This window comes from Elaeis guineensis, chromosome 13 (assembly GCF_000442705.2).
Source record: "Elaeis guineensis isolate ETL-2024a chromosome 13, EG11, whole genome shotgun sequence".
Classification (NCBI taxonomy): domain Eukaryota; kingdom Viridiplantae; phylum Streptophyta; class Magnoliopsida; order Arecales; family Arecaceae; genus Elaeis; species Elaeis guineensis.
The window spans coordinates 69,314,862-69,386,950 of NC_026005.2; the positions used below are offsets into that span (position 1 = coordinate 69,314,862).

General features: G+C 35.1%; 3 protein-coding genes across 5 annotated transcripts in view; all 3 read left to right on the forward strand.

Annotated features, from left to right (window-relative positions):
* The window catches only part of LOC105056138 (uncharacterized), a 25,693-nt gene extending 22,045 nt beyond the window's left edge, over positions 1-3,648 (forward strand). The window contains exons 16-19 of one of the 3 annotated variants that reach the window (XM_010938218.4): positions 1-28; positions 105-173; positions 259-356; positions 3,297-3,648. The exon at positions 1-28 is cut by the window's left edge and continues 52 nt beyond it. In XM_010938218.4, the coding sequence (XP_010936520.2) occupies positions 1-28; positions 105-173; positions 259-318 (157 nt within the window). In that variant the 3' untranslated portion in view covers positions 319-356; positions 3,297-3,648. Of the gene's footprint in view, positions 29-104; positions 174-258; positions 509-549; positions 710-3,296 lie in introns of those variants that run through there. The other 2 variants (XM_073247538.1, XM_029267857.2) reach the window with 2 other exon arrangements.
* An 18,286-nt stretch (positions 3,649-21,934) lies between these two features.
* On the forward strand, positions 21,935-24,945 carry LOC105056163 (ethylene-responsive transcription factor ERN1-like). The gene has a single exon (XM_010938267.2). The coding sequence runs from the start codon at positions 23,608-23,610 to the stop codon at positions 24,670-24,672; it is 1,065 nt and encodes a 354-aa protein (XP_010936569.2). The 5' UTR covers positions 21,935-23,607; the 3' UTR covers positions 24,673-24,945.
* Positions 24,946-40,133: 15,188 nt separating this feature from the next.
* Positions 40,134-44,363, forward strand: LOC105056137 (protein argonaute 7). The gene is given in 4 exon segments (XM_019854395.3): positions 40,134-40,633; positions 40,636-40,680; positions 41,152-42,403; positions 42,536-44,363. Coding segments are annotated over 4 exon segments (3,039 nt in total). The 5' UTR covers positions 40,134-40,338; the 3' UTR covers positions 43,983-44,363.
* Positions 44,364-72,089: the final 27,726 nt, after the last annotated feature.

A 72,089-nucleotide genomic window follows, 5' to 3' on the forward strand; every position in this document is an offset into this window, starting at 1 on the left:
ACAGGATCCTGAGCAATTTAGTTTCTGGGTATTTCTTGTAACCCTGCTTTGGTGTATGCTATATAATTCTTCCATATTTTTGACTCTCTTTCATGTCTGGGCAGCTTGTCAACTTGTTAAACTTAAGGCCATCAGCAAGGTTGGAACTATTGCGTTTGAGAGATACTCGAGAGGTGCGGTTTATGGATATATTCCTGCTCATGTCACTGTCTGTCAATTAATGATGACTTGTCTTCTTGTTTACTTGATCATCTGCAGAGGATACAACGTGGTCTCATCTTTCTGAGAGCTGAAGAAGAGGGCTGTCAAGTCCAATAACAAAATGTTCAGCTAACTGTACTACTTCATGACCACAGGTTCATATATAAATGCTTGCTTTTTTTTTTTATTCATTTTTTCCTTTTTTTCTAAAATCTGAAGAATGAGTCTGTCAAGTTCAAATACAAGGATATGGCTATGTTAGTTTTGGACTGTACAATCATACATATGGTTAAGCTCATTCTTTTAATTTTTTTGATGTATATATTCTCTAATTCCATTCATTCGCAGAATGATAGAAGTTTTGGTTGGATGCTGTCATTATGTGTAACAGCGTTGAATACAGAATCTCATGATGTCTTTATAAGTACTTGTAACAATATTGGATATGGAATCTATGGTGTCCTATGAATATTTTTATTTTATTCATATACATGTTTCAATCGTAGTACCAGGCTGGCAAGAAGTAAGCTAAAAAACCTTTTCAAGTCCTTGTGCCTGTAATCTAGCTAGTGAACTAATAATAATTTCTTGCCTTGTTATCATTTGCACACTACCAAGTTGGAAGCAATGAAAGCTAAAAAGATTAGTCTTATGGTTATTAAATTCAGATAACAATACCTTAACAGGTAAAAAGAAAAAAAATCTGTAGTGCTGGAGATTTTGCAGAAAAAATTATAGTTGGTTTTGGTATCTTTAACCTGCCAAGCCCTTTTTCCCTTTTTTCAAGAATGGAATGATTTTTATCATTGAATGAGAATGCTCTTTTTTTTTTTTGTTCCCCTTCCATGCTGGCATGCCTGTGCATTCTCTTGGTTAAGTTTTCAGTAGTTGAAAATTTTCTGAAACTGTTCTCAAATTTTGTGCAAACGGTATTTAAAACTCGCGCAATTTTCTTTAAAAATTGTTAAGCATGTGTTTTCACAGATTTCTGCAATTGACCTTCAAAACTTATGCATCCTGTATTATAGAACTCTGTCAGCATGGAAGGGGCAAGCATTCTAGTGGTGAAAAAGCCATTCTTGGAAAAAAAAATGTATAAAGTAGAAAATAAAAACTTGACTATATATATATGCATTTCTCCATGCAGATTGATGCAAGATATAGGACAGATGATTAGGCGAAAACAAGAAATTTTTTCCTTTTTTGAGAATAACTCTGGGACTGTCACCTTCTAAGTTGCGCTCAGAACCTCTCCTTGGTGCAAGTGCGGAGGAGTGAGGACAGAGGTGCTAACCGGCTGACTGAAGCACCTATCGACAAGAATAAAAGAGTAATGAGTCCACAGTGAGGGAGGAGTATTTTTCTATAATTAGGATTTATTGGGGCATAGAAAGCAATTTTAAGAGCCTTTAGTCACCCAAATGTTATGTGAGAATAGGGGGAAGAAATATATTTATAGGCCAAAGCTCAAGTGGACTCATCGGTGTGTGGCAGAATATGTTGATGGGTATGCAAAGCTATCTAGAAGGCATGATTTTGAGGAAAAATACATTGATAAGAGGCATAATTTTTGACTCAGCAAGGGCTTATGACTTTATCACTTTAGATGTGTAGATCTTAAGAAGGCTACTCGAAGTTTTAGTCTCCTTTAGGCATTATGTGGGAATGCTTTTATCAGTGATATTTACAGTAGGATATAAGAAAAGTCATTGGAAGGTTTAGTCTATTACAATATTAATTGACGGTTTATGGAATGAAGTGGCAGTACGTTGGAGATATTGAATGCAGAAAAGAGAGTAAAATCTTTCAAATGAATATTTCGATGGGAGATTAAACCTATAAAAGGTACATGTTTCTATGTAAACTGTTGTGTGCCTTTTATTATAAGAAGGTTATTTTCTAGGCAGTGATACATGATCATGGAAAGATTCAGGAGAAGATATCATTGAAGAATTAGCACAGCTTTGACGCAAGGTTATAAACCATGTCATAGCACAATGTTGCTTGCCCTAGTCCTTTTATTTGTTCTTCACTGCATTCCAACATGGCCATGCAAAAGAAGAGTTAAAAACCCTTTTTGGGTGATCATAGTGCCCATAAATTCATATGTTGTGTTATTTTGGACAGAAGAGTTCAAAGATGCTCCATATTGGCATGCATATAGGTGGCTCCCAGAGAGTAGGAGACCTGATTTTGTCGAATATGTCTCGCTGGCTTGTAGGACTACAGCAGAGTTATGAATACTAATGTCAGAGAGGTTATGGGAGATCGATGACTGTGTATTCCATGAATTCAACTGTTTCCATGAAGTCATAGCTCTGAGAGCTTGCCAAGTGGAGACACCACCTGAAGCAACCTTTCAACATCTCAGCAGTTTTTCCACTTCCAAGCCCAACTGAAGTGGATATGCTAGTCTGGTTGTAGCTTGTCATTAATCCAATAACTACTTTGCCATATGTCTTCCTTTTATCATGGGAAACTTGCTTAAGAATTGGTCCTGACATCACTCCTGATAGCATGCTAGACTTCTATTTGACTGAATAAAACCAGAGATTGCCCTCTCTCCTTCCCACCTTCACCTAACCTATTTGACTATGGAGGAAAAAAAAGCTTTTTATATTTCTAATGCATTTGACTATCTGTCCTAATGAAAATGAACCGCCCTAGGTCTCCGTGTCGAGGCAGGCTTGTTGACTATATTTAATTTGCAAGTGTCCAGAACATTCCTTGGTTATCCTCTGGCTCTTCTTCTTCTTCTTCTTCTTTTGTGGCTGAAGTTTTTGGCAGTAGCCCTTGGAAAATAAAATTTCCAATTATCTTACGCATCATTTTCATTGATTATTTTTGTATTACAGATTTTGCTTTGTTTTTGAGCTGCTATTTCTTTTGGTCATCATGTGGCAGGTGCAGATTGTTATTATGTTAGAAGGCAAAAAAGGAAATATTTATTTTTAAAAAATCTTTATGTTTTAAATCGTTTTCTTTTTATCCTAATCCAATAGCTCTATTTATTTCTTTATTTATTTTACAGCATTCCTATTTTCTGAATTTATACTCCGTAATAAATATTCAACTTTTTCTTTGGCTTTGGTTAGGATGAGGGAAAAAGAGTCGGCTTTTTAAGGCCTTGCCTTTTGGTGCAAAGCTTTTTAAGGCCTTTCAAACGGTACTTGGACACCACTTTACTGGTGCCAAATGGGGGTCTTATGCGAAGATGCTCTTCTCGTTTGCTCCCTTTGGTCCCGATGGTTAAAGCTGGACCCAGATGATAGCATCACTCGCAAGTCACAATGCATCTCCCTGCCATGTCTTCGTACATGCAAAGTACTATATTCTCCTTTTAATATTTCTCTTTTTTCTTGATACAGATTTTAATATTTCTCTTTTGATTGAAGTCTGATCAAATCAAAACAATGTTTCGTTTATAATATTCCAAACTGTTGCTGACTTGCTTCTCTTGGCATCTCTCTCTCTCTCTCTCTCTCGCTACTGGGCAGTATTTCTTTAATAAATCGCTCCAAGGGGTGCGGCATTTTCGAGAAGTGAAAAGCCACAAACAAACACAAAAAAAGGCAAGCCTTGTCGGCTTTACCACTGCCTCGTTTTTGTTTTTGGACCACCCCATGCTCCCAACGTCCACACCCATTTCTACTCCTCCTGTGCCTTGCAAACTATAATATATTCTTCTATTCCCTATAAATTAATAGATTATTTTTATAAAATTATTGATCAATTTTTTTATTGATAAATTTATTCATATTCTCATATTTCTTTAATTGAATAAATTATTTTTTATAAATAATAATAAAAAAAAAATTATCTATCTAAAAAGTGGATAAATATTTTTTATTAATTAAAAAAATATTTTTTATTTAATTCCTAATATGTTCTAATCTATAATAATACTATAATAATATAATACCATCTTTATATAATATAATATTATATTATTATCGATAATAATATTTTATTATTTTAATATAATATATTATCATAATAAACAATATTATAGTATAATTTCTTATTTTATTATTATAATATAATATCAATATCTTATATTATTATTATAATAAAATATATAATATAATGTAATAATAGATTATCTAATATATATTAATATCATATATATATATATATTATTTTATATATATAATATAATTTATTATATTATATTATAGTATATATAACATATATTATCTATATTTATGAATATATATTATATAATATTATATATTATAACATATAAAATATAATATATTATACTATATATTATATATATAATAATATTTAATATAATAAATTATGTTATGAAAAATATAGATAGATCTTAATAGCTTATTTAGGAAACTAGTAATGCAAAAGAATATGAATAATAGATTTTGAAGTCATTTTTTAATGCATAAAAAAATATTGATAAATTATTTTTCTATCAAATGTTATCCGAAAAATATTTATCCAAAAAAATATAGATTTTTGAATAAATTTTTTATCCTCAAAATAAGGAGCTCCAAGTATAACCTGTTGACCAAGGTACTGTGCTCTTGTGGTGCTCCACAAACCTCGCTCCATGCCATCACCATTTTTTTGTTTGGAAAGATAGATCCTTCTGGACATTATCAAAATTCATACTTACCATTATCTGAAAGTATCGATGAGGATGCAATTAGGTAGGTTAGGCCTGGATTGGATTTTGCTCGAACCAACCCTACGTGACTTGGTTTTAGGTCCTACTTACATGTAGTGGAACTTAAGGGTCATAAATGAAAATGGATCCTCTGTAGTTTCGCAATGCACCACACGATGTGGTGCATCGCACACACCATCCATTGCATGATGGATAGCTGCAAATGGCCACATGTGCATATGGTCACATGCATCGTTCATCGTGCAATGGATGGCGTATGTAATTCATCGCATCATGCGGTGTACTGCAGAGGATCCATGCGCATCATGAATGGTCGTTGTGTACTTTATAACCCGCTATTTTGCCCTTGTTGTCTATATATTTGCAATTAAAATAATAGAAAATAAAAGGGCAAAAAGTCTAATACAAGTTCATTTAAACTTAGGCCTAAATTTTGAGGCTAAGCGTAAAGGAAAATCTAGGGCATACATGTTAGAACAACAAAAATTTTATACATACAGCGGAAAAGCAAATTTATCTAACATGCATCTTATAGATCTCATCTCATGAAATCATCCCTATCATGTTCTAGGATCTATATGTAGTAAATAAAATTTTAGCAAAGCAAAATTATGAAGATTTCATTTTCACCTTTGCACGGATAGGTATTCACCGCAATTTGAAGATCGTAGATATTTCTTTGGTCCTTTTAGAGCCGTACAAGTGTCCGACCTCTACAGATATACACGGAAACGATCTAAGACTCTTCTCCTTTATTTTTTTTCAAGAAAACAGCATGCAACTTGATGAAAGATGGGAGAATAAGAGAGAACTCCTCTCTAGACAGCGTGCGCCAATCCTTGGGTGTGGAAAGGGGGACGCCCAACTCCTTAGGCATGGAAGCCAAAACCCCTCCAACCCTTGGGCGTGGAGGCTTGAGGAAGAGAGGAGAGGGAGAGGGCATGAAGGCCAAGAGAGAGGGGAGGCATGGAGCTTTGGATTGCTTAGGGTTTAGAGATCACATCTCGAGGCCCTTTTATAGGCCAAAAGGAGTCCTACTTTGTTTAAGACTTGGATCAAATCAGATCCTTATATCATAAGGAATTCAAAACCAACTCATACCGAAACTGTTGGACACCTCCTACCTATCTTAATTGGCATCAAACCCTAATGGGCATGCACCCATCTTAGTATCCTAATCCTTGTCGCATAAGGTCAAAGGGGGCCAACAGTTGGCGCCCTATAAATCCAATTCAATTTGGGTGTGAGCTCAATTTCTTCCAACTTTAATTATGATGGAAAATCAACTCTTAACTGTCCATATTGCATATGATTGACTTAGTCGAATCTCTATCTTATAGGAATTCAAGTCTAAAGAGGATTTGGATTTAACTATATGCTAATATAGTATTCCTAAATCCAATAGAATTTCTCAAATCCTTAACCCAATTGAACCATATGAATCCAATTGCTCAATCCTAGACCAATTCCCTTTGTATGATCTCATAGATTCAATTCTGTCTGCTAGTAGGATATACTGTGATCTTCATCAACAATATCATTGAAACTCTTTTAATGGATTGGAATCCTTTCCAATTCAGTCAATTTGAGAAATTATTGATTATCTAAATAATTCTCAATTGGTACTACAATCTACTAGCAACACCTAACAGTATGTAGTGGCAATCCAGCAGAACTGAATAAATGAACCTCTAGGTGCAGTTGCCGTGTGATTCGATTCTTCTATCATGAGTTTTGACAAGATTAAGGTTATGGATAACTCGTCAACCTGATCTTGTCATATGTAAGATTCAATCAATCTAAGTTCTTAGTAAAACCTCATGGAAACTCCTTTCTATCATTCACACTTGTCATGGCCATGGACTTTCGAACTCAGTTTCATGATCCTCATAGGACTTCTACCTCGCTATCAGGATCAATAGATCCCATATAGGTGCATACCCTATTCCTACAATGAACCTACTGCAGCCAACATACATCTCAAGATTCCACATGCTAGGAGATTGAGTTATGGTGTAGTCAAACTACAGCAATCTCATTGTGAATGGTTGAGGTACCGTGATCTGAGAACTATTGATACTACTGCAGCATCGAATATGTCACGATGAGAAGCTAAATATCCAAGTGATTACTCATGTTGGTCATGCTCGATATCTTTATTCTCTAACAAGCACCTGCACTCTCGCTCAGTGTCTCCACAGTATAGATTCGAGACTCATTTATCCATAAAGAAGCGATCCGTATACTAACCTATCTAATCAATCACCATCCTCGTGATGATCCTATAGTCGGGAGCAGTTTATGAATTAACTATTGATCGCTGTCGTAGGTGCTCAAAAATAAATCTAATTCACTACTATGTAGATAGTGTGAGTTAGGATCATATCCATAGAGATCGTGTTAATTACGGTTGAAGCGATTAGTTTTAGATTAGAGAGCATATGAATGTTGATTAAAAGACTACTTAGATTGATGAGAAAATAAGTAAATAAAAAAATTAATTAAAGATTGAATGCAAGTATAAAAATAGATTTTTAGGATCTCAATTATTTTCTTGTTAGACAGCTGGTACTCTTCTTAACATACCTTGGATTGATGTCTAATCAATAAAGATATAATCTATGTTAGAGAACACGATCTGTACCCTTGGATCACGGACTGTTCCTTCAAGTTATAGGCTAGTCAAAATTATTTAGATATATAAACCAATAAATCTATGATCGATTTTCAAGCATAACCTATCTCACTGAGCATGGATCGTATCCTTGGATCACAGTCCGTCTCTACATAGTCATAGACTATTCAAAGACTCATATCATATGTAAAATAAATAAAAGATATAAAATAAAAGAAAGAAAGTCAAGTCTTTTATTGCATAATAGAAAAAAAATATAAAAGATGGAGAAATAAAAATACTATCATTACAAGTAGTCCAGCAATTTTCTGAGATGTGATGTCTAGCCGACCATCAGAAGATTTTTCACCACGATCTGCATCCTGGATTCTGGAGATTCTTTTATTGAGACTTGAAGAAGATTTTCAACAGCAAGAGAAAGAGATTTGGTGGAGAATAGGTTGAGAAAAATAGGTTTGGAAGAGGTTGGAAGGTGGAAGTGAGTTGTTGAAATTTTTAGGCTACAATCCGTAGGGCTAGAAAGAGAGAAAGATTTGGAGGACTTTTTGGAGGCTTTGGGACATGAAATTTTTATGACTTGTAGGGGACTGATGGAAGCTTGGGATAGCAAAGTTTGAGAAAAAAAGGTTGTACCTATAGCCGACTAAAAATTTAAAAAAATAGGGTTGGCGTGAAGAAGGGTTGTGGCATGGAACCTAAGACTATAGGAAGGAGAGTGAGATGATCCCCACAAAGGGGCTGATATTCCAAGATGAAGGCCTTAAGGCACTGTTTATAGAGTGGAGAGTGGGCATTAGGGTTTCAAGGAGTTTGAGAGGTGGGAGCATGAATAAGGATCCTTAGATCTTCATATTGCTTCTCCTCTATTGATCAATAAGTCACGTTCACACTGGATCTTTATGAAGAGTGATATTTTAAACTGAGCCTTTAAGATTTAAGTCATATTCACACTTAGTTCCATGTATCTTCTAATCTGGATCCTCAATTGGAGAGGTTGCTTTTTGACCCTTGATCTTTCAATCGTGTTCATACTGGAATAAGAGTTGGTTGCCTGGTTCACTCAAATCTGATCTGATTTGAGTCTAATTTGAATTGCATGAATCCAAACTCCCAATCACCTATAAAATAGACTAGAAAGTATCAAATTTCAATAAAATAACTCAATTATTACAATATTTAGTATCTCTAATAACTTAATTTAAGTGTTCATCATACCTCCCAATTTGAACTTTATTCGTCCTCTTGTAAAGAAAGAATTTAGTGCTAGATACCTTTTTAGTCTAGAGTTTCAATTTTACCAAGCAACTTTTTTTTTTCAAAGGGTCATTGATGTTCAGTAGAGTGAGAGTGAGGTATGTCATTAGGGTATTAGTACTTAACCAAATAAGAATTAAGTGAAGAATATTAAATTTTTTCTGGACTTTTTCTAAATTACTCATACCTATATCTCTAAATCATTTATCTTTACATGGTGAACATATTGTTACTTTCGTCCTTCATTTATTATAAAAATATCTTCATATTATCCACTTTTTGACATGAACCACAATACTTAGACGAAGAAATCCGATTACTCAGTGGGAGATCGATGTTTAGACTTTGCTCTTCTTTTTTTTTTAATATTATACTTTTATTAGGTGTCTTAACCTATTAAGCTTTCTATCTGATCCATGTAGCGAGTTTTCAGCCAATGACTTTCAAATCATATGACTTTAAGACACTAGGTATAAAATATTTTTGAATTTACTTATTCGAATCAAACAGACTACGAGTTAATACTAGCCTTACAATGAGCTTCTTTGCCCTTCTCATCTTTTGACGTGAACCTCAATACTTGCTTAGCAAAAAGATCCGATTACTCAGTGAGAAGTACTTGAAAATTATTTTATTTTAAGTAATTTTTATTTTATAAAAAAAAAATAGTTACTCTAAGCTAGCCCATAAGAGATAAATTCTTTTTTGATGAGGGTAGGAAGAATTAGAAGTGCTCATAGAAAAAAATATTTATGTTTTAGACTTAACTCTTTATTGGATTATCTTAATATTTGATCCTTAGTATCTCATAAACTCTTCATCTATTCATCAACTTAAAAAAAAACTTGCTTAGTTTAGCTTGATTCTTAAGCATAATCAGGTGCCTACACACTAAATACTAACTTACTTGAGGACTTAAATTTTTTTAATTTATTTATTTATTCTCTACCCAACTTAATTTTCATTTCCCTAATAGAAGAAGAAAAAACTTTAAAAATGGTGAAAAAGAAGGGATACCACCTAATATGTTTTTGCAAGTTCTTCATTGTACTCCAATGGGCTCTTGTAGGATGTGAAGATGTGCTTCCCCCTAACTTGGCTAGTGATCCTTTATTAAATTCCTACAAAATCAAAAAAAATAGATATCTAAAAAATAAAATATTTGGTTGCCTTCCAACCAGTGCTAACTTTAAAGTCTTCAGTTAGACTATTTTTAAAACTACTCTTAAGAAATTGGATTGCCTCCTAACAAGCACTCAGTTTAAAGTTTTCAGCCAGACTTCATAATTCTACATATCCTATGTCGAATATGGGATTGATAAACTTCAATAATTTTGGATTGTCAATCTTAGAAAGATAGGTTGCGACCCCATTATTGATAAATTTAATTACTTTATCGTCAATTTTTAAAAAGTAGTTCACAACTGTATTATTGATAAGCTTCACTCTTTCATTATTATCAATTTTCAAAAGATGGTTTGCAACCCCATTTTTCGTCTTTTGTTTATCGAATGTTGTTTCTATATATTCTTCTAAAATGCTTCTAAATTAGATTTCTAGATTAAGAGTTAGATTCGATGCACTGATTACTGGAGCATGTCATATGGTCCTATACATACATACTCAGGTATGATCGAGGATAGCTTCAGTTCGAGGACTGATGGTGTTTCTAAAGAGAGAGCTATTGGAACATGTATTATAGGTAAAACTCATATTTCTCAGCCCATGAAGGAGTGGTGCTAAAATTAGGTGGCTCTAGTAATATGTACATTTTCAACATATCCATCTAGATCAAATCATTCACTCCAAAAGGATCCCAACATGTATGCAATGGGTCCTGAGAAATTTTTTTAGGGGTAGCTTCCTCTATTGTATCTTTTAGGGGTGCAACCATATGGTTGCTTTGATTTTATTTTTTTTTTTATAAAGGAAGAGGGAGAGAAGAAGAAGAAGAGAAGAGAAAGAAAGAGAGAAGTTCTAAAGATAAGAATCCTAAGAGAGTCCTAGACCTAGAGATGATAGATGGAAGAATTTAAGTTAGGTTAGATATTTTAATTAGTAATCAGGTAGGTCAATCAATCCTAGCTAAGGGTATCTAAATCTAGATAGCTCCTAACTATCAAGGTCACCTTCGAACACTCCAAGTAAAATATTAGCCATCTAACTGATCAGGTAAGTGTAAGATTGGTGAGGGTCCCTCATTACTTTTTTTAGACATCAATTAAAATTAGTCAGGTAAGCGAACGAAATCAATTAAATAACATCTTCCTTCGGACGTAGTCCCTGAACTACTTTTTTAGACACTGTTAAAATGACTAATCCTAATTCGATCCAACTCTTAGGATTTCTTTTCTAATAAGCTCGAGAGTCCTTAGGATCAATGTCTAATTGATTTTAAGTTAAGATTTAGGTCAATACAAAATACAGGGTGGTGGTTTGTGGCTAAAGAAGGGTGATCAAATCCCATCTTATCTTGTTTAATTAGGTTAAATACCCTTAAAATATTTTATGGAAGATGCAATACAAACACACTAGATGTCCAATATAAGTAAGAAGCTTTTAAGGTTTAATTAGTTTCTATATATTAATTAAATATTATGAGGTGTAGGATTTATTTTTTTTATGTTAGTTTTTTAAAGTAAGAAAAAAAATAAAAGTTAAGTTTTAAATTAAGTTAATTGCATATGAAAAGATCTAGAGAGTCTAACATAAAAAAGACTAAATTAAGTTAAGAATATAAGGCAACTATGTAATCTAAATAAAAGACGAAGAGTCCAATTTACTTAAAAAGTAAAAATTACTAATTATATAAATAATAAATTATTCTAAGCTATAGAAAGAAGTAAATCACTAGGCTATAAGAAGTAAAAAAAATTTTATGCATGCAAATAAAGTAATCTAGCTAGAAAGCAGTAAATCTATGATATATGAAAAAAATATAAGGTAAAAATTTTAAAAAAGTAAATAAAAGATAATTAAGTAATTAAAATAAATTAACTAATAATAAAAGATAAATTATTAATTAACAAAATAAAGTATGAAAAGTAAGTGTAAAAGAAAAAAATAATCAACTAGGAATATAAAATATAAAGCAAATAAAGCATCCAAGCATATAAGATAACTATGCAATAAAATAAAGTAGTAAAAAAATTTTTTCTAATTTTTTTATTTTTTTAGACTCAAACACAACTATACCACGATCCTCGACAATAGTGTCAAAATTTGATCACTGTCGTAGACGATCAAAAATAAATCTAATTCACTACTATGTAGATAATGTGAGTTTGGATCGTTTCACAAGGATCATATTAATTGCGGTTAAATTGATTAGTTTTAGGTTAGAGAGCAATATGAACGTTGATTAAAAGACTACTTAGATTGATGAGAAAATAAATAAATAAAGAGTATTAATAAAAGATTAAATGCAAGTATAAAAATGATTATCAGGATCTCAACTATTTTCTTATTAGACAGCTGGTGCTCTTCTTAGTATGCCTTGAATTGGTATCTAATCAATAAAGATATAACTTATCTTAGAGAATACGGTCCGTACTCTTAGATTACGGTCCGTTCTTTAAAGTTATAGACTAGTCAAAATTATTTAGATACATAAATCAATAAATCTATGATCGATTTTCGAGCATAGTCTATCTCGCTAAGCATGGTCGTATTCTTAGATCATGATCCATCTTTACGTAGTCATAGGCTATTCAAAGACTCATATCATATGTAAAATAAATAAAAATATAAAATAAAAAAAAATCAAGTTTTTTATTGCATAATAGGAAGGAAATACAAAAGACGGAGAAATAAAAATACTGTCATTACAAGTAGTCCAGTGATTTTTTGAAATATGACGTCTAGCCGACCATCGAGAGATTCTTCATCACGATCTGCATCTCGACTCTGGAGATTCATTTTCTAAGACTTGGAGAAGATCTTCAGTAGTAAGAGAAAGAGATTTTGTAGAGAATAGGCTGAGAGAAGTAGGTTTGGAAGAGGTTGGAAGGTAGAAGAGGGTTGTTGGAATTTTTAGGCTGCAATCTATAAGGCTGAAAAGAGAGAAAGATTTGGAGGATTTTTGGAGGCTTTTGGATGTAAATTTTTATGGCTTATAGGAGACTAATGAAGGCTTGGGACAGCAAATTTGAGAAAAAAGATTATACCTATGGCCAGTTAAAAATCTAAAAAAATAGGATTGGCATGAAGAAGGGCTGTGACGTGGAACCTAAGGTTATGGGAAGGTGAGGGAGATGATCCCCACAAGGGGTGATATTCCAAGATGAAGGCCTTAAGGCACTATTTATAGAGTGGAGAGTGGGGCGTTAGGGTTTCAAGAGAGTTTGAGAGGTGGGAGCATGAATAAAACCTTTAGATCTTCATATTGCTTCTCCTCCATTAATTAATAAGTTGCATTCACACTGGATCTTCATAAAGAGTGATCTTTTAATCTGAACTCTTGAGATTTAAATCATGTTCACACTTGATTCTATGTATCTTCTAATCTGGATCCTTGATTGGAGAGGTTGCTTCTTAACTCTTGATCTTTAAGTCTGTTTATACTAAAATAAAAGTTGGTTGCCTGGTTCACTCAAATCTAATCCGATTTGAGTTCAATTTGAATTGTATGAACTCAAACTCCTAATCACCTACAAAATAGACTAGAAAGCATCAAATTTTAATAAAATAATTTAATTATTATAATATTTAGTACCTCTAATAACTAAATTTAAGTGTTCATCAACTATCAATGACACATGTTTCAAATTCTTAACTCTTAACAATATGTGTCATCATCTTATTAATTCATTAGACGATTCATAGATACATTACATAATATGAATGGATAAATAATCTAAATTTTATTTTATTAGTAAATCAAAATTATAATCTATATCCTTAGAAAGATTACATGTGCGGCCTAACTGGCTTCTAGGACATACATGTAATAATCTTCCACTTGCACTAAAGTCAATTGACCACAAATCTAAGTCCCATCTTCTCAGGATGAACTTTAGTCTTTTGTTGGCTTAGTTGCTTCGTCAGTGGATCAACCATATTATTCATGGTGTCTACTCTCTATATCTCGATGTATTTTTTTCAAGATAATCGCAGATTAGATGGAATCATCATTCAATGTGTTGAACTTCTGGTGAGACTTCGGCTCCTTAGCAAGCACTATAGCATCATCGTTATCACAGTAGTAGAGAATGGAATCACATCTAGTTCTACAATAAACTTTTTGAACCAGAATGCCTCCTTCATAGCTTTCGATGCGGCGATGTACTCTGCTTAATTCTATGGTGGAGTCGCTATGAAGGCTGTTGAACTCTTCTAGCTCACAACACCATCATTGTATAAGAATACACTACCTGATGTCGACTTTCGATCATCAATATCAGATATAAAGTCTGAATTAGTATATTCCTGCACCCTCAATTTTCACCTCCAAAGATCAAGAATATATCCTTAGTTCTTCTCAAGTACTTAAGGATACTATAGATTTTCAATATTTTTTATTTATATTTGACTGATATCTGCTCGTGACACTAACAGCATGAGCTATATCAGGTCGTGTACATAGCATAGCATACATGAGGCTCTTTATGACTGAAACATAAGGATCTTGATCATGCGTTCAATCTCTTTCGATGTGTTGGGATACATCTTCTTGGAGAGACAAATTTCATTCCTAATGGGTATAAGTCCCCTCTTGAAGTTTTTCATGTCGAACCTCTTCAGCACTTCTTCTATGTACATCCTGTATGAAAGTTCTAACATCCTCTTAGATTTATCTCTATAGATCTTAATCCCTAATATAAATGATACTTCCTCAAATCCTTCATGGAGAATTCTTTAGACAACCATAACTTGATTGTAGTCAACCTAGAAACATCATTCTCAATCAGGGATATGTCATCCATGTACAGTATGAGAAACGTTACATCACTCTGATCGACCTTTTGAACGCACATGGTTCCTCCTCATTCTTGATGAAACCAAATGATTTGATCACATCATTGAAATGAGTGTTCTAACTCTGAGTTGCTTGCTTAAGTCCATAAATAGACATTTGCAGCTTGTAGATTTTGTAATCTCTATCACTGAAAGTGAAATCCAAAGGCTGCTTCATATAAATATCTTTTTAAGATATCCATCCAAAAAGTAGTTTTCACATCCATCTGTCATATCTCATAGTCATAATATACTACGACAGCAAGCAATGTTTGAATGGATTTCAGTATAGCCACTGACGAAAAGATATCCTAATAGTCAATGTTCTAGCGTTGACTATAATCTTTTGCTACAAGCCTTGTCTTAAAGGTCTCTATCTTCCCATCCGAACCTATCTTTCTCTTGTATATCCATTTATACTCAATAGATACAATACCTTCTGGTGGATTCATTAAGATCTAAACTTAGTTTGAGTACGTTGAGTCAATCTCTGACTTCATTGCCTTTAACCATTTCTCATAAATATCTGATATCGTCTCATTATAAGTTTTGGGGTTATCAACACGCATCCCATTTTTCATGAGGAATATTTTCTCTATATCCTCAATGATAATACCCAAGTATCTATCAGGAGGACAGAAAATCCTACTAAATCTATGAGATAGAGGAGGAGATGCACGTATTGGCTCGATTTGAATGGGTTCTTTAGGTTCCGAAGCTCGTTGCTCTTTAGAGATTTTCTCTTCGAGCCCAATCTATCTTCCTATACCTCCATCTTGAATAAACTATTTTTCAAGAAAGATGGTATACCGGCTCACAATCACATTGTGATCTTCTAAAAAATAAAAATAATATCCTAAAAACTCCTTAGGATATCCGATAAAATAAACTTTTAATGATCTGGCTTCTAACTTGTTCGTCTGTTGTCTTTTGATATGGGCCGGACAATCTTAAATTCTGAGATGACCCAGACGTAATTTCTTACCATGCTATATCTCATATGATATAGTAAGAATGATTCTAGAAGGAACTCTATTCAATACATAATTCATTGTTAATAAACAATATCCCCAAAGAAATGTAAGAAGATCAGTGAAGCTCATCATGGATCGAACCATATCTAATAGGATTCAATTTCACCGTTCTGAAACCTCATTGAGTTGAGGTGTTCTAAGTGGAGTCTATTGTGAGATTATGTCATATTTCTTAAGATAACTTAAAAATTTTTCACTAAGATATTCACCTTCTCAATCTGATGGAAGAATCTTAAAGAATTTTTTAGTTTATTTTTATACTTCATTTCTGAATTCTTTGAATCTTTCAAATGCTTCAAACTTGTGTCTTATGAGATATATATATCCATACCGTGAATAATTATCTATAAAGGTGATGAAGTAGAGATAACCTCCTCTGGCAGCTACATTAAATGGGCTGCATACATCAGTGTGTACCAAGACAAGTATCTCAGTGGTCCTTTCCCTTTATCCTACAAATGACAGCTTAGTCATTTTTTTTGAAGGCAAAACTCACAGACTGGATAAGATTCAAAAGTCAATGAGCCCAAGAGCCTATTTTTCTCTAATCTATTAATCTTTTCTTCTCCTATATGATCTAGCCTAAGGTGCCACATATACTTTAGGTTAATCTCACCTCTAGGTCTTTTAGTTCTTATGGCATTCACTTCCTAGTCGGTTATATTCACAAAAATATCAACATGTAACTGATAGAGACTGTTAATTAAGAAACTACTTCCAATCATTTTATTTTCAAAATAAATGATACAGTAGTCCTTATGAAAACTAATTACATAGTTATCCTGCGCTAAATATGAAACAGAAATCAAATTTCTGCTAGCTGCATGTACATAATAACAGTCCCTAAGAATCAAATTAAATCCTAACAATAGTCACCGAGGGTATGTCTTCACAGCCATAGTAATAATTTTTGCTCTATTTCTAACTCGTAGGATTATCTCACCATCTCTCAGCCTCCTACTATCCTCAAGATCCTGTATAGAACTGCACAAATAAGTACTTGAACCAGAGTCTATAATCCAATTAGATATAGAAGAAACTGTAAGGTTAGTTTCGATAATGAGCAGATCAGACATACCTTTAGAAGGTGTGCCGTTCTTCTTGTTCTTTAGGCTTGTCAAGTAGGTAGGGTAGTTCCTCTTCCATTAGCCATCATTTTTGCAATGGAAACACTTTCTTCTCTATGCCCTTCTTCTCAGAAACTTCCTTCCTCTGCTTATTCTCCACCTTCTGCTTCTTCACGAATATCTTTTTCTTCCCAATGGACTTTCTCTTGGAAGAAGAAGTCCACTCCATAGCTAGAATAGTACCCCTTAAACTCTTCAAGATGCCTTGCGTAGTCACCAGCATGTTGAGCAACTCGACATTGGTGCACTGGATCTTATTCATATGGTAATTTATGATAAATTGCGCATATGAATCAATGAAAGATTGCAGGATCAAATCAATCTGCAACTCTTTGTCCATGGATATTTCGAGCTTCTCAAACTCCTTCAAGTCCTTGATCATTATCAAACAATGCTCATGGACTGACTGTGCATCACACATTTTCATCTAGAAGAGTCTCTTGGACGCTTCGTAGCGAGCTGTGCGACTCTGCTCACCCTATAACTCTTGTATGTGAGCTAGTATGCTCCTAATAGTTTTTATGTCCTTATGCTGGCATTGGAGCTCATTGGATATAGAAGCCAATACGTAGCACCGGGTCTTACTGTCATCATCTAACCACTTCTCGTTGGTAGCCCTTTGATCAGGGGTCGGACGAGCTAATAGTGTAAGATCCTGATCAAGTACATAGATCAGCTTTTCGAAACTCAAAACTGTCTTTAAGTTCTAGAGCCAATCCTTGTAATTGGGTCCAGTCAATCGATTGTTTTCTAAGATACAGACAAAAGGATTTGAAGCAGATATTTTTCTACAGAGTGAAGAAGATTTAATTAGATTTTGTAATTGACTTCTTTTAGTTTGTTTTAGAGTTTTTATTTTAAAAACAAACTTGACTCCTACTATTTTCTTGGATCTCCCACAGTCCTCGGGCAGAGATACAGAAACCTCCATGATTAAGATTTCAAGTAGGTATTGTGGTCCATCAATTGGCATACCACCTCACCTAATATTATTGACGATATGTCAACCAATGCGTAGATAGCTCTTGTCCAATGCTTCTCAAAAAAATTACAATGGTCATCAATCTTTAATTTTTAAAGCTTCACCTAACAGTTATTGACTTATTCCTTAGTTAAGTCAGATCCACCATTCTTACGAAAGTGAAGCCATCATTGAGATTCTCACCTAATAGTTATTAGGTCCAACCCCATCTCCACCGCGTAGCATCTCATGCTAATAGAGTGGTTGCGTCTTTCTTAATGCAACTGAACTATTGTATCTAGTCAAGAACAGTCAACATTCAGAAGGGCTTGCGCATCTACAATGGTGAAAGATCGTTCGATTTAATATTTGTGAGGAGATTTAATTTATGTCTTCTTTAGATTCTAATTGTTTATTTACATCGCATGTAAATCCATAATTATATTGGATCTACTAGTGAGATCGTGTCTTGACTCATTAAAGCCAGACTCATAGTGCAATGCAATCGTGGTGAACTCAACGCTAAGCATCCCAAATCAATTTAGTCTACCAAATTAGTCAGATAAGTGGAGATCGGTGGGAGGCTCCCCACTGCTAGTGTAATGATCCTAATTAAGTAACCACCTTTCAAAGTACTTACCTTAGACACCAATAGGTCAGCCTCATTCAAATTGACTACAGCTTTTGGTTCCTCACCATAAATTGGTCTATTGCAATCATCTAAGGTGTATTCATGATACAACCCTACATCTAGGGTGTAGTGATGATCACTATATGTATCAATGAAACATGACATGCTTATCTCATAATCAGATTAAGTCTTTTCTTTTCTCAAAAGATGACTTATGATTAAAGGATCTCATTACTTATCATCCTAGGACAACTTTTAGCATAACACCCATTATACCAAGACAACCTTATATCAGGATGATCCTTGATAACCCTAATGTTTATCAATTATAATTTTTAATTTTTCATTAAAATTTTTGATCTAAACCCTAGATCTAATCTAAATTTTAGATAAAGCATAAAAAAATCAGAATCAAATAAAATAGAAAATTAGATCTAATCTAACAATCATGTTTAATTGTAAATAGAAAATTCAGATCTTATCTAAATTTCATATATAATTGATAAACATAAATTTTTAGATCCAATCTGAAACAGAGATCTAATCGTGAGAAAATAATTCAAATCTAATCTGAATTTTAGATCTAAAGAATGTGATCATGCAACTTTTACTCTAATACCAGTTGAAGGAACATCTAGGACATACATGCTAGAACAATAAAAATTTTATACATGCAGTAGAAGCGAATTTATCTAACATATATCTTATAGATCTCATCTCATGAGATCATCTCTATCATGTTCTTAGGATTTATATATAGCAAATAAAATTTTAGCAAAGCAAAATTATGAAGATCTCATCTTCACCTTTGTGCGGGTAGGTATTCAGCGTAATTTGATGATTGCAGATATCTTTTCGATTTTTTTAAAACCAACAAGTATCCGATCTCTACAGATATCCACAGAAACGATCTAGGACTCTCCTTCTTTGTTTCTTCTTCAAGAAAACAGCATATAACTTGATGGAAGATGGGAAAACAAGAGAAACTCCATCTCTCTAGACAACGCACCAACCCTTGGCATGTAGAAAGAGGGACACCCAACTCCTTGGGCATGGAAGCCAAAACACCTGTAACCCTTGGGTGTGGAGGCATGAGGAAGAGAGGAGAGGAGAGGGCGTGAAAGCCAAGAGAGAGAGGAGGTGTGGAGGCTTGGAGCTTTGGACTGCTTAGGATTTAGAGATCACATCTCAAGACCCTTTTATAGGCCAAAAGGAGTCTTGCTTTGTTTAGAACTTTGATCAAATCAAATCTTTATCTCATAAGGAATCCAAAACCAACTCATATAAGGATTTTTGGATGCCTCCTATTTGCCTTAATTGGCATCAAACCCTAATGGGGCATGCATCCCATCTTAGTCTCCTAATCCTTATCGCATAAGGTCAAGAGGGTGCCAACTGCGCCAACAGTTGGCGCCCCATGGATCCAATCCAATTTGGCTGTGAGCCCAATTTCTTCCAACTTTAATTATGATAGAAAATCAACTCTTGGCTACCCATATTGCATGCGATTGACTTGGTCCAATTCCCATCTCATAGGGATTCAAGTTTAAAGAAGATTTAGATTTAACCATGCACTAGCATAGTATTCCTAAACTCAATAGAATTTCTTAAATCCTTAACCAATTGAACCATATGAGTCCAATTGCTCAATCCTAAATCCAATTTCTTTTGTTATATATATTGTGATCTCCTCAATAATATCATTGAAACTTCTTTCAATGGATTGGAACCCTTTCTAATTCAGTCAATTTGAGAATTATTAATCATCCGAATAATTTTTAATTGTTCTATAATCTACCAGTAACACCTAGCAGTATGTAGTGGCAATCTAGCAGAACTGAATAGATGAACCTCTAGATGTAGTTATCATGTGATTCGGTTCTTCTATGGTAAGTCCGACAAGACTAAGGTTATGGATAACTCATCAACTTGATCTTGTCATATGTAAGATTCAATCAATCTGAGTTCTTAGTGAAATCTTATGGAAACTCCTTTCCATCATGCACACTTACTATGGCCATGGACTTTCGAACTCAGTTTCATGATCCTCATAAGACTTCTCCCTTGCTATCAGGTTGATAGATCCCATATAGATGCATATCCTATTCTTACAATAAATCTACTGTAGCCAACATATACCTCAAGATTCTACATGGTTAGAAGATCGAATTATAGAATAGTCAAACTACAGCAATCTCATTATAAATAGTCGAGACACCGCAGGTCCAAAAACTATCCATACTACTGCAGCATCGAGTATGTCACAACAAAAAATAGATATCCAAGTGACTACTCGTGTTGGCCACGGTCGGCATACTTGTTCTTTAATAACACTTGCATTTTCGCTTAGTATTTCTACACTGTAGATTCGAGACTCATCTACCCATAAGAAACGATCCGCTCACCAACCTATCTGGATCAATCACCATTCCTGTATGATCTTAAGGTCGGAAGCAGTTTATAAATTAACTATCAATAGCACAAGCCTTAAATTCTCAATTCTTAGAATATTTGTCACCATTTTATTAATTTATTGAATGATTTTTAGACACATTATATAATATGAATGGATAAATAATCTAAATTTTATTTATTAATAAGTCAAAATTACAAACTATGTCTTTAGAAAAATTAATATGTTGGCCTAATTGACTTCTAAGGTATATATCTAATAGAGCCTAGATTTTTTAATAAATTTGATCTAACCAAGATGGCTTGGTTTAGATTCCTTTTGCTGGGTAAATTTCGGATCTGGTTGCATCGGCATGTCTGGAGAAGGATAAATTCAAAATGGCTCGAGGATATAGATCACCAGTACCAGGTTAGAACATGGTTGTTTTATTGGTTTGGGTGCAGCTCATGCACGAGAGTTCTCAAACAGTGTTGTAATCTAATTAATCTATATATGTATGTTAATCCATGCTGTTTCCCAATTGCTGCTGCTGCATGCAATTTAGTCCTCTTCATCATCGGACAGCTTGCAAGTCTTAGAAGAGGATGTGTGGAATATGACTATATGAGTAGGAATGAAAGTGAATAGGATAATAGCTATCCAGATTCATTTTCGTATCCGAATTTATTAGATATGGTAGAAATTGGAGCATCCGATAATATTCATATTCATATCCATTAAAAAAAAAAATAGATATAGATAGTTATTTATCTAATACATATCTAATATCTGATTCTATTTGTAATCTTATTTAATTTTATATAATATTTATAATTTTTTTAAAAAATAAATAATCATATTAAAGGGCTATTAACTTGATTGGCTATCTACATAGTAATATCTTTAGTTTTGTGGTCATAAAATTTAATCATTCGATTATATATTTTAATTATATCTATATTTTAATATTTAATTTATATCATATTATTTAAAATAAATATAATTAAAATTTTTATATTCGATTAATATCTATATTTATATTCGTTAAATAAAATGAATATCAATATAGATATATTAGTTTCCGGCCCGTATCCAATTCTTTGTCAGCTCTGAATATTAGATTGTGTTTGGTCACCATCTTGCTATCTTTTAGCTTTAGTGGATTATCCAAGGAACACGGAGGGACTCTGAAGAAACCATTGTTCCTATCACTCATCAGCAATGACAACAGCAAACTGATCAACTCAATTGTAATCCTTCCAATAGCCGCCTTGGCCAAGTTGTTCTCCCCAACCTTAAAACGATGGTCATCTACAAGAGAAACGGAACCATTTCTGTGTTCTGTCTAATATAACTAGCTTTACCCCTCTAAAACCCATTTCAACTAGCACAAGTGCAAAAACAAATTTCTCTGATTTATGTTATTATTTATTTTTGGGAATTTTGATACTGACTATTTTACTGAGATGGTTTGATGACAATAAAAATGGTACAATTCATGTTTTTCTTAAAAGACAATGGTGCACTAGATATATAATAATGCTTTATTTCCATTGCTAATATGGTTCTGACCATAGTGACAAGTTTGGCTTTTTCTGAGCAATTCAACAAGGGCAAAGATGGGAATTTGCAAGGGAAAAATTATAAAGAATTTGCAAAAAAATTGTTTTAGTCGCAAGTTTGGCTTCTTCTGAGCAATTCAACAAACGGCGGAGATGGGAATTTGGAAGGGAAAAAATACAAAGAATTTGTTAAAAAAATTCCAAACAAACAAACTTAGGTAATCAAAACTTTTGCTTGACTTTTGAAAATTTTAAAGCATGGAAGAAACAATTATAAGCAATAGTGAAAACACCATTATTATAGCAGTCTTAGTATTTAATTTGCGACTCCTAATGATTCTTTGAGTTCTATATAATTTGTGAATAAATTCAAAACTTTGTGAATTTGTGGATAATTAACTTTGTAAATTGTTGCATAATTCTTAATTCAATTGCATTATAATAATTTAGAGTACACCCACCCTAGGGAAAAATCTAGAATTATTTGAGAATTTTGCATTAATTTGGGAAATATTTTTCCTATAATTAAAAAAAATAATATGATTGAAAAAGTTTCCTTTGACAATAAAAGAAAATTAAAGAATGCCGTTCAAAGAAAAGAAGGATCCAAATATTGGAAAAATGGGCCATCCAACACTCAAACCAGAGGCCTCTGTTTTCAAGAGTGTAAGCCCTAAAACAATACCTCTTTCCCCAAAAAATAGAAAGAATAAATGTTGCTCAGCACAATAGGCTCAACCATGTGTCTTAATCACAAGGTTTTATTTACCATTAAAGGTATCAAGTGTGTTGAAGTCCATAAATAATATGCATACAAAACAACTACATTGCCTCGGACAAAAGCAGACCAAGCACAAATGTAGACCATGACGCCAATAAGAGTACAAGACAACGAACAACTTGTTGACCTGAAGACCGGCGCAAACACGCTCATTCAAAACCAAATAAATAAAGAGGGACCATGCAACAAGACTCTCTCTCTCTCTCTCTCTCACTCACAGCCAACAACCCATGGAAACAAAGAGATGGGACCAAGCAGCAAAGGCTTCATTGCTCCATTTCTTTCATTTGTCCATATATCACTGTCAACCTTTCATACACACTCCTACAAATTTACTTTGTGGTGCACTGACTTGAACATAGCATCATCCTCTAATAGGCTCTTGGTGATACAAGTGAAGGAACTTAAGGAGGTAGGTGAGAGTAGAAGATGGTGAGGAAGAGAAAAAGCCTTGTGGAGGTAAAGGAGGAGGGCACAAGAGTCGCCAAGACCAGCAGCTGGGATGAGGCTGTGATGGAAGCAGCTGCCTCTGGGGGTGGTCGCCGTCCCCGGAATCGCTTCGTTGGGGTACGACAGCGGCCATCGGGACGGTGGGTGGCGGAGATCAAGGATACAGTCCAGAAGATAAGGGTGTGGCTCGGTACATTCGACACGGCCGAGGATGCCGCTCGGGCCTACGATGAGGCTGCCTGCCTGCTTCGCGGCGCCAGCACTCGCACCAACTTCTGGCCATGTTCTCCGGCGTCGCACCGCTTGCCACCGGCCCTTCCATCCAAGATTTACAACCACCTCCTCATGAGGCTGAAAGCTAGTAATTCTCTGGCTGGTGACGGTGCTGCTGTTCCATTGCCTGAAAACCAGCAGCCACCCCAGCAGCAGCAGCAGCAGTGTGGTGATGAAGGACTAGATGACATTGATGACTTCCAATTCACCGACTTCTTGAATGATCCAAACGTATCAGATTCTATTCTTACAAATAATACTAGCTTTCATGATGATATATGGAAGAGTGTGCAATCCAATTGCACCAAGGAGGTAGAGCAAAGTGAGAGGGAATTGGACCAGAACATGGTGATGGTGGGTCAATTTGGTACTAAGGTAGTAGGTGAGGAGGAAGAAGTTATGGGAGATTTGGAAGCTATGGATTTCCAATTTGTGGATTCCTTGGAGGGGTCTTCTTGCCTCTACTCGCCATTTGAGGTTGTGGAGGAGGTCACGGAGCAGATTGAACAGGAGGAGAGTGGCGCCGGAGACGAGAAGTGGATGTTTGCATCCCCCATGAAGAGGATGAAATATGAGAGGAGGATCTCTGCATCTCTCTATGCTATCAGTGGTATATCGGAGTGCTTGAATCTTAGGCTTGGAGAAGGGAGAGGAGTTCATGACTCCACCAGCCTTGGCATTGCATGTGAGGAAGATAAGGGAGATGAGGTAAAAAAGGTAGGAGATGGTCTTGAGGTAGAGGTGGAGAATTCACAACACCAAGCCAATTAGCATCTTCATCATCGGCTTCGAGTAACGATGGCTATAAACTGGATCACCTGAGCAATTCAGGATTAGAGGTCCAATGATGGATCTCTGGAGACTCAACTTAATTATAACCTCATATGTTGTCAAGCATGTCTTCAGTGGAGCTAATAGGGCTGCAGACTAGATGGCTTCCTATGTGGTGGATCAATTATACTGGCTTAGAACCGTGTAAAATTTTGTAATATTCTTGTAACTGATGCAAGTGCATGTACTTATTGAAGGGCTTTGTAAGGAGCCGACCCAACAAAAAAATAGTTCATCTGTATCAATTTTGCAAACCTCTTCAAGTATGGCTCAGTTTACTGTGCTTCAAGAATGCCAGTTATTTGTCATCAATATTCTCTGATTATAATTGAAAAAAACGTTAAGGATACTAAACTTACACTCTCATGTCGGAGCTTTTGGAGTGAATTAGAAAGGAAGATTCAGAAAGATATACTATTTTTCATGTCGTTCATATTTGTGATGGATTTTTGATTAAATCTTCCAATATTAGTACTTCACCAGTACTGGCACTTCATCTTTCACAAACTTCACCAAAGCATATGCTTCTGATGGCGTAAAATTCTCTATATGGTATTTGCCCAAAGAAAGCAAGGTCATTTCAGTATTAGAGCCTATACAAATAATTAGATTTTCATTTTTATTTTTATTTTTTTATTTTTGAAAAATATAGTTGGGATTCCACCATCATGATTGAGATATGAAGCTCTCTACTTTCTCTCTTGGCAGAGGAATGCCAACCAGCTGAGCTAAGGCTAGTTTACTTGGAGCAACGTTTTTTTGTATTTGACATATGGTAAAGGAAAATAGCTAGCAACTGTGAATTGGTTTGGAAGTCGCACATCTGTTTTGCATTTGTATTCAATAAATTCAATAGATTTATTTCCTCTTCCTAGTTGTAATACTTACTAGGCAAAGCAACTGCAGTCAAGAAAATTGTTGCTTGCTACACGTAACCCTCGAGCCATCTAGGTCTGGATGATTACTTTAGAATTGCATTTTTGTTTAAATTCTTTTGGAAGAAAACGAAAGGAAAACCTGTAATAACCCAGGTTTTTGAGCTCTTTGGCCAGCCTAAAGAGGCCTGGACCCTATTCAGTGCGTGCTTGGTGCGTGGGGGGTGGAGAAGAAGACTTCGACCAGGAGTCTTCTTCCCTCCTGACTCCAATGAAATCAAGCATCCGAAGGTGTCCCAAATTCGGACTAGAAACCCTAGGATCACTGCTAATTACCAACTTTTTGCTGAGTTTTTCTTTCGCTTCCTCTGGAAAAAGATCGTTGGATTACTATTTTGGCCTCGCTAGGCTTAGATAAAGAACCTAGGTTGTGTTTGGTGCATCGTCAAGCAATTTTGAAAGATAATCTGGATTGCCTTTAAGATAGATTGCAATTATTAAATTGTCAATAATGTTGATTACTGTATTTGGTATATGCAAATAATATTGCAATATAATTACTGAAAATCTTGATTGACATATTTGGTATAACAATCAGATTATTAGTAATGTAAAATAAAATTTTCAAAATATCTCTAAGTTAAATCTATTAAAAATCTATATACTATGACTTGTACTCAACATCATTCTAGTGTTATAGCTATCGGACAACAACGTGCCTCTTTGTCGACCGTTGGCCACCACCATTGTTGTCCTCACCACGGACCACCGCTGCCACCATCACTATAGACTGGTGCCCCCGTAGCTCCCGCTGCTGATCGTTGGGGGCATTGTGAAAATCACAGAGCACCAACACCAGTGCTCTGTGATTTGTGGGAGTATCGGTGGCTTGGAGCTCTTGCACTCGTCGCTCGCCGCCCGCCACCCGCACGGCTAATCAAATCACACCTCATGTATAAAATTTTTAATTTTTTAAAATAAGAGAATAAAAATATATTATATATTATAATATTTTCATCACTATCTCTCCCCATTGTTCCCCTTATACAATTCTTAATCCAAAGCATCGCGCCACATCCAGACCTCTCCGACTTCAACCAAAGCTCGAGCATGGTGGCTGGTGACCTCACCCGACGGTCATTGTTCACCCTCCTCGTCGTTCCTAATGCCTACCTCCTTCACTCTGGCAACCTTGGCCACTCCACTGCCGACATTGTCGACGTCCTCCGCTACCAGTCCTCCTCGAGTACCTTTTCTAGATGAAACTCTATCGCATCCCCACCGTCGGCAAGCTCATTACCACCCGCTATAAAACCACCAGCCATGCCTTCAACAATCTAGGGGCCGTAGACAATCAACAGCACCACCCACGGCTCCACGGATTTCACTGACGAAGGAGCTCATCGTGGGTCACCGGGTGATGCTCTTGTCCGCCACCCAAGAGAGCTGCCAAGGCATCTCTGAGCTCGCACCCAACGCCGCCTCATCCAGCTCCATCGCCCAATGGCTCACGGAGACAACCCATCCCCTAAACAATTACCACCTACGGTGACAAAGAAAAAAGAAAAATACAACTTACAGGTTGAAGAGCGGTCACCAGCGACGAGTTGAATGGTGGCAACTTGACCGGAGGTGATGTGAGAGGTGGAGATTTGGATGGCTAGGGTTTGTGACGCAAGGGGTTGAGGAGAGAAGGGGGCGACATCATGCGAAGGAAAAGAAGGTTTGGATTTTGTTTGATTTTTTTTTATGAGAGTAATTTTATCCAAAAATTTTATCATAAGAATATCAAAGATGTTGTAATTTGGATAGCTACCCCTCCCTTTGGCAATCCAGATTACCTCATAGGAGGCATAGGAGGCAATCTAGATTACCAAGATAATCTGAATTACCATCCAAAAAATATACCAAACGTAATAATCTAGATTACTACATTAAATTGCCAGCAATCTGGATAGATTATCAGCTACCAAATGCAACCCTAAGGTCATCTTCTCCTATCTTTTACCACTCTGATGGTCAAGATTGATAGCCAAATTGTTGCTAGATTTCATCGCAATAAACATCCCCTATTTTGATTTTCTTCTACCCTATTTTGCTATTTTCTATGTATTGCTGACCACTGTCAGCCAAGGCTTGTTGCTTAAACTCACCACTGAAGTTCGAGTCGAGACAAAAAATACCATCACTATTGACCATCTCGAAGTCTCCTTCATCGAATCAAAGCTAGGCTGCCTCCCTTAGTTTTTAGCTTTCTTCTTTTCCTTTCCATCCGGCCAACCACAGTCACCATCAACAGTAACCACTGTTGCTGCTGGTCACCACTATCACAGCCTTACCAGAAGCCCAACCTCAGGCCTACACCCATCACTAGATTCACTACCACCATTGCCCTTCTCCACCCCATGTCAAGCATCTAAGGACTCTCCATGTTCTCTCTCTCTCCCCCCCCCCTCTCTTCCCATCCTCCATGGCTTGGACTCAAAGAAAGAAATCCTAGATTTCCTTCCCCATGGACCCAAGTTGACCCAGTTGCGGATCCTAAACTAGACTGGTGACCATGCACTATATCAACATTTACCTCGACCTTTGCCAAGCATCACTGAATCTCACTATTGAGAACTTAAATTCTCCTATTGAGAGCACTATTGGGCCATCTTTGCTTCGATTAGACCCTATTTTGTAATCTCTTCATATCTGACCAAATCATGCTGCCAGATATCGCTACCTTTTCTTTTTTATTTTAGATCATAAATCAAGGTAAAATTCTAACACTTTATTTATTTTTTTTATTTTGAAATTAGGGTAGGATGGAAAAAAATAGAATTAAGAGTATTTTAAATGTTAGAGTTTTAGAGTTTAAAAATTATCAAATAATTAATACTATTGATGGTTGATCGAGGACATATTGGTTAATTGATGTTGAATTAATTGGACTTGTTAGGAATGCATGTGCACTGATGAATATTGTATTTGAGTTTGACATTGGTAGAGGCAAGAATCCTTATATATGATCATCATTATATATATTATTTATAGATTCGTATTATTAGATTTGTATCCTTGGTTTTGTATTATTGGATTCATATTGATGGATTTAGCTTTGCATGAGATAATATCGTTCTTATATAATTTTTCAATATAAGTACATTATATTTTGACTATATTAGTGTATAAGTGATCGATAATACAATTATATAGCTACGATATATTTATCTTGAACATATTGTTAAATTAAAATTGATTTAATAAAATTAATATATAATAATTTAATAAATAAAAGTTTGGACTAATCTCGTAATATGATGAAACAAGCTTATATGTGAGATAGTCTCAACAAACTTCGTAAGGGATAGCCTCTATGGGCTTGCACATGAGATAACCTCCATAGGCTAATGTTGAGACAGCCTCCATGGACTTATGTGTGCGATAATCTCTATGAGCTTATATATAGAGTAGCCTCCATGGGCTTACACATGGAATATCCTTCATAAGCTTATGCCTCAGATAGCCTCCACAAACTTATACATGTATTAGTCCAAAGTTGAAAAGTAAAAGCTTATCAAATTTAGAATTATGATGACAGTTGACAAAATACATGAACCAATATTGAATAAAAGGTTTCACTTGGCATATTATGATATATCTCTTTTGATAAAATGGATGTTTGATACATATTTATATGGATGTTTGAGTTATTTTAGATATTTGATGTGAGCTTTTATGTATTATATTTTCACTCAAATATTATTTTATTATTATTTTTAAATTATATAATTATATTGGTGTAGACGTATGAAGATTTTTATTGGTCTATAAAGCTCACACCTCTTCATTCCTTTCTTTTTTTAGAGTTACAGGATGCATGTACTTGACTATGGCTGAATCATGGTTAAAAGAATTAAATAAATAGAGTATTATCAATACCAGTCGAATGATTTAGTTTTGTAAATTAAATAAGTTTTGTTATTTGTTAATATAAAATATTTTGTTATAAATTAAGAATTTTGGTGTTTATGAAAACTTGGGGCTATAACAGATTTTAAAATTTTACATATTTTTTAGGGCCTTGCCCTAGGGATTGTGTGGCTATGTTGTATGGTTGATCCAGATGTTAGATTTAGAGCATAACAGCAAGCCATCAATTCCTAACTCTATAAAATGGCACTGAACTTGTAGGTTTGATTATTCATCCAGTTATCTTTGCATGCTCTGCAATATAAATATTGTTTATGAGTTGTGTCTACTTTTTTTTTTTCTGGAAAGATGTCTACTTAATTGTTACTCCTAAGAATATGACATGAACATCAGTATCGCTAACTTTGTTTCCATGTGGCTAATTGTCATCCCAGAATTTGTTTCTTTGCAACCAGAAAGTATATCTTGTGGTTAATGCATTATCTACACTCTGCCTCATAAAAATGTTAAAAGTTCTATTGTGATTGTAAGAACTATAATTTCAAGACTGAAATTAGGATGGTATGCATCGATAAAGTATTTTCTGATTGTAACTTAATGTTATTAGAGTATATTGCTATTAAACCATGGTTATGATATCTTTAATCATGCATGTAGACTATTATCAACAAGCGAAGTCAGCTACAAAGCCTACTCCATCTGAGACTGTTTTATCATCAAAGTTAGAAAGTATTTTATGATGAACAATTTACTTGACATGGACCATTTGTGAATTGGCATTGAACTTAGGGATTCGAGTTGTATCTTTCACGCAAAAGAATGATTCTCCATCTTTTACGATATCAACTGTTGGATTGCACAATGGCCAATTCAAAATCTATGCAGAAATAGGAAGAAAATATTGGAGTTTTTTAAAATTTGTGTAAAATGTGATCCAATGATTAGCATAATGAAAGGAGATCAATCATTCCTTTGCATGAAAGATGCAACCTAAATCCTAACCTGGAGCCCAAGCAACATTAATGGAATGGAAAGACTACCTTATAATTCAAGTATTTTAAGCTAATCTATTAAAGAAGCAACCGTTGAAGATTCCCTTGGAAAAAGTTGGAGATAAAGAGGAAAAAATAATGTTGTATATAACCACTTTCACTTTTAAAACATGAAGTCCACGTCAAAGGGCACATTGAAACACAATCCTTATGATGATTTTGCATAAAATAAGAGCTAAGGATAGGGATAGGAGAAAAAAATTAGGATTGTGGGATTGTTGGAGTGGTCTCACAAAGGTGGAGAACACCAATTTGCATTTCTCACGTTGTCTTATTCGTCTAGGTCACCTATTAGTAGCCACTCCCCATAATTTTATGGAACTCCTTACCTTGTAAACTACGACCACTATAGTGAATATGTTAACAAGCGACATGCTTATATTTAAGAGATTTTCCATTGATAAAACTGACTATAGAAGATTGATATGTACAAAAGAAACCCAATCAAATTCCTCGTCATTTCTCAAAATAGTGCTACTTCATTAGAATTGATTTATAATTTTTGGCAAAAGGATCATTTTTTTTTAATAATCAAGAAAAGATCAATTATTTCAAGCCTAAGTTCATGATTTCAGTAGTATTGGTATTTGCATATTGTTCCTTTATTGATTGATTTCATTTGTTCATATGTTATATCGATGAATATTCCAATTCGTTATATATGAATGATGAGATTTCATTGATACATAGTCAATTTCAGTAGACTCATTGAACGTTCTCATTGGCATGCATCCATCAAGAATTGAATCTATGAATTTGCTAATTATGAGTCATGCTTACCTCAAACTTAGAATTAAATCTCATGTATTGATTTGGATTGGGAAACTTGACATTTAGCTTGTTGATAAACAAGGAAATGCAGCAATGTAAAGAATTTGCTACTATCAAAGTGTATATCATACAGATGCAGAAGCAAACATAATCTAGCCTCAGCTTATTTGTAAATATGCATCTCTCATTTTTCTCATAAGTGTACTTTTTTTGGATCGCTAGCCAAGTTGATAATACTAGGGACTCCCGTAATTTACTCACCATTATAAACTAAAAGCTATCTTATTCCCAGTTTGTTTGGATCTCAAGAGCTTTATTAGATTAACATGAGATTAAATTATATAAACTGTTAAGACCCATATGATTTCATAATGTCAAAACAAAGGGAAAAGAAGATCATTGTATGTTAATCTCGCATCGAGATGCAAGGTTTGCTTGGTGCATTTATGCACACCACATACATAAGCTTTCTATAGAAAACTTAAAGCAGTCCTCACATGGACAAAACATGAATCATGAGTAGCTAGTGTACAATTTTAGGGCACAATTTTGCTTAGTGCAGCAACTTATCCCCTGGTTTTATACCTTGGTGATAAAGTTCCTTTCTCACACCTTCAGGAATTGCCAAAGACTCCAATCATTAGTAATGTAATAATCTAGATTTTTAAAACCTTCCAGCATGAGTTTTAAAGCAAAAAAAAAAATAGAAACCTCGTGTGACTGGCACGTGAGGTAGGGAGGCAGACTCTCGATGGAGTTGCTTGCTTCTTCGTGTTCCACCCGAAGTAGGAATTCTAGGGCTCATCGAATTTCAGTGATCGAAAATCCTAGGAATTGATCTATATAAGGCCTCCAAATCCCTCCCCTAAGCATCACTTTCCACCCCTTGATCAATCACTGGTGAAATCTATGGGATTTTCTTAGATTTCCATCAAGTATTTCTGGAAGCCACTATCATTTTCGTCAGGAAAAAGAACCAAAGACCTCGTCGGAGATAAGGTATGGATCTAAACCTCTTTCCCCTTCCTCATCCTATCTTCTTTGAGGTCCTCACCGATTGGATGGCCATCGGATTCCATGAATAAGACTTCTCCTATTTTTGTTTTCATCTTTCCTTTCATCAGAGTAGCCACCACCGCCAGCCATATTTGAATACCAAAGGACGGATCGTCGGTGATTCTGCCACCGCAAGGCATCAAGGGTCGTCGTCATGGGAAGTGGCTGGCCTTAAACATCCTTTCCTCTATTTCAATGAAGAAGAAGAGAAGAAAATCAGAGAAAGAAAAAGAAAAAAAAGGAAAAAAAAGAAAAAAAAAGAAAAGAAAGAAGAAAAACCAGAAAAAAAAGTTTCTCTATCTTCTCTCTCCTCTCTCTATTCTCTCTCCACTCTCTCTCTATCAGTTTCTCTTCCTCTTTTCTCTCTCTAGAATTTTCTCTATCTAGACTTCTCCTCTCTCTTTATGATTTTCTCTCTCTAGGGTCTTTTGGATCAGTGGAGGGTCCAGATGCTTAGATAAATCCAGATTTTGATTGATTCTAGGAGAAGTCTTGAACTTATGATATTTAGAAATATTTTCATAATTTTTTTATCTTTAATCGTGCATGATTTTTAGGTTTGTCCGTGATTATGTAAAGATACAACTGATTATATAAGAAGATGTCAAGGAGAACATCTTGATTTGAAGTTCGTAAATTGAGAAGTTGATCGATTATTATATTTCAGTCAATCACGGATAGAGATAAGAATTTCTGGACATTGTTCGTCTATTTATATAAAACCTATTTTGTTCATCTATAGTTTCGATCCATGAATTTTGATAGTGATATGTTATATACTTAGTTGTTAAGTATATATTTATGATTTGTGCGATGTTATGTATTACATATCACTGATACTGAGTTAGATGGATTTTGGTAATCATTTGTATCGAGTTTTGCAAAAAAATATGATTTTGAATTACAATACCTAACAAGCTTAAAACTAAGTTGTATGACTATACGTGGGGTTGTGGTGCTTTGGGCTAGCCACATTATTGATGCCATGCCATGGGTTGGTAATGTGGTTTCATAGTCCATAAAACTAGCTACGGATGATGCCTTGCCAGGGGCTGAAAACATGGCTATGGTAGTTCAAAATTGAGCACCATGGTCCCCCAGACTAGCCACTGTTGATGCCTTACCGTGGGCTATAAACATGATTGTGGTAGTTAGGATTTGAGTGCTTATGATCCTCTGAGCTAGCCACAGTATTGATACCCCCCACAAACTGTAAACATGATTGTGGTAGTCCAAGGGGCTAGCCACAATATTGGTATCCTGCCATGGGCTGGAATTATAGCTGTGGTAATCCAGAGCTGAGCACCATGGCATGATCGGATCCAATGGATGTTGGTTTGAAATAATTGTAAGATGTGACTCATTATATAAAAAGATATTTGCTAAAGTGTATGTTTTATAAATCATGGCATCTTTTGGCATGAGATTGATAGAGCAATAATCATTATTATTTTTTTATTTAATATTATTATATTCGTATTGGTGTATGAAAATTTTTATTGGACTATAAAGCTTACACCCCTCCATTTCTCTTTTTCTTTTCAGAATTATAGGATGCTCATGATTGGCTATGATTTGGATTCGCGGTGAGCGTAATGAATAGATAGAGCATCAATTGATATTTGATCGATGATTGAAGGAATTGAATTTGTAATATGCAAGTTTTATCAATTTTATAAAAATTAGATCATTATGGATGTTAAGGCTGCATCAAATTTTAAGGTCTTGCATATTCTTGAGGGCTTGTCCTAAAGAATGTGCGGCCATCACGTGCCAATCCGGATGTCGGATTCGAGACGTGACAGAATGGTATCAAAGCTTAGGTTTAAGGCTGCTAGGGATTGTGATATAAGTGATATTAAAATTTTGGATTATGATCAATAGTGTGATAGAATGATAGCAGAGCTTAACGTTATGATCTCAAGGGATTGTAAGTTAAAGAGTATTTAAGCATAAGATTTTCATCACTAAGGATGTGACAGAATGGTATCAGAAACTTAAGGTTATGATTAATATGGAATGTGATAGAAATGATTCATAGAGTTTGAATTTTAATGGATAATTTATATCTCAATTATAAGTTAAGAGATTGAAAAATTTATGATCTTATTGTTTTGGAAGTTATATAGCAAACCCGAGATATCCGATGGATTAAGTCAGAGAGCGTAGCAAAAATATGATGGTACAAGTCATTTAGATTTGATTGAAAATATTGGTTTTAATTTAGAAGATGTTGTGACAGAGGATTAAAATTTATTTTTGAGTGAAGAAGCTAGCTAGGAGCTTCAGGATAAGATAAGAATTTTATATCCTTCATATTATCGATTTTACAATATATTAATTTCAAGAATAAAATTATTTTACGAAGGAGAGAATGTAATAATTTAGATTTTTAAAACCTCCCAGCATGAGTTTTAAAGCAAAAAAAAATAGAAACCTCACATGACTAGCACGTGAGGTAGGGATGCAGACTCCTGATGGAGCCTGCTTCCTTCTTCATTTTTCACCTAAAGTAGAAATCCTAGGGCTCATCGGATTCCAACAAAAACCCTAGGAATTGATCTATATAAGATCTCCAAATCCCTCCCCTAAGCATCACCTTCCACCCCTTGATCAATCACTGGCAAAATCTATGGGATTCTATTGGATTTTCGTCAAGTATTTTCAAGAGCCCCATCATTTTCGTTGGAAAAGAGGACCAAAGACTTCATCGAAGACAAGGTATGCCTCTAAATCTCTTTCCCCTTCTTCTTCCTAGCTTCTTTGAGGTCCTCGCCGGTTGGATGGCCACTGGATTTTAAAAACAAAGCTTCCCCTGTTTTTGCTTTCATCTTTCCTTTCATCGGAGTAGCCACCGTCACCAACCATATTCGAATGCCAAAGGCCAGATCGCCAGCGATTCTACCACCACAAGGGGCCACCACTCATTAGGGGTCACTGCAATGGGAAGTGGCCAGCCTCAAACATCTTTTCCTCTATTTCAATGAAGAAGAGAAGAAAATCAGAAAAAAAAAAGAAAAAGAAAAGAATAGAAAGAAGAAAAATCAGAAAAAGAAAAAAGAGAGAGAGAGAGAGTTTCTCTATCTTTCCTCTTTCTTCTCTTTATTCTCTCTCCACTTTCTCTCTCTATCTATTTCTCTTTCTATTTTCTCTCTCTAATTTCTCTCTCTAGCCTTCTCCTCCTCTTCATGATTTTTTCTCTCTAGTGGTCTTTTGGACCAGTGGAGGGTCTACATACTTAGATAAATTCAAATCTTGATTGATTTTCGGAGAGGTTTTGAACTTGTGATATTTAGGGATATTTTCATTATTTTTCTAGCCTTAATCACATATGATTTTTAGGTTTGTCCATGATTATATAAAGATGCAACTGATTGTACAAAAAGATGTCAAGGAGAACATCTTGATTCTGAGTTCGTAAATCGAGAAATTCATTGATTATTATGTTTGAGTCAATCATAGATAGAGGTAAGAATTTTTGAACATTATTTGCCTATTTATATAAAAACTATTTTGTGCATCTGTGGTTTTGATCCATGAATTTTGACAGTGACATGTTATATACTTAATTGTTAAGTATATATTTATAACTTATGCGATGTTATGTATTACATATCATTGATATTGAGTTAGGTGGATTTTGGTAATCATATGCATCGAGTTTTATAAAAAATATGATATTGAATCACAATACCTAATAAGCTTGAAACTGAGTTGTATGATCGTATGGAGGATTGTGGTGCTTTGGGCTAGCTATGTTGTTGCCATAGGTTAAAAATATGATTGTGATAGTCCACAGGATTAGCCACAGGTGATGCCTTGCCATAGATTAGAAACAAAGCTGTGATAATTCAGAGTTGAGCACCTGCAGTCCCCCAGACTAGTCATTGTTAATACCTTGTTATGGGCTGTAAACATCATTGTGGTAGTTAGGGTTTGAACGTTTATGGTCCTCTAGGCTAGCCATAGTATTGGTGTCCCGCTACAAGCTGTAAATGTGATTGTGGTGGTCCACAGGGCTAACCATGGTATTGGTGCCCTACTATAGGCTGGAATTGTGGCTGTAGTAGTCTAAAGCCAATTAAGCATCTTGGCATGATTGGATCCAATGCATGTTGATTTAAAATAATTGTATGATGTGACTCATTGTATAAAACGATATTTGCTAAAGTGTATGTTTTATGAATCGTAATATCTTTTGACATTAGGTTGATAAGTAATAATCATTATTATTTTATTATTATTATTATTATATTATTGTTGGTATATGAGAATTTTTACTGAGTTGTAAAATCACACCTTTCTATTTCTCTTTTTTTTCTTAGAGTTACAGGATACTCATAATTGGCAATGATTTGGATTCACGGTGAGCATAATGGATAAATAGAGCTCAATTCATATTTGATTGATGATTGAAAGAATTGAATTTGTAATCATACAAATTTTATCAATTATTATAAAAAATAAATCATTATGGATGTTAAGACTGTATCGGATTCTTATATATTTTTTAAAATTTGCTTTGAAAAATGTGTGGCTATCAAATATCTGATTCAGGTATCGGATTCGGAGTGTGACAAGTAAGTTTTGCACTAATAGGACATGAAGTTCCCTGAATGCTCAATGGCGCCAGCTGTTTTGAAAGCTCTAACTTGGCCAAACCCAGTAAACTCAACAGAGGCAGACCCTTTGGGTTTCGGGATCTTTTCCTCCCTCCCCCCGTATGAAAGCGGCTAAATCCATATTATTTATATAGTATAAGCTTGCAAAAGACAAACATACATAGTACTAAGCAAAACGATGGCCACACAGTATAAAAAAACAACGAAAATACCAAGGTAATACATATACTATCAACCATGGGGAGAAAAACAAAGTTCTACCAAGCCATCTAAGCACAAGTATTGTAGTCCAGATGACCTAGATGACTTGGTGGTTGGGGCCATATAGAGTAGGAGAGCTACCGAAAATGCCCTAGAGGGCAAAATTCTTGACCCTTATGAGATCGAGGAGTTACATATCAGAAGGTTAACTTGAAATTAACATGGGTGCTAGATCAGGTTGCAGAATAAAAAGTATCATTGAAATGGATCAACTTACAGTCCCATAAATTATATGAAAGAGTTCGGATGGGAGAGATTATACCCTATATCAAATGCACCATATCAGCGGTGGTGCCGATTAGATTTCTCATTTCTATAGGTCTTATTCATCATGGGGCTCACTCGGTTTGTCGTCCACTCACCTCATCTCGGATTATTTTTATGGTGCACAACTGATGTGGTGCACCTAACGTAGGCATAATTTCTCCATTAAAGAGAGAGCCATGTGGGGCAGATTGCAAGTAAAATGCAATATTTATGTGACACAACTGGCACACTAAAATTCACTGCATATCATCTGAAACGTGGGCCTGTCTAAGTGTGGGATGCTTCCACCCATCAGTCCCAATCAATGCCACCATTGTATGCATAAAATGAGGCAAAGAAGTGATGGAAGTTGGGTCAAGATGCATGAAGTGTAAATAAAAAATGGCTTGGAGGCAATGATGACAAGGTTGGTGCTCCCCTCATCCTTTCATGCTTTCATGACGCTTTTTCTTTCACTCAGGCTTGTTAGTCATTCCTCTAAAGCAAAATGAGATGCACAAGTATGTGCATCCACAGGTCAGATGGTGGACTCAAGTTGAAGTAGAGCCATCCACTTGGAAGTGTAGCTAAATCCTCATTGAAAAATTGTAAACCTAACCCCTGCCAAAAGAGGCTGCTTGTAACTTGCAAAAGAGAGTATGATAATATCTCAAGTTTATAATATTTTTATTCAAACCCAAGAAAAAGCCAAGAAGCTTTTCACATTCATTGCCTGCCATGCTACAGGATGAAGGGGAAGTGTTATAGAAGGCAGCCTAATTTGCACTGTGGAAAATAGAGATTGCTCTGGGTTCTCATATTCACCCCATAAACTAGCTAGAAACATATTAAAAGAATATTTTCATGTCATGCAAGAATTTGTCAACTACTAAGCACATCACTTGTAGAAACAACTACTAGAAATTTTATTAGGATACGTTCGAATTGTTTTCACCAACATGCCTAAAATCACTTCTCTTGGAGAAAAATCTTTCAAACAAAATTTTAAATCCGTTTGCCTTTCTTTTATATGAATTTGTTTTTTATTATCAAAAGTTTAAAAATATGTTTCTTGATCCTCTCTTTTTAGACAACCAAAGAGAGTCAAATGAGTACATTTGAAATGAGGATGTTAATTACTTAAATACCGTTATGATACATATAAACTGTAAAAGCCAACTATAAAATTCTATGACTTGAATTGTAAATTCCAAAATGTAAACCACTGGATGTTATCTAAAAAGCTGAAATATCCATATTGCTTTCAAGACTCCTAGTCTATACATCATGTCATCTCAAAATATTTCATTTTTTCTAGAACTATATATTTCAAAAGATATAACAAATAACCGAAAAGTTTCCAAGATATAGAACCTTCTATATATAATTATTTTAAAATCTCTATATTATATTCACAATGATTTTAAATTTGCAAATTAAATTATTGGATTTTGTAGCGGACCTAAAGCCCCCTATTTATATCCATTATATATTATATCCATACCTAATTTAAAAACATGATAAAATCAAAAATAATTGATGATGAATGTGAAAAACGATGGCTTTATATTTGCTAAATATCTTTTTAAATGAGGAAAGTACTAAAGTCGTAATGATTAAGAATGATTTATTAGTAGAATAAAATATGAGAAAATTGCAAAGAAAGAAATTATATCTTATATGATGTGCACCATGTGATCATGCATATCGATAACTATAATCACTTATTTTTGTAGCAGTGCATCGAGATGGATGCTTGATAAATAGGATCCACATGAATGAGTGACAACGATTGGCGTGATTTGCACAACCATGTGGAGCATGCAATATGAGGTATAATTCTCCTTAAGAGGATGTAAATCTATATATGGGTCCAAGTTTCAAGAACAAAGAAGGATTTTTTAATAACTTTGTGATCAAAGGCCTAAGAAAGAGGAAAAGGCTAACAATAACAAATATTAAAGTGGTATAGAAGGATTGTAGAACATCCATTGGATGACAAACAACTTTTGGCACCAAAAAACAGACAAAACCATAGATATTCCAGGCTTCATGCCTATGATTATGCTCCATATCTCATAGACAAGCTTTCAAATTAAACCATTTCAAACATATGGCTGCATTTACTTTTATCAGTGGACAATGCTAAAGAAGGTTGGTGCGCAACAACTTTTGGGAGCAGGTTGGAGAAAAATAGAGGAAAAGGCAAATTCATGGAGTCATCTGACTATATGCCCTTAACCCCACAGTCTCTTGTTCCTCTCCATGTTTGACTTCAAACAGCCAGATTGTGCCAAGATACCTTTTTATCATATGAGAGGGGCCACCTGCTATTTGTGTGTATTAAATGAATGCCTTTCAAATGGAATAAAGAGCTGCCCTTTGATCAATGCAGTGCTTGCAAACTTTTTAAGGAAATCCCAACACACCCTTCTCCCTTGCCCTGGTATTTACTGCTGTCATAAACCATCCCCACTTTAAGAATTTAGAACTTCAGAACACAGGACAGCAGCACAGCAGAAAGAGAAAGCTTTTGAACCCAATGATCCCCCTTCTCTCTCTCTCTCTCTCTCTCCTCCCCCCCCACCCCCTGCCACAACAATAATCACCCCTGCCCCCCTCCCGGCTCCACCCTCCCTTAATCCCTTGTCCTGAGCTCAGCATCTCTGCCCACATCCTCTCTGTCTGTCCCATCCCTTCTACCTTTTTCCCTCATACTCTCCTCCATAAGTAGACTCGGGGGATATATCAACTCATCCATATAGTAGCGCACAAACAGGCCCAGAGAGAGAGAGAGAGGAATCCATGGAAGAGGAAGCTAAGGATGAAAAGAAGAAACCCAGTAGGAAGTGGACACCAATGGAGAGGAGGTCTCATCCCACCACCCTAAGGGAGTTATCCAACTCTAGTCAGCACCCACTCCATGATGGATACTATTATCAGAGGAGATACCAGGCCTACCCAGCACTTCTCCCCCTCCCTCTCCCTCTACCTCCCCCAATACTCCTTCAGCTCCCTCCAACACCACCTCTCCTCCAGAGCAACGCTCCTAAATCAAAACCTCACGGCCAGAAGTCCTTGTGGAAAAAGAAGCCAGTTCATGCGCCTCGTTGGAAACCCAGGTTGCAGTCTTGCCTATTCCTCAAGGTATGCAATGGTCTCTACTCATTCTACACATATATTTTTGTGTCATTCTTATCAAAGGTGAGACCTTTTTGTTTCCATTGCTTTTGTGTTGCATTGTTCCATTCTTTGTAGCTAGCAGGCTGTCTATTGTGTAGTTTATTAGGTAGCAATCAATGAAAGATGAAAGGCAAACAAAAAGGTTTAAATCTTGATACTTTTGAGGATATCCCAGATGCATCTGTAGATGTTGGTTCTTTTTATGTTTTGGGTCCTTTTAATCCTACTATAAGTAATATAAGATATTCTAGCTCTGCTCTTAAATGAACTGAGCCTCCTTTCACATTTTTATTAAGGTGGTAAATGGGAAAGATCCTGCAAAGTATCATGGTACTTTTCTTTGCAACCTTGGAATGACCCTTTCTTGGTAGTACCTTAGGTTCTCCCTACTTCTGCCAATCACTTACATTGTCAAAATGTTCAACTTTTAAGCAGCTATGGAGGTCATCCAACAGAAAACTAATCCCTTACCAGGAAAGAAAGGTGCTGCAGTGGATGGAAAATCTTTAAATTGCCACACAGAACATGTGGGTGGTCCTCAAGCTACGGTGGCAGCCCGAAGGCCGGATTCTGGCGGCGATGAAGGCTCTGTTATTCCCCTTATTGCCAACCATTTCCCTGTCCAATTTGATCCCTCACAAAAAATTTTCCATTATAATGTTGATATATCTCCATGTCCATCCAAGGAAATTGCACGGCTGATCAAGAGGAAGCTGGTGCAGGATCACTCTGATATGCTTTCTGGTGCACTGCCAGTCTTCGATGGTCGGAAGAATTTATACAGCCCTGTTGAGTTCCAAGGTGATAGGCTTGAGTTCTTTGTAAGTCTACCAATTCCCTCGGCCAAATTCTTGCCTTCCTATAATGGTGGTAATTTGTTTGGGAAACAGAAATCTAAACTCTTCAGGGTAAACATTAGGCTAGCTTCCAAACTAAGTGGCCTGGATTTGAATAGATATTTAAAAGAAGAGGATGATGGTATCCCTCTTCCTCAGGATTATCTTCATGCTTTGGATGTAGCCTTGCGCGAGAGCCCGACAGAGAATTGCATTCCTATGGGCCGGTCATTGTATACCAGCTCCATGGGAGGAGTCAAAGACATTGGTGGAGGAGCTGTGGGATTGAGAGGATTCTTCCAGAGTCTTAGACCAACCCAACAAGGCCTATCTCTTAATGTTGATTTCTCGGTGACAGCTTTTCATGAAAGCATAGGCATCATCCCTTACCTACAGAAGCGCTGCGAGTTCCTACGAGACCTTTCACAGAGGAAAACCAGGGGATTGGTGGGAGAAGAGAAGAAAGAAGTTGAGAAGGCCCTGAAGAACATTAGAGTCTTTGTCTGCCATAGAGAAACAGATCAGAGATACCGGGTTTTTAGCCTTACCGATGAAGCAACAGAGAACCTCAAGTTCAGAGACAGAGATGGGAAGGATCTGATGTTGGTGGATTATTTCAAGGATCACTACAACCATGACATTCAATTCAGAAACCTTCCATGCTTGCAGATTAGTAGAAGCAAGCCATGTTATCTGCCAATGGAGCTCTGCATTGTGTGTGAAGGCCAGAAATTTCTTGGAAAGCTTTCTGATGAGCAGACCGCAAGAATACTTAAGATGGGCTGCCAGAGGCCTGGAGAGCGGAAAGACATCATCAATGGCGTCGTGGGAGGTGCAGTTGGCCCGACAAGGTAGCTACATACAGCTAACTGATTTATGCTATAAAACAGCTTCAATTTATTTTGGAATAATTCCACTTCAAATCCTATTAATTTAGCATATGTACTACTTTCTTTGTTCGCATAACACTTGTTTCATCGCAGTGGATGCTATGCTGATGAGTTCAAGATACAAGTTTCAAAAGAGATGACCCAGCTTTGTGGAAGAGTCCTTCAGCCTCCCAAACTAAAACTCGGTGATGGTGGTCATGTTAGAAATATAACTCCAAACAGACATGACCGGCAGTGGAACTTGCTCAACAGCCATGTGGCCGAAGGTTCCCAAATAAGGAGGTGGGCTCTGATAAGTTTTGGTGGCACCCCGGAGCAGCGGTCCTGCATCCCTAAGTTCATAAACCAGCTCTCTAATCGGTGCGAGCAGCTTGGCATATTTCTGAACAGGAACACAATCATAAGCCCATTATATGAACACATGCAGGTGCTGAACAATGTGTCAACTTTGGAAGCCAAGCTCAAGAAAATCCATGAAGCTGCATCAGGGAACCTCCAACTTCTCATGTGTGTAATGGAGAAGAAGCACAGGGGCTATGCTGATTTCAAGAGAATTGCCGAGACTGGTATAGGTGTAGTGAGTCAGTGCTGTTTATATTCCAATCTCAGTAAGCTCAGCTCACAATTCCTGGCGAATTTATCTCTTAAAATCAATGCAAAGCTTGGTGGCTGCAATGTAGTACTCTATAACACTTTACCCTGCCAAATTCCGAGGATATTCAGAGATGATGAACCGGTGATCTTTATGGGTGCCGATGTCACGCACCCGCACCCGCTCGATGACTTCAGCCCATCTGTTGCGGCTGTTGTTGGCAGCATGAATTGGCCTGCAGCAAATAAGTACATTTCTCGGATGAGGTCTCAGACGCACCGGCAAGAGATCATCGAAGACCTGGAAGAGATGGTAGGCGAGCTACTCGAGGAGTTCTTCCTTACAGTTGACAAACTCCCATGTAGAATTATTTTTTTCAGAGATGGCGTGAGTGAGACTCAGTTCTACAAGGTGCTGAAGGAAGAGTTGCAGGCCATCAGAGCAGCATGTTTGAAGTTCCCCAAGTACGAGCCCACCATCACCTTCGTAGTAGTCCAGAAGAGGCACCATACAAGACTCTTCATAAATGAGAAGAATGCCTCTTCTTGCCAGTTTGTTGATGAAAACATACCACCTGGAACTGTTGTGGATACCGTGATAACACATCCAAGGGAATTTGATTTTTATCTGTGCAGTCATTGGGGGATGAAAGGAACAAGCAGGCCGACTCATTACCATATCCTGTGGGATGAGAACAATTTCAAATCCGATGAAGTGCAGAAGTTGATTCATAATCTCTGCTACACATTTGTGAGATGCACCAAACCAGTTTCTCTTGTGCCACCTGCATACTATGCTCACCTTGCAGCATATAGAGGCAGATTGTATCTCGACAGGTCGGACTCCATGCCATGTGCCCGGACTACACTATCTCGAGCCGCTCCTCTGCAAACTGCACCATTGCCAAAGCTTCGAGACAATGTCAAGAAGCTTATGTTCTACTGCTGATATTGTGTAAAAAGAGTTCATTTAAAAGATTTCTTGTTTGATCTATCAGTGCGGCATGATCAGAATTTTCCTTCCCATTGGTTTGATGCGTGAAAGCAGACAATGAAATGCTGAACTTTACTGAAGTTTTTTGATTCCTGGAATAGCTGGATTCTTCAATGCAGACTAGGTAACTTGTGCATCTCAGTCTAAATAGGAATCTTGTATTTGTGTGTATATGTTTGTGAAATGTTCAAGTGTGCCAACCAGTTATGAATTGTGGGACCATTGTACTGGCTGATGCTACTACTGCCGATGTTTTTTGTAATGCAGTGGAAACATCATCCATTTGGAGCTATCATTCTCAATGTAGTTCACTGTAGTACCACTCTTTTTCCATGAGTAAGCTAGCTTTATGACGATCGTTTCACTTTCTAAAGATGAATGCCAATATTTTTGGCTACTTAAAACCATTATAATAGACAAGCTTTACACCGAAATACAGCCTTTCAAGCATGATTATCGATGATTAGGATTTGTGGTTGATTAATCCTTTTCTTCTTGTTCATATTATGTCATGATTGACATTATCTTTTCACTAAACAGCAATAGAACTAGTGGAAGAACCGTACTTACCTCTAAAATGGATATAATGGAAATAACCTACTGTATGAAATAGTTAATTATTCAAACACACCAAGTAACTCGAGCTTCTGCAGGAGCGATAAGTAAAAAAGAAGTAAAGGTTGCTGGATCAATGATTCCTGATCATGGACTTGCTTTTCTCGCTTTAGAATTATTTCATGAAAACAACTGCATATGAGTTGCTTTTGAGGCGCTTATTGTCCTTTTAGTCTAGATTTTTGTATTACTAGTATTATTCATTATGATACCTTCTGCCTTATTGAAATCACTAATCAAAGTGTACATTTTGCGCCTGCAATGCAATTGCTGCAACTTTAATAAGGTCCTTCCGATAATTATTAATTTGATCATCTCCAATAGAAGCATTACTTTTGTTTTAAACAACGCAGTAATCAAAAATGTTTTCATCTAGCCTTTTTCGTTTCAATCTCAACCAAGCCAGATCTGTATGAAGAATCCGACAAAAGGGTGTTGTAACCTTTGTGAGGATCCATCACGTCTCAAACAGTGGAAACTGTTCCATTGGTGTACATTGAACCTGTGGCATCGTTGTGCAAGTTATTGCTTTCACTCTTGAGTGAGAGTACCACATGGAAAGCATTAACTTCCCATCTTTTTCTCCTTAATTAAGCTGAATTTTTTTATACATATTTTAAATCTATCGATTCGCTTGCACCAGAATGAGATCAAATTCATGTCCTTGTGGCCTTGGCATATGTTGTTGAGTCCTTCCAGCTAACCAGAGCATTTCATTTTTTTTTAACTCTGAAATTTTGTAGCGTTCTCTTTTCTTTCCAATTTTATTTTGAAAAACAGTAGAATTCTATCATCCAAGTTTAAATCCATGGAAGATTGTACAGGGGTCCAAGCCTTGACGAGTTCTTGCATGGCTAAATTAAGGGCTGATTAGAGTCAAGTGCTTATGCGGATGAGATTTTTTTCTTTGCTGAAACTTATCATTTTTTTTGGCTAAACATTTATGTCTATTTTTTGTGTTATATTAAAGTAAGTATGAAAGAATAATGCTGCAAATTGACAATAGAAGCTTTAGCAATCTTTTCTTTCATTCTTGCAATCGCATGTGAAAGCTAATGGACATTAGAATGTTATGATATAGAATCCAATAACCATCGTCAATTATACTTTTAACTTGTGAGTACATACTAAGAAGCAATGCTATTGTTGGAGTCCGTTGGCTTTCTCTGTGTATTATGCTCGTTCACATCTGTAGTTTGTCTGAGGAAAATTTTTTCAGATTTTTAAGCTAAAGAGCGTACGAGTGGTAACTTTCCACGATTTATTACCACCAACCCCGCTTGAGTTGTGTTAGGAGCTCGTTAAATAGGGGAACTTTTCGTGCACAAGGGGTGAAAATTATATCCGACATTTAATTTGTTGAATCATTTAATTGCCTGGTGTGTTGTTAACAGCCCATCTCACACTAAAAATAATGCATTTTAACTTGCATGCTAGCCTCAAATTAATGTTCATGGCTCACCTGCTGCCTTAAAGAATGATGAGCAGGCTAGGCTGCATTAATAATTTAATTGTCCAACTTTACATTTATTCAAATTTTATCTCAAATTTTAAATTATCAATCATCTTGATGGTTAATTAATATCAAGATGAACTGAAATTTTGACTTATCTTGATCAAATCAAAAGATGAGAATACTTTGAAAGAATGAAGCTACATCATGAGAACTAAATCAGCCAATGTAATAAAATGAGACCGAATTATCAGTTTTAATAAGTTTATTTTAATATTGTTTAAAAAAATAAATTTATTTCAGTATTATGTACAAAATTTATTGGAACTCTATATATATATATATTGGGACTCTACATAAAGCCAAAATATAATAGTGACGTCGTAACCACGAGGGTATTAGAATGCAGGACGGGAATATTATTGAATTTTTGTGGGTGCCTGTGCCGGGAATCATCATGCCATACGTTTAATACCCATGACAAGGACATTTCATTTGAGTCCAGAGTTGCCGTTTTGTCTTCCAATGCTGCCCTCCTTTTCCTTCCTTCCTCCTTAATTTATTGCTACCAGAACTCTGCTTTTTATCCTTTGAACCTTCAAGTTCCAACCCTCCCGCAATCCATCACACACCCTTTTACCACCTCAGCTCTCTCTCTCTCTCTCCCTCTCCTCTCTCTCTCTCTCCTCTCTGTCTTCTTTCCCTTCTTTATCTCCTCTCGTTTTACCTTCTCTTGATGGAAGCCTTTTAACTCAACCAAACCAACTCTCCATTCAATGCAAACCAAAGCTAAGACTCCACATCATATCAACTGTCAGGAGATAAAAAGATTCTCTCCCCTGTAAACTATTATTTTGAAGCAAGTCTTAAAGCTCTTGCATTGTATCGTAGATATGTATCATGACCCTCCGGACTCCAACTGTCGTGTCTCACGTAGTACTAAACGTAACGCAAAGTTGCCAAGAATTAAAGAAAAAGTACTTAGAGTAGGTCAAGCCAGGACCAGCCGGTGAGGAGAACAGCAGTTCCTAGTCCAGCAGCTGACACCATTTCCTGCTCTCCTGCTATCTTTTCTGATGAGCAAGAGAACAGACCAACAGTGACCACTCAAAGCCCAAAGGGGCCCACCCTCCGCCTTTAGGTCCGTTTTGTCTCTCTCTCTCTCTCTCTCCCTCCTTGGTAGGTGTACTGTATAAAGAACGTAAAAGAAAAGGTTAATGGGATTGTGATGGCTGTTGAGTGAATGAGAGAGAGAGAAGACTAGGCTGGTATATATTCATTCCATTACAAAGAATGGAAAGGGGATAGAAGTTGGAATAAAAGGCATTGTACTAACATACCTAACAGTTTTGGGGAGGGACAGAACGCAGTCCAGTCGTGTTCACTGTTGTGGCCACAACCCTTGTTGTTTTCTTTTGCCGAGAGACTGCTGGATTTGTTGGTCGGTTACTTGGGTACTCACACCTGCTCACGTGAACGATTTCTCCCTCTCTGTGTCATGTCAGAGAGAAGGCTGAATGTGTGGAGGGACGTGGAGCATATTTACCATGCTAAACATGGGTAAACGGATCTGCTTGGCCACACAAAACCCAGTACTCTGCTCCACCAGTGAATAAACTTCTCGGCCGAATCCAAACTTTGGTTTTATCCAATGGAAAAAAAAGCTGAAAAAGAATGACTCTTCTAAGTTCTGGTTTTGGTTTTCTCCAAGGAGAAGAGCATTTATTACAAATCCTTTATCTATATATTCTCTTCGATCTCCACCTTGTAATGCATGCTTCGTGTTGTGTGAGATCCTTGCAGCTTTTTATCCCTATATTAATCATCTCTACATCTACAATTCTACCAAGACCAATATTTACATGAATACTCTCCAAACTCACTAATACATAATTATATTCCTGCCTACATTCTATTCTCCAAGTTTTGCCTGCACATGCTATACTCTAATTTTTATATATGATAGTCCAAGAAAGTTAAAATGATAAGAGTCTATACACTGCATAAAAAATTTTTTACGTTATAAAATTTTGAGGATGGTAAGATTTTTTTTCTTTTTTGAGGATGGTAAGATTTTTATTGGTCAACGGGATTCTGGCTCTTTATCTATCCTGCAAGAAGGACATATCATCCGCAATGCTAGCCAGACCTGTTCGTGGGACAAAATCAGCAGTATGAGAAATACTTTAGAATAAGAAAAGAAAAGTAAATACCCTTCAGCTTCTACCCTGTGTTTGAGCTTCTAAACAACCATTAATGGAGTCCTCGTCTTCCAAGCTCATTGCTTCTTCCCCTCTCCATGCCAAGCCACCATCGTACCTTACCTCTTCCCACACCCCACATCTCCGCGACCCCCCCGTTCCCATCACTCACCATCCGTTCTCTCGCTTGCTCCTCCCGATCTGCAGCAACCTCCTTCTCGATTGCTTCCTTCTCTTCTCTCATCCAACAGGCGACACTCCTCGTCCGCTGCCGCTGCCATTTACCCTACCTTAGACTTCCTCTTCCGCGCAAGTTTCTTCTTCTGTGATGGGAAGGGAAATGGTTTTTCCATTCTGACACTCCTTCGTTTTTGTTTTTTGGAGCAGTGTTATGGTAAGTGAGAAAAATTATACGAAAAGCCATTCGATATGGCACGATTAGCTATGCCAATTGAAATGGAGCAATCAAAACACAACACTTCACCTGCTGCATGTCTGAGTACTCAGAAGATATTAAGATGCTCGTACGTTCGACAAGTTTAGAAAAATCAACAGGTCTAAGCTCTTTGGTTAATGGAAAACAGTCATATCTTCTGGAGTGATTGCTCATAATGAATGTCACTGCTGTCAACTCACTCTGTAACTTTGAAGCGCTTTTCTTTTTTTACCCCATGTACATAAAAGGGTCATGAGCAAAAAAAAAAATAATTATATATATATATATATATATATATATATATCATTCAGTATCAGAGTTGTTATTTATGCCAGAAAAAATATAGTAGAAGACTATCATTTGATGAAGTCTGATTAAGTTGTCGGTGATCTGATTTGCTTCTTGAAAAGTACAAGACGTCCCCAAAAAGTTTAAAGAAACTGCACATTGAAGGATGTCCCAAAATAGAGGATTTTGAATATAAACAATAGAGGATAGCAGAGAATATATATTTTTCTATCCATTTAATCACATTAAGGGAGTCTTCTTTTAATCATATATTTATTTTATCAAGCTATTGAATGGTAATGAATAAGATAGTCCAAACAGCAAAAAATTTGGTTAGAAGAACCATTATAGTTTGAGTTTTAATAGTTCCAACTTGAAAAATGGTACCATAACGATCACAAATAATATAACACAATCCTGCTTCTGCTTCATATCATGATTTTGATAGTTTTTATAAATAAAGAAAAAAACGGCCACCTTTAGTTTGAGATAGAATCCAACTCTAAGCCTAAAACAACATTCTTAATTTAGCCATATAACCCGAGCCCCAGCTACAAATATTAACCCTTCTATAGACAAGCATGTTTCCCTTATTCTTCTGCAAGTATCTTAGCATCTTTTTTAGCTGCTCACGCAATGATCATGCTCTAGATTGGAGGAATATATACCTAACAATCTGGCTACACATGCAGTATCCAATCTAGTGCACACTCTACCATACAACAAGCTACCCATAAGACTAACATATATATGACACATTTTTCATGGGCTTTCTTTCACTATCATATTGTGGATATTGGATTTTATTCGGCTTATCTCCTTTACAAGCAGGAACAATACCACACCTATATTTTTTATATTAAACCTATCAAGAACACAGCCAATATATGTCACGCCCTAAATGTGGGATATAACATAGCCATGCTACGAGAGATGGAGCTCACGATAACATGAAGTCAGTCAATCATAATCAGTTAAAATCCATCAAATAAAAGATTTAATTTCATTATTCATCAAATAATTAAATCAATATTAGTTCGGAGTATCTAAATTCAAAAGCAGATACCAATCCAAATCTCAACATTCATAAATAAATAACTACAAATCAATGATCATAAAATAAACGAAACTTCCGCTACTAAATTTTTAAACTTGCTATGCATATCTCTAAATTTAAATCCTTCATCAGTCCTAACCATTTTTCTCTGTAAAAAAAAAATAAGCTACACTAGTCCAGTAAGTAGAACTTACGTTTTCTTACTGGATCCGGCATAAGTTTTTCATGATAATACAATATTTAAAAAATAATAGATAATATAAAATAAAATATTTCATAAAATATATAATAAAATAAGTCATAAACCAATCATGTATGCATAAATCATGAATATTTCATAAACATAAATCATAAATCATTCGTGTCATATTTAAAAATATTTCTCATAAATATTCATACTAGATCACTATTATATTCGTGACAAGATCATATTTTTTAATCGACAGAGTTTTTATTTCGTATGCCAACTTTATACCCATTGACGGGGTCATATTTCATGTGGATGCTAGTTTCAGATATCGATCTTTTCAAAGAGATTCGTTTATAGCCATCTGAGAATCTTTGAAATTCTTATATCTTTTTCTTAAAACATACATATACATAGATGAAAAAATTATAAAATTCATGTCTTATAATCATGCTATTTTCATAAAACACATTCATGAAATCAATGCTCATGATAAAACATACTTTTTTCATATCACATATGTTGATCTTTATTTTATGAAAAATATGATTTCATCAATAATAATTCTTTGTATGAAAAATATAATTATTTAAAAATAAATAAGGAGTGTAAGATCTACTTACCTTGATTGTCCTAAATCTTTAGGCTTCACAGGTAATCCTATTTAAAATATCCAATCATCATCAATTTCTTTTCAATGAGTTCAATAAAATTAAATAATGAAAGAGGTCGTTGATCAGATGGTCGATCTAATAGGCAGTCTAGACATCGAAATAATTTATGATCTCCTAGTTGAGGATCGATCTAAGCAACTCTGATCAAAAAATCATGAAGTATGGACTAGATCAAGATCAAGATCGATCAACAGAATTCATCAATAGTAGGTTTCAAAGATACTAGACAGGTCCGATATGGGTTTGACATACGGCATAAATATCAAAGCAATTTCAGGTCATTTTATTGGAGTCAACATAGGTTCTTAGAAGAGGAAGACATAACTTGATAAAGGTCTATAGATATTTTTAGAGAAAGAAAATGAGTGAAAAGAGAGAAAGTGGAGAAAAAATCTTCATATTCCTCAAAAGAAGAATCTGTGATCAAAATCCTCAGAGGTCATATCATGGTGACTCCATAGGGGTCAACAGTGATCAAACTCTATGAATTTCTGGCAAGAATCAGGTTGGGATATGATAAATTACATGGATATCAAAGCGGCTTTGGATCTCTTTGAAAAGATCATCTTATATCATAGTTGGATCCATGGGTCAGATAGAGAGAGAAAGAGAGAGAAAGATATGAAAGAGAGGAGAGAGACACAAGAGAGAGATAGGAGAGAGAAAATCCCTCTCTCTCTTTCTTTCTTTTTCTTTTTCTTTTTCTTTTTCTTTTTCTTTTTCTTTTTCTTTGTTTCTTTCTTTTCTTCTTTTCTTGGCTGAATAGGGGAGGGCAATGGGCCTGGTGGTTCATGGTGGCTGGGGGTCAGAAGACTGTCGGCGGAGTGCGGCAGTAGGAGGCTGACGGCAGCAAAGCAAGGGATGATCGACGACGAGGATCGATCAGACAAAATCATCAGAAAAACAAGGCCAAGCCGTGGCCCTTTTCTTGGTTATTTTTGGGTCCCAACCCACTCGTCGATGGTTGGGGCCCCGAAGTTGGTCATGGACAGGTACAAGGAGGAGGCTGAAACCCTTGGCAAGGGATGCCGGTGATAGAGATGGCCCGAAAGTTTAGAAAAACTCTATCAAAGAATGTATCAAAACAGGAGTTTTTCTTTATGGTTGATTTTCGGCAAATCTGATGGCTGACGGTGGCACCCAAGGCCATGTAAAAAAGGAAAAGAAGGAGAGAAAGAAGGGTCGATGTTTATCTCGGGCTTCAACAGCATTGTCGGGTCCAATTTCTGGCGAGCACGAGTACGGGAGGCCACGGCTTCAATAGGAGAAATCAAGAAAAAAGGAGAGGGAGGAAGGTCGGTGGTCATCGTGGGTTGCTTAGGAGGGAGAGAGAGAGTTTTATAAGGCAGAGAGGAGGTTGAATCCTTCCTGGATTCAACATCCCTTTCCGATGAGATCGCGCAGAAGAAGACTCCCAATGGGAGTCTTCAACATTTTTCTTTTTTTTTTTGTTTAGAGCGGGATATCATATTCTACCCTCCTTAAAAAAGTTTCATCTTTGAAACTTGGCATACTCGAGGTTTCAAATATTAAAATACATAACCCTCATATTGTCCTTAAGCTTCCAAATTATTTACGTCTCAAAGTACCTATTCCATGAGTTTTCAACATAAATAATTATATGGTATTTTGAAACTAGATTATTTCTATTTGCAAGATAATGAATTTCTTTGATCTCTTAATCTTAGATTGAAATTTCATAATTCCTTATCTATGAAATTATTTGCTTTTGATTAATTTTACATGAGAATCATAATTGACCCTATCTATTCTTCATAAACATAGAAAAGCCTAGAGCATTAGATGCTCAAAATTCTTCTAACCATTGCTATAATAAGAGAATGAATTATTGAAGATAGTATTGCAACATCTAAACAAGCCCAAGAATCAATAATCTTATCCTTTCATTTATTAATGGCAGTCTCTTTTACAAAAATTAAATCTCTATTCATATCACTTACTGCATTACTATTCTTAACCAATTTTACTATAATTCAATCACCATACTTCTATTATGCACTTTGATATGAACCCATCGAATTCTCCAAGGTTATCGGATGAATCCTAGCAAAAGATCCAACTTTTCAATTTTTTTTAGATAAAAGTAGAACAAAATTTTAAGTTTCTTTATCTTTACTATTCCTCAAGCATATCATATTAAAATTAAATCTTGATCTGCTTTCTATATTTAAAATCATTACATAAGCTTTCACTGCTCATCTAAAATTTAATATATCTAGAATTAATTTGGAGTAAGTTAACTCTAGATTTCTTGACAATTGGGATAATTTCAAACTAACCTTTCTTTATAAAATGATTAACCCAAACCTCCAACAAATTAAAAGGTCTCAAGTCAATACCATTGTAAGTAGAATCAATTTGATTATCTCTTATGGACAGCTTCTTTCATCATGACTCTTACATCAATAAATAAATCGACACGAAATCTTATTCGCTTATTTATTAAAAACTCATATAAGTCTTTCAAAAATTTGATAATAACAAGATACCTTAGATCAGCTCCAAAACCTAAACTTTGATTTGAAATAATCAATGTACTCCATTATCTTCAACAGACTTAAGAAAAATCAAGTAATCTAATATAAAAAATGGTAATACAAATTATTAAAGATTCTACTAATATGTGCATGTCATCCAATCCATAAATAAATTAAATATATATTTTTTTTATTTACCTATAAATTTTATACATGATCATCTTATAGGTTCAATGTTCGAAAAATATTTATTTGTTGTATGATGTAATTCTTTCTTAAGCCATATCCTAAATAAATTTATTCTAATAAATCTAAAATTATAATCACCAAATAATTAACATTCAAAATTTGAAAAGCTATCATGATCTTCACTCATATCAAGTTTAGAACTCCGAAATCATCTAAACAATAATTGAACAAGTATACTCAATACAACATATCAATATATCCTATTTCTAGAGTCAACATCTCTCATACCTAAGTCAAGCCTTATTTATTGAAATCCAAGATATAATTCATCCAATTCTTTAATACACATTGTATACCATTTTTTGCAAAAAAAATTTATTATAATGCATATTGATCTGAAATCTAGACTTTGGATTCTTTCTGCTACTTCTATCATGTTTCTTATGATCATAATCTTTATACTTAAATTCTACTTAAATCATAGTCTCTATTGATCATAACCTAAGCTCTGATATTATTTATATCATATCCTCGTTACTTAATTCATAGTCCCAAGTAATCATAACCTAGGCTCTGATACCGTAAAATATCATGTCCCAAATTTGGGACATAACACGGCCATACTACCGAGGAATGGGGCCCACGATAACATAAAGTCAATCAATCATAATCAGCTAAAATTCATCAAATAAAAGATTCAATTTCATTATTCATCAAATAATTAAATCAATATTGGTTCGGAGTATCTAAATTCAAAAATAAGTACCAACCCAAATCTCAACATTCGTAAATAAATAACTACAAATCTATGATCATAAAATAAACTAAACTTTCACTACTAAATTTTCAAGCTTACTATGCGGATCTTCAAGTTTAAATTTTTCATCGATCCTAATTCTTTTTCTATAAAAAAAAATAAAAAGAATATGAGCTACACTAACCCAGTAAATAGAATCTACGCTTTTTTATCGGATCCAGCATAAATTTTTTATAATAATATAATATTTAAAAAATAATAGATAATATAAAATAAAATATTTTATAAAATATATAATAAAATAAGTCATAAATCAATCATGCATGTATAAATCATGAATATTTCATAAACATGAATCATAAATCATTCTTGTCATGTATTCATGTCATATTTAAAAATATTGCTCACAAATATTCATGCTAAGATTACTATTACATCCATGACAGGGCCATATTTCTTAATCGATAGAGTTCTTATTTTGTATGCCAACTTTATACCCATTGATGGGGTTATGTTTTATATGGATGCTAGCTTCGAGTGTCAACCTTTTCGAAAAAATTCATTCGTAGTAATCTGAGAGCCTTTGAAATTCTTATATCTTTTTTTAAAATATATATATATACATAGATAAAAAAAATTATAAAATTCATATCTCATAATCATGCTATTTTCATAAAACATATTCATGAAATCATTGCTCATAATAAAACATACTTTTTCACATCACATATGTTAATCCTTATTTTATGAAAAATATGATGTCATCAACAATAATTCTTTACATAAAAAATATGATTATTTAAAAATAAATAAGGAGCGTAAGATCCACTTATCTTGATTGTCCTAAATCTTTAGACTTCACAAGTAATCCTATTTAAAATATCCAATCATCATCAATTTCTTTTCAATGAGTTCAATAGAATTAAATAATGAAAGAGGTCGTTGATCAGATAGTCTATCTAATAGGCAGTCTAGACATCGAAACAATTCATGATCTCCTAACTGAAGATCCGATCTAAGCAACTCTGATCAATAAATTATGAAATATGGATTGGATCAAGATCAAGATCGATCAATAGAGTTAATCAATAGTAGATTTCAAAGATACTAGACAGATCTGACATGGATTTGATATACGGCACAAATATCAAAGCAATTTCAGATCATTTTATCAGAGTCAACATAGGTTCTTAGAAGAGGAAGACATAACCCGATAGAGGTCCATAGATATTTTTAGATAGAGAAAATAGGTGAAGAGAGAAAAAATAAAGAGAAAATCTTTATATTCCTCAAAAGAAGAATCTGTGATCAAAATTCTCAGAGGTCATATCATGGTGACTCCATAGGGGTCAACAGTGATCAAACTCTATGAATTTCTAGCAAGAATTGGGTTGAGATATGATAAATTATTCGGATATTAAAGCAATTCTGGATTTCTTTAAAAAGATCATCTTAGATCATCGTAGGGTCCATGGGTCAGACAGAGAGAGAAAGAGAGAGAAAGATATGAAAGAGAGGAGAGAGACACAAGAGAAAGATAGGAGAGAGAAAATCCTTCTCTCTCTTTCTTTCTTTCTTTTTCTTTTTCTTTTTCTTCTTCTTCTTCTTTGTTTCTTTCTTTTCTTCTTTTCTTGGCTGAACAGGGGAGGGCATTGGGGCTGGTGGTTCATGGTGGCTGGGGGTCGAAAGACCGACGACGGACCACGACAGTAGGAGGCTGACGGCAATGAAGCAAGGGATGACCGACTGCGAGGACCGACCAGGCAAAATCACCAAAAAAATAGGGCCAAGCCATGGCCCTTTTCTTGGTTATTCTTGGGTCCCAACCCACTCGTCAGTGGTTGGGCCTCGGCATTGGCCGTGGACAGGTACAATGGGGAGATCGAAACCCTTAGCAAGGGATGCTGGCAGTAGAGATAGCCTGAAAGTTTGAAAAAATTTTATTAAAAAATATATGAAAATAGGAGTTTTTCTTTATGATTGATTTTCGATAAATCCAATGGCTGACGGTGGCACTCAAGGCCACGTAAAGAAAAGAAAGAAGGGTCAGTGTTTACCTTGGGCTTCAACAATATTGTCGGCTCTAATTTTCGATGAGCACGAGTATGAGAGGCCACGGCTTCAACGGGAGAAATCAAGGAGAAAGGAGGAGGAAGGCCAGAGGTCATCGTGAGTTGCTTGAGAAAGGGGGAGGGAGTTTTATAGGGCAGAGAGAAGGTTGAATCCTTCCCGGATTTAACATCCCTTTCCGATGAGGTCGCACGGAAGAAGACTCCCAACGGGAGTCTTCAACATTTTTCTTTTTTTTTTTCTATTTAGAGCGGAATATCACAATATATGTTCTTTGAGATAAACCAATAGTTTCTTGGATCTATCTCCACACATCTCGATACTAAGCATGCATAATGTTTCTCCAAAATCTTTCATATCAAAATTTCTAGATGAGACCTTTTGACATCATTTAATATTTCTAAGTCATCACTAGCAAGTAAAATATCATTAATGTATAGAATTAAAAAAATAAATCTATTTCTACTAACCTTGAGATATATGTCTGAATCACCAGCATTCTCAATAAAGTCAAGAGACAATACTATCTAATGAAACCTTGCGTACTATTGCCTAGAACCTTGGCTTGAGACAATACATTGACTTCTTCAACTTACAAAGTATATTTTCTTTATCAGATTCTTCAAACTATCTTAATATCCATCTGATAGAGCTCTAGATCAAAATTTGTTGTTAGTTCCATTATAATTCTAAATGAGTCTCTTGTGGATATAGAAAAAAAAGGTCTCACTATAGTCAATGTCCTCTCTCTTAAGTATAGATTTTTGCAACCTATCAATCTTTCAACATTTTTCTTGGAGCCTTCTTTAGCTCTAAATAATATCTATTTAGAACCTCTTTTAAGAAGTTCAACAGGCTCCCATACTCTAACATATCCCATAGGGTAGGACCACAAAATCTATAGCCTTTTAAGCCTTTTGGGTGGCCTACAAAGTAAGAGCGAGTAGTTCTAGGTCCTAGTTTGGTTCCACAAGGTTGTAAACCTTTACTTCAGCTAGGTAATTTCAAATGTGAAAGTGATTCAAGCTAGGTTTCTGCCAATCCACAATACAAAGATATCTTGGGAACAGCTTTTCCATGTACCCTTTTTAAAATGTGTGCAAGTTATCCATGATACCGACAATATACTGTACGGTATGGTGCATTGCATGCACAATCTATTGCATGATGGATGGCTGCATATAACCGTATGGCATTCATCGCATAGTCCACATCCATTTGCAACCATCCATTATGCAATGGACAATGCGTGGCGCACCGCACCATGCCATGCACTGCAGAAGACCCACGCTCTCTTAAAATAGATATGGTAGTCAAAAGAGCTGATCGCTATCGTAGGCGGTCAAAAATAAAAATCAACTCAAACTATATAGATAGGGTGAGTTAGGATCGTCTCCACAGAGATTTAGGATGATTATCTCTCTTTTTTTTTTATAAAAAAAAAATAAAAGAGAATTGATTGCAGAAGGATTAAAAAAAAATAGAATAGCAAAAAATTAAAAAGTATAAATTAAATTATGAAAAAAAATAATTTAGAAAAATAATCTAAAAATTTTGAATCCATCATGCAAAGAGATTTATTTTTTTTTATATCATAATATTTAATTCTTATAATTATGGTATTAGTATAATTTATCTCTAAAGGATACGGACTGTATCAGTAGATCACAGCTCATCCTGTTGAAGTATAAACTATCTAAATTTAATTACAAGATATAAGATTTAATCTAGCATATCATGATCTATCTTTCCTAAGTACGTACCATATCCAGAGATCACGACACGTCAAGAGAAGGCATAGGCCATGTAGGCTGGATCAATATCTCAGAAAAAAGTAAAAAGATATGAAATAAAAATAAAATTTTATTATATAAAAATTAAATATAAAAAAAATAAAAACTTATTTACAGGCTTCATCATATTCTTAAATTGAAGAAATTTAGCCTCGTATCAAGCTCTTTAGCTCCAGAATCTCCAAAAAATTGATCCTTAAAGCTCTTTGAATTTTTTTTTCTTGCTTTTTCTCTGATTTTTTCTCCTTCCAAAGCTTATTTCCGGATCTCCTATTTATAAATAATTTTTTTATATTTTTTTGATCACAAAAGGAGTCCTAAAATCTTTAGAAAATATATTGATCTCCTAAAAATATTTCTGACCGTCGAATCTGGATTGGACCGCTCAGATCAACCCAAAAATCAGCCTTTTACTCCTTATCAGGGTCGGATCTGATTCTGACCATTCGATCTGGGTTTAGATTGGTTCTAGGCCGTCGGATCGCGTCATATAACTTTTCTTATAAACCGGTAGCAAACGTGGACCGTCAGATCTAGGTCGGGATGGATGTCAGTCGTTGGATCATGCAAAAGAGGCTTCCACCATCCGTAGACCACATCTGTGAATTGCATATTATTTTTGATGGACCACGTCCTAGCTCTGTGGACTTACTGACTGGTCCACCATGCACCAGAGGATATTTTTAGGTTTTTTTAAGGTATTGTGGCTCCATTTTTACTCTGATTTTCATCTAAAAAATTAAAAAAATATATATGTATTAAATTTTTTAAAAAAAAATTATTTTGATGCTTAAATTACTCAATTAAATTAACATCTTATTTTTCATAAATATATCTAATTTTATTTTTTTAATTACTTATTTTTCAAAAAAATTTAATAAATTCATGAAATTAGATTTTTAAGAAGATGTTAACATCATAAATTATCAAAAATATCTATAATAAATATAAAAATATATCACTTATCACATCTCCTAACTTGAACTTTGCTCGTCCGCGAGTAAAGAAAGAATTTAGATTTAAGTATCATTTAACTTTAAATCTCAAATTTCATCAAATAATTTTAAAAAAGTCAGTGATATACAGTAGAGCATGAGTGAGGTATATCATTGGAGTATTAATACTAATCAATATAAGAGTTAAACTAAGAATACTAAACTTTTTTAAATTTTTTTTTAAATTATTTCTACCTTTATCTCTAAATCATTAATCTTCTTATGGACAAGTACATTGTTACTTCCATCCTTTATTTATTGAACTCTTTTTCTTTTTTTTTTTAACATTGTATTGCTATTGAGTGTCTTAATCGCTTAAGCCTTCTGTTTGACCCATGTAGCGAGTTTTCAGTCAATGACTCTCAAACTAAATGACTTTAGGACACTAGGTATAGAATATTCCTCGGACTTACTTGCTCGAATCAAATAGACTACGAGTTAAAACTAGCTTTACAACAAATCTTCTTTGCCCTTCATACTTTTTAATGCAAAACTTAATGCTTGCTCAGACAAAGAGGCCCTGTTACTCAGCATGAAGTACTTGAAATTTTTTTTTTTAAATATATAAAGAAATATATAGTTACCCTATACAAGTCCATAAGAAGTAAACTCTTCTTTGATACTGGTAAAAAAAAATTATAAATACTTAAAAAAATTATTTAAGTTCTAAACTTAACTCTTTATTGAGTTTTCTTAATACTTGATCCTTCGATATCTCACAAACTCTCTAATCTGTATATCAATATTTTTTTAAAAATACTTAGTTTAACTCGATTCTTAAGTGTAATCAGGTGCTTAAATGCTAAATACTAACTTACTTGAGGACTTTTAAATTTTTTTTTTATTCTTTCCCTCCAACTTAATTTACATTGTTCTCAATGGAGTAAGAAAAATGAAGGGTGCATAAAAAGAGAAAGAAAAAAGAGAGATATCACCAGATCCAGAAGTTTTTTTCAAAATTGGTGCTTCCCCTATCTTAGCCAATATTGCCTTTAAATCTGTTCCAAAGATACAAAGCAAGCCTTGATTAACCTAAACATAATGCAAAAGAAAGTAAAAGCAAAAACTAAAAAAAACTGGGTTGCCTCTCAGAAAGTGCTAAGTTTAACGTCTTCAGCCAGACCATACTAATTCTATCTCACTTATCCCATATCAAATATTAGATTGACAAATTCAAGTAGATAAGGTGGGTGAGGTGAATCAAGCAGGGCATTAACCTCCTGGACTTGAATTTTTTCAATTGGTTCATTCAGAAAATTCATCTTTACAAGTGATTCGACAGGTGGTTGTCATTATGGATGAACTCTCTGATCACTAGAAGAAGAAATTTCATAAGCTATTTCAAATTTTTGATCTGGCCAGAGATTACAGTTAAAATCTTCTTCTCTTGGGTCAATGATCTCATAGATCTTATCCTGGATCAAGTTTACATCAACTAATTGGTCCTTTTTATTTTCAAGATTAAAAATATTAAGATCAATGGTCATATTTTCAAATGAGAGTTTCATGAGTCCATTGCGACAATTGATTAGAGCGTTGGTGGTCGCTAAGAATGGTCTTCCTAAGATTATTGGAATGTGATCTTTTGGATTAATCACTGGTTCAGTCTCGAGGATCACAAAATCCACAGGATAAATAAAATTACTTACCTTGATTAACACATCTTCCACAACTCCTTTGGGGATCCTCACTGATCGATCTATCAATTACAATATAATTTCTGTAGGCTTTAATTCTCCTATCCTCAATTTTTCATAGACCGAATATGGTAGGATATTCACACTAGTCCCTAAGTCTAATAAGGCCCTGTCAATGATGGTTTTTTCAATAACACAAGAGATTGTAGAAGACTCTGGATCTTTGTACTTGACAGGCATGTGGCTTGATAGATATGAGCTTACACTAGCCGCCAAGAAGGTTTTCTTGAGAATATTGGTGGTTTTCTTCTTTGTGCATAGGTCTTTAAAAAATTTGGCATATGTGGGAACTTGTTGGATCATATCTAATAGAGGGATATTCACTTTCACTTGTTTAAACATCTCTAAGATTTGATTCATATGGACTGAGTATTTGTTGGACCTAAGTTTATTTGAAAAAAGAGCTACAGAATTGATGGGTGATGCCTCGAATTGCTTAATCTCCGATGCGGATTCTTCAAGTAGCTTGGATGGTTTGTTAATCTTTGTTGACTCCTTAGACTTATATGGATCCTCAAACTCGATCTGATCGATCACTTGCTTATGAGGTGGTTTAGACAATGATTCATCTTGATCTTCAGGTATTCTGATATGGTTGTCTACTTATTTTTCAGATGTTAAAGTATGAATTATATTTAATTGGTTGATCTGGGCTCCTTGTTGTGGTCCTTGATTGTTCTGGATCCTAGGATTAACTTCGGATTGACTCGGTAGTTTACCTTTTTTTTTTTCACTTACAGTCGTAGCTAATTGACCTAATTACATCTCTAAACGGGTAATAGCCTGGATGTTGGAAGTTAAAAGCTGGCCTGTGGTCTGCATGAAGTTGTTCAGTGTAGTGTTGATGCTAGCAGATGATTTTGCTAGGATTTTCAGACTCTTTTCTAGCGAGTTAAGCCTTTGATCATTGCTGAAACCTGATGGAGTATTTGATGATTGAGTGGGTCTGGGGTTGGGTTGAGTGAAAGCATGTCTAATTGAGTTTGACCCTTGTGACCAAGAAAAATTAGGGTGGTTCTTCCATCCTGGATTGTATGTTGGTGCATAGGGGTCATTTATGGGTCTTTGATAGGCTGCGTTCACCTGTGCTACTTTATTCTCAGCTGGACCCATCAAGCAAGGACATCCTTCCATCGTGTGGTCTGCGGCATTACATCCATTGCAAGTTATTGTTACAACTTGGTTCACTTGGGTGTGTTCCTTGAGTTCTAGAGCCTCTATCCTATGGATCAAAGATGCGAATTTAGCCTCTTCAGCTAGGGAAGGTTGAACTTAATATACACCCCCTCTTGAAGGTGTGTGTCTGTCGGGTTCCCTAATAGTCTCCCATTGTAGGCTCTTTTCTGCTAGGTCCTCTAAAAATTATCAGGCTTCTATGGGTTCTTTATTCATGAATTGACCCTGACACATTGATTCTAACATGGTTCTTGAGTTTGGATCTAGTCCTTCATAAATGATTTGGCACAGCCTCCAAGTTTTTATTTCATGATGTGGGCATTGACTCAAAAGATTCTTAAAATGATCAAAGTACTTCCAAAAAGACTCACCTGGTAATTGATAAAATTGATTAATTTTATTCCTAAATTTGACAGTCTTATGGTGTGAAAATTTTTTTTCAGGAACACTCTAACAAAACCTCCCATGATGCGATGGATTGATTAGGAAGACTGTATAACCATTTTTTGGCACCATCCTTGAGGGCAAAATTTATCAACCTAAGTTTTACAGCATCCTTAGTGAGCTGTTGAAGCCGTATCATGGCGCATACTTCCTCAAATTTTCTCATAAAAATATGTGCATTCTCGATTCTGGTGAATTTGGGAAGCATGTTTATGGTTTGAGGTTTAATTTCAAAATTGGCATCAATTTATGGCAGTGGATACATGAGGGTTGGGCTATCCCAACTGGATAGCAAAGATCTTTCAAGACCCTAAGTTTATGTTCGGGTTCACCCATGGTGGGCTTAAGGTCTACTGGACTCGATGCAAAGTTTGGATCTATTCTCACTTATCGATCAGATAACCTTATCCACGAAGAAATTTGAGAATTTTCAGTTATTTTTATAATTTTTTTATTTTATAATTTTTTTTATTTTTTATTTTTTTTAAAAAAGAAGAGGAAATAGATGAGAAAAGAATTCTAAAGATGGGGGCCTAAGAAGTCCTAAATCTAGAGACGATAGAGAAGAGCATTTTAATTAGGGTTAATATTTGTAGGTTAGTAGTCACGTTATACAATCAATCCTAGCTAAGGATAATCCTAGATCCAGACAGCTCCTAACTTGTTAAGGTTGTCTTTGAGCACTCCAGGTAAAAGACTAGCCACTCAATTGGCCAGGTAAGTATAAGGTCAGTGGGGGTTCCTCCATTGCTTTCCTTAGACACCAACTGAGTTGGTCAGGTAAACGAATGGAACTAATTAAATAATCACTTTTCTTCAGGATGTAATCCTTGAATCACTTTCCTAGACACCAGTCAAACTGACTAACCCTAATCCGATCTTACTCTTAGGATCCCTTGTCCTATTGAGCTCGAAAGTCCTTAGGGGCCAATGTCTAATTGATTTTAAATTAAGGTTTAGGTCAATGCAATATGTAGGATGGTGGTTTGTAGGCCAAGGAAGGATGATGAAATCTCCACCTTATCTTGTTTAGGGTTTGTGCCCTTAAGATATTTTATGGACTTATGTAATGCAAGAAGAAAAGATGATCAGATTTGATAGTTAGTTAAGAGTAAATTGATTTATTTTTTTTTAGGTTTTGTGATTAAGTATCTAATTCTTTAAGTAAATTATGAGGTGTCAATGTAGAGATTTTTTTTTTTGAAAAAAATAAGTTTGACTAAGGAACTATGTAAGTTAGAAAGTAATTAAAAAAAATTTAAAAAAAATTAAAATAATCATGCCTAGATCTCCGGCAATGGTGCCAAGATTTGATCACTGTCGTAGGCAGTCAAAAATAAAAATCAACTCAAATTATATAGATAGGATGAGTTAGGATCATCTCCACAGAAATTTAGGATGATTATCTTTTTTTTTATGAAAAAAATAAAAAAAAATTGATTGCAGAAGGATTAACAAGAAATAGAATAGCAAGAAATTAAAAGGTATAAATTAAATTATGAAAAAAAATAATTCAAAGAAATAACTCAAAAATACTAAATCCACCATGCAAAAAGATTTATTTTCTTCTTTTTTTATATTATAATATTTAATTCTTATAATTATGGTATTAGTATAGTTTATCTCTAAGGGATACGGACTGTATCAATAGATCACAGCTCATTTTTTTGGAGTATAAACTATCTAAATTCAATTATAGGATATAAGATTTAATCTAGCATACCATGATCTATCTTTCTTAAGCACGTACCGTATCCAGAGATCACGGCACGTCAAGAGAAGATATAGACCGTGTAGGCTGGATCAATACCTCAGAAAAAAGTAAAAAGATATGAAATAAAAATAAAATTTTATTGCATAAAAATTAAATACAAAAAATAAAAAATAAAAACTTATTTACAGGCTTCATCATATTTCTGGATTGAAGGGATTTAGCCTCGCATCAAGCTCTCTAGCTCCATAATCTCTCAATAATTGATCCCTAAAGCTTTTTAAATTTTTTTTCTATTTTTTTTTTATTTTTTCTCTACTTTTTCTCCTTTCAAAGCTTATTCCTGGACCTCCAATTTATAGATAATTTTTTCATATTTTTCTGATCACAAAAGGAGTCCTAAAACCCTTAGAAAATGTATTAATCTCCTAGGAATATTTCTGACCGTCAGATCTAGATTGAACTGCTCAGATCAGCTTAAAAATTAGCCTTTTACTCCTTATCAGGGTCGGATTCGATTCTGACTATCCGATCTAGGTTCAGATTGGTTCTGGGCTGCCGGATTGCACCATATATCTTCTCTTTTAAACTGGCAGTAAACGTGGACCGTCAGATCTGGGTCGGGATGGATGTCAGCCATTGGATCGTGCAAAAGAGGCTTCCACCACCCGTAGATCGTGCCTGTGAACCGCATATTATTTCTGGTAGACCGTGCCTTGGCCTTGTGGACCGACCGATTGGTCTACTATGCACCGGAGGCTATTTTAGATTTTTTTAAGGTATTGTGGCTTCGTTTTTTCTTCAATTTTTATCTGAAAAATTAGAAAAAAATATGTATTAAAATTTTCAAAATTTTATTTTCATTTTGATGCTTAAATTACTCAATTAAATTAACATCTTATTTTTCATAAATATATCTAATTTCATATTTTTTTTAAAATTATTTATTTAAAAAAAATAATAAATTTATAAAATTAGATTTTAAGAAGATATTAACATCATAAATTATTAAAAATATCTATAATAAATATAAAAATATACCACTTATCAAGAGCTTCATCCCAAAGAGGCTGATAATATAGACATGCTTAATATATACCTAACCATCTCTTTTAGAGTGCAATTATGATGCTCAGTCACACCATTTTGTTTTGAGGTCCCTAGAATTTTATATTATGTATTTATTTTATGACTTTGAATATATTAAGTAAAATGTCCTATAGATTGACCAACATCATTAAGTTTACCTTAAGGGTTTTGCTACGATGCTCCTTTATAATATTTTATAAAGAAGGGTATTTAAGATATTTTACAAAAGAGAATATTTAAATCAGTAAATGAGGATATTAAGATATCATTTTTATTATATTTGTCAACCATTCGATTATATCATCCGATCAAAAATCTATTGTAGCTAGGGATCTATTGGAGTGGGGGAGTTGCCAGGTGGGAGGGGTGGCAATCGACGGGGTTGGGGCAATATGAGAGGGGGCAGCAGTTAAAGATCTGCTGGAGTGGGTGGAGCTGTTGGGCCGAAGGGGTGGCGATCGGTGGGGTTGGGGCAATGGAAGAGGGGTGGGAATCACAAGATGGGAGCCATCGAGCTTGGGGGGGCTTTGGGGGCTAGAGCGAGGGCCAGATCTAAAAGACAGTTGCAACGGTTGCAATGGTGATGGCAGTGGAGATCATTCAAAGAGGTGCAGAAGTCAGAGGTGAAGCGCCACCACCATGAGGCAGCGAGTGGTGGCACCGGTAGTAGTCGTGAGGCGACGAGTGGTAGTACCTGCCACAGGGCGACCTTTGTCCTTTCCTTGGCCTGACGTAGGAGGCTGGCCTTGGTGGAGATGATGGCCATGAAGGATTCGATGGTGATATCGATGGCGAGAACGATGGCTGTAGATAGACTTGAGCATGGGCCAAGTAGCCCGCCCGGCCCGATAGTCCCAGCCCATGATTTGGGCGAGCTTGGACATAGAGATTCACATGAGGCCCAGCCCGGCCCAAGATCTGAGAGGTCTGCTTACTTTTTTGGTCAGATCTGAAAATATATGCAAATAATTAGCCCGACCTGGTTCGGCCCAATAGATAAGTAGTGGTTTAGAAACCCTGCATATCCCTTTTTGGTGTACTTTATGGTCTTTGACTCTTTGTACACAATTATTAATCTTGGTCTTTAAATTTAGATTTTTATTAATTACATAAAAATTACTCATATTTTATTATATTTATCCATATAATTTTTCACATAGGTCTTTACTGTTTGAGAGAGAAAAAAATAGGCAGACTTGGGCAGCCCATCCATCATTTAGGGCCGGGCCTAGACAGCAAAGATAAGTCTGATGGTCAGACCGAGCAGGACCTAGATTGAGAAAAAAAACTGTCAATGTCTTAGCAAGGCCCAGCCTAAGCCTGCCCAAGCTCGCCCGTTGCTTAGGTCTAGCCGTGGAGGATTCGACGGTGGAATCAGGGACCTAGATGATGGCCACAGAGAATCCAACAACGACATGGGGGCAGAGGCCTTGTGGCTAGGGTAGGGGCGAGGGAGGAGGAGAGAGACATTAGCAATCAAGAGAGAGAGGGGGGAGAGAGATACAAGAGTTTGCATTTAGTGGAAGAAGAACAGGAAGGTTTCAAAGAACAGGGAACATTCTAAAAATTCAGGATTTTTTATTTTTTTTTTAACTTACTATCTATTTTCATATGAAATCATTCATACAACTCAATTTATTTACAGCATCAGCCATGCATAGGATCAATTAAAACTAATTATTTATGAATAAATTAGTACCATCCATACTAAATCAGGTGATGAAAGAAAAGCTAATGGTGAAAGGACCAAAATAGACTTTAGAGTACTGTAGTAAAATCCTTATCATAATAGTCGCCATCATAGTTAGATCTGACAATTTTAATTACCTCACCAATTTATTTTTTAATATTAGACTTATAAATCTTAAATTTATCAAGACTTAATTTTCAATTAAGTAAACAAATTCATAACTTGAGTGATCATCTATGATAATATGTGTGACTCCATGTTTCTTTATTTTGATCATTTTTCCCCTAAGGGAATCTATGCATGTTTGATAATCATTAAAATGAAGATTAAGTAGAATATCATTGTTAATTATTTCCTATAAATTTGTGCTAATATTCCATGCCACAGTATCGATAATTTTTCTTTTGTTACTGTTATTTTGGTTCTGCTATTTTCAATATTCATAGAAAATTTGTTATGAAGATAAATTATAAACCATTATATACGTAGCCATCACCAACCAAAATAGAATTAAAAAACCATTCAAATTTTCTATTACCAAAACCAAAATAGGATCCAGACACATAATGTTTTGATACTGAAAACAAATTATCCCATGCACAATACATAAACAGTGTTTTATAGAACAAGATTAGAACCAAACATGAATCCTCTATTTGGTATGAAGGATGAATTGAAGGAAGGATGGATGGAAGAAAAGATGGATAGATTTTCTATCTATCCTCTCATTTATTTATTAAAACATAGAAGGATGAACGAAAATGATTTTCTCCTCTATTTGGAATAGGAGAATAAGAGAAAAAATGGATGATATTTTACAAAACTATCCTCTGATAAAAATATTATTATTATCAATTTATAATACTTATTTATACTAAAAAAGTAAACAATCTATAAACTTATAATCTTTATAATCTATAATTATATTAAAAATTATATAAATATTTAATTTAATATATGATTTCATAAATTAATTATATAAATAACTAACTAATTTATAATTTAATTTAAATAGTTAATTAAAAAATAATAAATATAAATAGAGAAATAGAAGATAATCTAATTATTTAATTATAATTATGGAAATTATATATTAAAATTAAAATAATAACTAATAAAATTTAATAGTATATAATTAATAGTATATATAAAAATATATATAAATAATATTATTAAAAAATAGTATTATATTTTTATCAAAAAAATTAATGAGGGATAATTTTATCAATATTAAAATCCATCATTCGATGCTCCATCCATTCTTTCTTCATCCTTCCAATTTGGGAGGATACAAAATGGTGAATCAGGGTGGATGGACAATCTATTTTTTCATCCATCTTTTTTGTAACTTTTTGAACCAAATGATAGATGGAGGCCATCTATTCTTCCAATTCCATCTATCCACCCTTTCATGACTCCAACGAAATATAGCAAAAATCCAAGCAAACCCTTCCAATATAATCAACTGGGACTCTTAACATCATTTCCTATGTAAATGCCTTCTTCACCTTCACTTGACCTGCACTAGTTCATGGACCTTTCTAAAGAATTGGAAACATGAACAGATGTTCCACTATCAAGCCACCAAGAATTTGATGACACATCAACCAAAGAGGACTGCAAACAAAAAGGCAAGTCAATACCTCCTTCCTTATTCTTCTTTTCCAACTAACTCTTGTATTTGTAACTGTCCAATTTCTTATGACCACTCCTTTTGCAAAACCAACAATCTATATCTTTCTTAATGCCAGGCATATGAGCAGGTAAGTTGTTAGACTGACCATGTTTCCCCTCGATTATTCCTGTAATTTATTCTTTGTGTAATGGTGTGAATTGTTAAAGTGGCCCCTAGCATAATGTGGCTGATACACCATATTCACATTCTCTTCTCTATTTTTCTAATGCCTCTCTTCTTGAACGCAAAGCAATAAGTACATTCATATTCTAAGTCATCTTTTGGGCAGTATAGGAGTTTCTAGGTCATCAAATTGATCAAGGAAAGAGTTTAAGGCTTGGCGGACATAATATGGCTATGTTACCAAAGCAACATGGAGTCAACATTCATTATCTTGAATAGAATAAAGGATATATGACAAATAAAATGTAATAAAGATGTTCAATTTAAATAATTAATTAAATAAAGATTGGTTTAGAGAATCTAAATCCATAATTAAATATCAAGTCTCAAAATTTATAAATAGTTAACAGCAAATCTATAATTATCTAATAAACTAAATATGGTGACAACACATCCAAACTTGCTAGTTTAGACCCTAAGCTTGGATCATTCATCATTCCTAATAATCTTAGTGTTAGATGTGTGCCCTAGATGCCAGATCGACTGACACATTCCTGTACAGAACTAAGGATAAATTTATAATTTTGACTATAAATGAATAAAAGGGTTATTCTTCTATCACATTATGTACATTGTGTCTGTGATACATCCTTTGAGTTAGTGAAATGTAAATTCATATTTTCAAGAGTTAAAAATTTAAGGTATGAATTTATATAACTAACTCATAAACTGCTCCTGACCATAGGATCATCACGAGAATGGTGATCGATCCGGAAGGTTGGTGTACGATCACTTTCTTAGGATAAATGAATCTTGAGTCTACGGTGTGGAGACACCAGAGCGAGAATACAGGTATTCGTTGAGAACGAGAGTACTGAGCGTGACCATCTCGAGCAGTCATAAGAAAGTCTACCTTCTCGTCGATGACCAGCTTGATGCTGCAGTTGTGTGTCTAGTTCTTTGACCTGAGGTGCATCGATGGTTCACCTTGAGTGTGTTATAGTTTGACTATATCATAACTCGATCTCCTAGCCATTTGAAACCCTGAGGTGCATGTTGACTGTAGCATATCCATTGTAGGAACCAGATCACACCAAGATGGGATCTATCAACCTCGGTAGATGAGAGGAGTAGTCCTATGATGATCGAAAGATCGAGTCCTTAAGCCCATGGCCATGGCAGAGTGAAATAATGGAAAAAAAATTTCATTGGATTTCACATCAGACTCGGATCGATCTATTGATTCATATGATTGATGTTGGGTTTGACGAGTTCACCTTAATCCTAATTCAGTCAGGACTCATGATAGAGGAACTCAATCACACAGGTAGCTGCATCAAGATATTCATCTTTAGTTCTGATGGGTTGCCACCATATACTGTTAGGTATCACTGGTGGATTTTGCGAGCAATTAGAATGATTTTGATGATCGATCATTCTAATTGTCTGAATCAGAAGAGTTCTGGTCCATCGAAAGGAGTTTCAATGATGTCGATGATGAGATCACGATATATCTCATTATCATACAAAATTGAACCAACTGGGTCACACAAACAAGGATTAGGGTCTGGATGTCATCAATTGGCTACCCCAATTGATTTGGATAAGATCCAATTAGGTTCAAGAAAATCATGCTAGCACTCGATTGAGCCTAACTTTCTCCTCGTGTAATCTTTTCTGTCTCTACTGAGCCAAATATGATCTGGCTCATCTTGAGAACCTTGAGAAGATTTTTCTCAGTCTAATTGAAGCTTGTCCAGCTCAGAAAAGGCTTGTCTTAATTCATGAGATGAATTTAAGACAACACCTGCTAATTTCTAGCACCTGTCAATTTTATTTTAGGACATCTGTCAAAAGTTGACATATGGGTCTTAAACTGAAGAGGATTCATTGAAAGATTTTTGTGGAGTGTTCACATGTCCAAACCACTTCAAATTGGGTGCCATAATCAGATTATGGTGTGAGCTCAATTGGATTTAAGTGGGCGCCCCAAATGGATAAGAACCAAAGAGTCCTGATAAACTTGGACTCTTTGGCGCTACCTTATTTGTGCTTATCCAATGTTGGCGTCAACATAGGAGAGAGCATGGAGATTCTTATCTGATATGATCAGATGACATCACTCCACCAATCAAAATTTTTTTAAAATTTATTAAAATTTTTTGATTGGTCGAATGATGTGGCACTGCGCAGTATACAGGACCTATATAAACCCTGCTGCACCTTGGGTTTCGAGATAGAACTTGTTTTATGCAAAAAACCCATTAGCTGCTACCCCCTCCCCTCTTCTCTATATCCTCCCTGCTCTCCTTTCTCCCCTCTTCATGTCCAAGAAGTTGAACATTCATCTGGCAAAGGTACAAGGCGTGGTGATGCCGGAACAGAAGGCTGCAGGACATCTTCGATAGGCTGTTGCTCCAACTTCAGAAGGAGTTCTGAGGTACTTCCAAATCAGATATTGATCTGATTTTTGGAGCGTAGAATCATGAGGAGAAGATGTTTCAGATCCTATCTGAGTGGATACTGGTAGAGGCCAAGCGCTTGCGTGGCTACATCAGAACCTCAGGCAGTGCTGCGATCATCTACAAGATAATTAGATTACCCTTGAGGTATGTCTATATTTCTCATACTTTTAGATTTAATTTTAGATTTTAAATATTAATAATAAAATTAGATTTAATAGACATTAGATCTGAAATAGCGTAGGATAAAAATTTTTAATTTATTCCACTCCAGATTTGATGAAATCTGAAAGATCTTACACAGGAAAAAGGCAATTTTTTCTTTTACTTAGTCCTCTAAAAAAATAAAAAGAAAATAAGTTACACTAGCTCAATAAGTAAAATCTACACTTCCTTACCGGATCAAACATATAAGTTTTTCTATGATAGCATAATATTTAGAAAATAATAGTTATTATAAAAATAAAATATTTTGTAGAGCATATAATAAAATAAGTCATAATGACAATCATACATGTATAAATTATGAATATTTGATAAATAAATTTTGTAAGTCATTCTTATTATATATTCATATCATATTTCAAATATATATTACTCATATACTCATAGATATTTATGCTATAGTCACTTTATACCCATGATAGGACTGTCATTGACCTCACTTTCTTAAAATTGTTATAGCTATCTAAGAGCTTTTAAAACTTCATATCTTTTTCTTAAAGCATACATATATATAGATGAAAAAAATAATAAAATTTATGCCTCATAAATATATTTCA

Excerpts from the sequence above, each read along its gene's own strand:
- LOC105056163 (XM_010938267.2), top strand. The coding sequence starts at position 23,608 with ATGGTGAGGAAGAGAAAAAGCCTTGTGGAGGTAAAGGAGGAGGGCACA.